The sequence below is a fragment of the Bos mutus genome, chromosome 9, assembly GCF_027580195.1.
Source record: "Bos mutus isolate GX-2022 chromosome 9, NWIPB_WYAK_1.1, whole genome shotgun sequence".
Classification (NCBI taxonomy): Eukaryota; Metazoa; Chordata; class Mammalia; order Artiodactyla; family Bovidae; genus Bos; species Bos mutus.
Genome location: NC_091625.1, coordinates 96,077,047 through 96,144,448, shown reverse-complemented (window position 1 = coordinate 96,144,448; position 67,402 = coordinate 96,077,047). Strand labels below are relative to the sequence as shown.

General features: G+C 44.5%; 1 protein-coding gene across 1 annotated transcript; it reads left to right on the top strand.

Annotated features, from left to right (window-relative positions):
- The first annotated feature begins 30,332 nt into the window (after positions 1-30,332).
- On the top strand, positions 30,333-66,781 carry SLC22A2 (solute carrier family 22 member 2). Its single transcript, XM_005900395.3, has 11 exons — positions 30,333-30,728; positions 33,112-33,215; positions 38,352-38,506; positions 40,763-40,931; positions 43,113-43,227; positions 44,772-44,878; positions 46,867-47,081; positions 47,903-48,011; positions 54,483-54,595; positions 58,348-58,447; positions 66,715-66,781. The coding sequence occupies exons 1-11, from the start codon at positions 30,333-30,335 to the stop codon at positions 66,779-66,781; spliced, it is 1,650 nt and encodes a 549-aa protein (XP_005900457.2).
- The last annotated feature ends 621 nt before the right edge of the window (positions 66,782-67,402 follow it).

Genomic DNA, 67,402 nt, shown 5'->3' with positions numbered 1-67,402 from the left:
GACTTGTTCTGCACTTCTTGTTGAAGGACTTTTGGTGACTTTTGCTCTTTAAGAAAATATTTTTATAGGATTGTGTTTCCTGAGTTCTCTTAACTCCCAAAGCAGCAGCAATGCTGTTGCTTCATTTTAGGTTAACCCAGTTTGGGGAAATGACGTGGGTTCGGGTAATCCTCTCTGATAACAGGATGTTGACGAAACATTATATACAGTCCTCTTCCACTAGGGGTCAAATGATCAGAGATCAAACTGGCTTCTCGTGACAGCGCCACTTCTCAGGAAGTGTCTACATTTGTCCCTATGGTTTATCTCATATGGTTCTCCGTGGCCTTGTCAAGACACTTTGTTCCCCTCTCCCCAGCTTAATTTTCTTTCCCCTATGCTGTTTGGTTTCAGCTAATTCAGTCTGTGCATTTGGAATTGTCTTCTCCAGTAAAAGAAAGTCCCAGATACCCACATTGAATGGACAGTCCAACACGACCGCAAAAAAGGAAAGACATACCAGCTCCAATGCCTGATTTAGAAAAAAAAGAGTGTGTGTTTTCTTTGGAACACCCATTGCACGTTTGCTGCTGCGGCTTCTCAATTCCTGTGTGGTCAGGCCCACAGAGATGTGGGAAGTGTTTTGCTTGCTCTAGAAATGCCTCACATAAACCTTCAGATCTCTTCTTTTTCTAATCGCTCTAAATAAGCTGCCAAACCATGAAGTGGCCCTGCATGGTCTGCCAGATGGAGCAAGCTGTACCAGTTACATGCTGTCATTGTTATTTAGTCACTAAGTCATGTCTGACTCTTTGCCACCCCCAAGGACTGTAGCCCCCAAGGCTCCTCTGTCCATGGGATTTCCCAGGCAAGAATACTGGAGTGGGCTGCCATTTCCTTCTCCAGGGGATCTTCCTGACCCAGGGATCAAACTCGTGTCTCATGTCTCCTGCCTTGGCAGGCAAGTTCTTTACCACTAGCACCACCTGGGAAGCCCCATTACATGCGTACATCAGTCCTCAAATCAAACACTGAGGTTACAAGAACAGCAGGGATGATGCATTCTGAGAGTTTAGCCTCTGTTGGGGGTGCAGCGCACACTGCCTTGGGCTGGTCCCACTCCACTGGTCACTCCCGGGGTGAACTCACTTGTCTGCCTTCCCACTGCCTGCCTTCCCATGGACAAGGGCACTCCTCATCTGTCCTCACCGGATGGCCAGTTAGGTTCCAGTTCACACACGAGTGTGCCCCATAAGTGGTAGAGCCCTGTGTACACGGAAGCTACAAGGCAGCGTGGGCATAGCAGAGATGCGAGGTTAGCTGGGAGGTGGGAGACCAGGGTAAGATATCTCCCTCAAAAGTTCCCTCTGCACATTCCCTTGGATCACCCACTGGGAAAACAGAGGTCCAAGAGCCAACCCCACAGCTGGCTAGTCACAGCTGGACCATTCAGGGGCATGCGGACAGCATTTTCCCAGAACGCTTTATTACCATGTTTCAGGGAGTAAGACGGCTGTCTCCCTGGGGATGCCACTCTCTGGGGTGGGATCAGGGGAGCAGAGCCCACCTCCCCTGGGAGTTTTGGAGCCCACAGATGCTCCCAGGAGTCACCCAGCCCCCAGCCTCTCTTTGTGAGTCTTCCTCCTCACGAGATCCAAACCTGAGTGGCCAGCCATGGGCGCTGGCTTCTCCTGGCTTCGATCAGGTAGGTGAGGTCTCCACAGACACCACCAGGTGGAGTCCACGACTCAGTCTCCCTCAGGGAGAGGCTCGCTCCAGAGCTCTGCCCCTGAGCTGAGTGCCATCTCCCTGCCAAGTGTGATTCTCTCTCTCCAGCACACTCCAGAAAGCAGGGGCAGGGAGCCCTGTCCCGCCAGCCCATCAGCGCCGATCCAGGTGTGCAAAGTTACAGTAGCCAGCAGGGCACTGTCTTCACCAGCTCCCAGGGGCCAGGGCGGGAGCCGTGAATTTCTTCAATGTCCTTTTCATGCTGGGGATTTGCTCACTCAGTCATTCAGACTTTGACTGAGACCTGTCCTCTTTCCAGAGCAGCACTGGAGACTGAGCTACAAATTAGACACCGGCCTTGCCCTCAGGGTATCTGCGGTCTAGTGAGAGGTGAGCACACAGAAGGCAGGGCACTGAATACATACTTGATTGCTGCGCGAATATAAGATCACACTTTGCATACCTCTCCCTCTTAGTATGAAATATTGACCTAGTCATTAAAAAAAATTAGAGGTTACAAACTGTAGCTATAGAATAATCCATTCCAACGGACCTAAATGAGGAGTTGATCCTTGACCTTGATCCCTTGAGTCCAAGGTTTCTGATCATCCATGAGACAAATTACTAAAATTTTAAAACTTGTAGGTAGAAGGGCTGAATATTGATTGTGACTAAAAAATCACACTTAGAGTTCATTTTTCTTATTGGAAACTATTCCCTCCTCCCCTGTTCTACAGTCAAAGCCAGTGATGGCACAGGAGACCATTCATCTGTGTAACTTTACGGGGTATCTGTATGTTTGATGCCTATGTATGAAATCCATTACCAGGACACCAACTCCACCTTGGAGAGCCGAGGGCTTGCTCTGTTACCCAAAAAGGAGATAGAAAGTCTCGTGGTAAGAGTCTATGTCTCAGGGTTCCTACTGTCTCTGTTCCCTTTCGGCTATCCCAACAGCCACTTCTTCCAGGAAGTCTTCCTGGGTCATTGTACTTATATAACCCAGGGCCTTGTGGCATGCATGCATCTGGTTTATACGTGTCATGAGTGTTCAAAATCATATGAGTGGTAAGAACAGAGATTCCAGGTGTTCTAGAATATCCCATTCTTGGTGTTTTGAAATATCCCCTTATTTTTTGCCTCTTTATAACTTCATGATATATACAAAGGCTGTTATACGCATTCTAATATACTCGTCTCAAATTACTCTACGTACTTCATATCCAGCACAGGGCTTGATGCTTGTGAGTGAAAATAGCAAAGGCTGTCATTGAAGTGAGTCTCTCCCAACCTGCTATCCACACTTAGATGATGAACGCCCCCCATCCTGAAGCTGAGACCTTCTGCAACCTTGTAACTTGAACTCTTGGACACACAACCTACTCACTCTGCATTTGTTGATAAGTTCATGAGTGTTTCCTATGAAGGCGAAGATATAGTCCCCATCCCTTTTTATGTGAGCTTTGGAAATGATGCTGCAAAAAATGGGTTGTCCTCAGCCGTCTTGGGAACGTGTCTGCACTTGACCTTGGTGTCAGGCTCATTTCTTCCAGACCCAGGAATTGCTCTCAGGGGGCTTTTAAGCCATGACAAGAGCAAAGATGGCAGGAAGAGGGGCAGGATTATTCCAGGCTGGTGGCAAATGATGAGAAGGGTCTGTATTATCTGTCTCTGATCTCAGGGTTTGATTCAGCACTTTGCAAGGCTGGCCCCTCCAGGAGATTTGGATACGGGCCCATCTTCCAAGGCAAATATATGGGATGTGCTTGCAGAGTTCTTTAAAGCATTTTTTGGTGGCTTTAAGCATACAAGTTCTCACCAGGGCCCATCTCCACGGAGCTGTTCTGAGTTCCAGGCACCCACTGCGTCCCCCTACACACACCTGACTCCAGAGCAGCAGGTTGCCTCTTGGAGGCTCACGGTTTGTTTGCATTGTCCATTCAGACCTCCTGCGGTGTGGCCAGTACAAGGGCTCTCCCCACCGCTTGCTGTGTGCTTAGAAACCAGCTTCGAAAAACAGCCTGGGGGAGCAGGTGCAACCTTCTTTTCTGCCTCTGCTCTGATACAAAATGTGCCATTTTATACAAAAGGGGGCAATGCTGATAGCCTTTATGAGGAAAATTACAGGTAATGGAAGTGTCACGTTACCAGAATACTGAAACTGATGATGGCTCCTTATAATAGGGTCACTAATGTTTCTTTCCCCTCTCTGCCAGTATCTAACATCACAAGAGCGACAGAGCAGACACTGTTTCATTCTCTGTAAGTGAAAGAATTAGACTGGTTATACCTAAAGGTTTACTCATCTCTAAGGATTCCTAGAATTTTGTAACAAAACACATCACATAGTGAGGATATTCTAGAAGTCTAGGGTTAGTATTCTCTCCTCTCCAACTCAGCATTTCACAGAACTTCCTGGTGTTCATTAAACAGAATTATAATCAAGAGAATATTAAGAGTTTCAAGTGACCCATTGATTCAAAAAATGCAAAACCCACTGAAAACTACAGGATATATTTAAAGGAGAACAATGGAAAATGTAGAGACATCAATATCTTTTCTATCAACCAGCAAAAATCGGTTATAAAGTCCAGTGTTCCCACCCACAATAGCAATATTAACAAAAGGAAATGGGGGAAATCTTATTTAAAATACACAGGGAATATATGTCTATCTTACTAAATATTTACATGTGTACCAAGTGACATAATTGAGTTGTGTATATTGACAGAGAAAATATTTCTGATGGGTAAGATTAAGGAGATTGAAGTATTATCAAAACAGCAGTTCTTCTCCCAAAGAATTGAGATGTTCTATTTGATCTCAAAGAAATGTTTAATGGGTTTTCTGAACTTGAAAAAGTTGGCATAAAGCTTATCTGGAACATGGATTGAATGAAAAAAGAACATTCAGTGAACAGGAATATTGTGGTCTTATCTACAGAAGACCCTGTCTATGATTCAGAGTAGCAATGTAGAAGTATAAACAGAAAAATAAGCACAAGAGAACTAAGAATCCACCAATAAGTCTTATACCCATAAAAACTATGTATTTTATACAAGTGACATCACAAATAAATGGTGAGGGCTATTTTTTAAAGTAATAGCACTGGCGAAATTTTTGGACATTTTGGAAAAAAGGTTTGGCTTCTTACGTCACATCCCTAACAAATTTCATAGGAATTAAATAATGATACAGGGGAATAACCCCATAAAATGGCATGTTAAGACGTTACGCCCTCTCACGATGCAAGAAAAGGTATAAAAGTGATGGAAGAAGTAAAGGGAAACAACGTAAATTTTGAACACCTTTGTAAGGTTAAAATCTTTAAGATAAAAAGTCCAAAAATAAGCTGGGAAAGAACTGTTGGCACAAACGTCCAGCTTCCTAAAATGTACTGGCTTAACCTTGGCTCTCCATTCCAAGAGAGAACAGGCTATTTCTGTGTTGGTGTGGGTTGTCCTGTTCTTATTACTGCTTTGAAGCCTCCCATCCATCCATCAGAGACATGGGAGCACCTCGTGTGGAAATTCCACCATTTACCTTCTGAACATCTATGGAAAATATCTAAATATTTCCATGCTTAAGAAACTCATCGTGGGAAGTATGTTCTTAGAAGGGCTTTACTTCGGATTTCAATTTTAAAGCTGGAAAAGTGACAGCCCCATTAAGAGAAATCTGTTCATAAAATCCTCAGAAAGGCAAAAACTGGAATTTGAAGGAGTGAACTTCCCCAAATTTCCAGTGGATACTTGATGGGAGCAAAGAGCTTCAGTGGGGAGGGATATGAGTCCCTGATCTGGAAGAAGTCCCTGAATGCACATTAGTGATAGGAGGACAAGCGAGGCCAGGATTCTCTAACTTCGTCAGTACCTGGCAGATATGGCTTGCCTAGCAAACAAAAGCCATTGATTATTCATCTGCTCAGCTCCAATATAAAACTAGGATCAATTTCACTTACAGCAAATATTTATTAGATGTGTGCAATATATTAATAAAATCATAGCCACATGCATACATGCTTGTTAGGAGGAAACAAATCTAGTTAATTTGCAACCTCTGCTTCTGATCAAGATGGAGTAACAGAAATCAGACTTACCCTCCTGCCTGAAACAATTGTAAAAACCCAATGAAACGTATTAAACAAATGTTTTCAAGGCACTGGACATCAGGTAGTGGAGATCAGTACTCCTAAGGGCTTGGGAGTAGACAAAGTGAGCTCTGTAAGGACCCCAGCTTACTTCCACGAGAGAGTTTCCAGGCTATGGTTCGGAGACTGTGAATCCAGGTAGTACCCAGTGGACCTCCATAGTCAACAGAGCTCTATTGAATTAACAGAGCTGAGAGTGTGGGCGAATGGGGTGCCTAGAGTTTGCAGAATTAAAGACCAGGGAGGAAAGTTGCAAGGAGAGAGAATTCCTTAGATCTATGGAGGGGCTTCCTCAAGAATTCAGCAGAGTACTGCTAGGCACGGGCTTCCCTGATGGCTCAGTGGTATAGAATCTGCCTGCCAAGCAGGAGAGGAGGGTTCGATTCCTGGGTCAGGAAGATCCCCTGGAGAAGGAAATGGCAACCTGCTTTAGGATTCTTGCCTGGGAAATCCCATGGACAGAAGAGCCTGGTGTGCTGCTGTCCGTGGGGTCCCAAAGAATTGAACACAACTTAGAGACGAAACAACATCAGCTGCTAGGCAGATGCATGCGAGGAACCTGAGAGGCTGGGTAAAGACCTGCCTGAGAGGGTGAGCTACGCACACAGGGCCAGGGAAAGTGCCTGTCCCCACAGCAAGGCAGGAACGCATCACAGTGTGTGGGTCATCGGGTAGGGCACTCAAAGTCATGTTTTGTTCATAATGTGGAATAATTCACCTGAGACTAAATGCTGCTCTGTTTCAACTAAATTCTTAAAAGCAAGAGCCAAAACAATCAAACTTTTTCCGAGTAATTTAACTGCATCCCCCAAAAGAGCTCAAGAGTATTTAGAAGTAGAAAAATATTCAGCACCAAAGTAAAATTCACCAAGCATAGAAAGAAACAAGAAAATAATTGTGAGGAGAAAAATCAACCAATCAAAACCAACACAGAACCAATTAAATGTTAGAATTAGCAAATAAGGACATAAAACAGTTATAACTGTCCAATTGTATTCTAGATGTTCAAGAAGTATCATAACTGTATAACTGTGTCCTAGATGTCCAAATCAGACATTTAGAGATGAAAACTACAAATTTCAGATAAAAATTTGTAACTGCAGATAAAAATGTATTTTTAACTACAGATAGTTTCTATAAAGAAAGCTGAGCGCCAAAGAATTGATGCTTTTGAACTGTGATGTTGGAGAAGACTCTTGAGAGTCCCTGACTGCAAGGAGATCCAACCAATCACTCCTAAAGGATATCAGTCCTGAGTGTTCATTGGAAGGACTGATGCTGAAGCTGAAACTCCGATACTTTGGCCACCTGATGGGAAGAACTGACTCATTTGAAAATACCCCGATCCTGGGAAAGACTAAAGGCAGGAGGAGAAGGGGATGACAGAGGATGAGATGGTTGGATGGCATCACCGACTCAATGGACATGAGTTCGAGTAAGCTCCGGGAGTTGGTGATGGATCGGGAAGCCTGGAGTGCTGCAGTCCAAGGGGTCGCAAAGAGTTGGATACAACTGAGCGACTGGACTGAACTGAACTATAGATAAAAATATATTGGATGTGATTAACAACAAATAAGACATTACAGAATAAAAGATAGTGAGTTTGAAAGTAGAGCAATAAAAACTATCCAAAATAAAATATAAAAAAAAAAAGAACTTAAAAAGATGACAAAATCATCAGCAAACTTTTGGACAACTTCAAATGACCTAATATATTTGTATTTAGAGTCCCTGAAGAAAAACATAGAGGGATACATCAGAAAAACTATTTAAAGAAATAATGGGGGCTTGCCTGGTGGCTCAGTGGTGAAGAATCCACCTGCCAGTGCAGGGGACACAGGTTCGATCCCTGGTCTGGGAAGATCCCACATGCTTCAGAGCGGCTAAGCTCTTGTGCCTCAACCACTGGAGCCCACGCGCCCCAGAGCCTGTGGTCTTCAACAAGAAAAGCCACCACAGGGACAAGCCCATGCCACGCACAGAGTGTCCCCTGCTCGCTGCAACTAGGGAAAAAGTCGTGCAGCAACAAAGACTCAGCACAGCCAAAAATAAATTTTAAAAAATTTTATAAAAAAGAAATAATGAACTTTTTCCAAATTTGGTGAAGAATACAAACTGATGGGGGGGTGCAGAGGATGAAATGGTTAGATAGCATCGCTGACTCAATGGACATGAGCTTGAGCAAACTCCGGCAGATGGTGAAGGACAGGGAAGCCTGGCGTGCTGCCGTCCATGGGGTTGCAAAGAGACAGACGTGACTTAGCAACTGAATAACAGCAACAACCTAAACCCATATATCCAAAATGTTTATCTAACTCTGAGCTCAAAAAGATCACACCAAATTCAGTTCAGTTCAGTCACACTTGCTCATTAAATTTCACAAGCCACTGACTAAGAAAAAAATCAGAAAAGCAGCTGAGGAAAAAAAGACATATATAGAGAGGAACAACAATAAGGATAATAAAGGATTTCACACTAAATAGCAAAACAAAAAGTTTTAGCTAATAAGTCAATAAAAGGGACGAGGTAGAATAATAACAATTAATGGAAAAGAAGGGTGAACAGAGGAAAAATGGAACAAAAAGCCAATGGGATAAACAGCAAGATGCTAGATAAATATAGTCATACAAATTATCACATTAAATGTAAATTATCTAAAAAATGAAGGTGGTAGTTGCTTAGTCGTGTCCAACTCTTTGCGACCCCAAAAGACCCCATGGACTGCAGCCCACCAGGCTCCCCTGTTCATGAAATGCTCAGCTAAAAGAGTTAAAAGTTTCAGCTTGGTAGAGGGCATAAACAAAGCAAAATCCAATTAAATCCTGCTTATTAGAAACACATTTTTATATAAATAATCAAATAAGTTCAAAAGAAAAAACAGGTTATTTGCTAACCCTGGTTAAAAAAAAAACTCTGAAGTAGATATTAATATCAAAGTAAGTTATAGAGCATATATGTACCACCAGAGGTGAAAGGGTTATTTCAGTAAGATAAAGAGCTAACTTATCAAGAGGACAATCCTTAAAGTTTATATATCTAACAACAAAACTTCCAAAAAAAAAAAAAGCAAAAATGATATATGTGAAACAAGAAATTTAAGAAGCCTACAGTAAATGATATTAAATACTACTTTCTCAATAACTGATCAAACGAGTAGCAACTAAATTACATCATTTAAAAACTATATCCTTTCATTACAAACAGCAATAGCAACCAACGGACCTAGTTGTCATTTATTGAACACTCTACCCAAAAATAGCAGACTACACATTCCTGTCAAGTGTATACAAAGCACTTATCAAGAGAGTTACATTCTGTACCATGAAATGTATCTTGGTAAAGCTAAAAGCAAATCACACAAAGTAGTTCTCTGACCACAATGAAATTAAATTAGAAATCAATAACAGAAAGAGCATTGGAAAATCTCCAAAATGTTTAGAAACTAAATAACACATTTCTAAATAATCCATGAATCAATGAAAAAGAAACTGAAAGGAAGAGTAAGGATTATTTTGAACTGAATGAAAATGAAAGCACAATAGTCCAAATTCATGCGGCGACACTAAAGCTGTACTTCTGGGAAAATTTATAGCACTAAAATGCCTGTATTTAAAAGGACATAAGGTCCCAAATCAATAACCTCAGATCTGGGGACTTCCCCTGGTGGTCCAGTGGCTAAGAATCCGCCTTCCACTGCAGGAGATGTGGGTTCAGTCCCTGGTCTAGGAACTAAGATCCCACATGCTGTGCAGTGTGGCCAAAAGATCAAAATAAATAAATAAAATGAATACGAGGAAGAAGGCTTTTAAAAAAAAAGAGCTGTTGTTCAGTTGCTAAATCATGGGCAGAGTATTCCCTCCACCCCGCCAATAAAAGATTACATTGAACCCTTTGGTTGGTTTTTCAGCCAAGGCAAGGTCCTGCAGGAGGCGCCAGAGAGCAGGAGGTAGGTGAAACTGTGCAGAGACAGGGGAGACCCTGAGGCACTTATCCCAGAGCAAGAAAGAGCACCATGCTGATTTGAGTTGACATAGTGGGGAAAGCAACACAGTATTGTAAAGCAGTTATCCTCTGATTGCGTCTTCTCAGTAGCGCCTTCGTGTCTGACTCTGAGGCCCCGTGAACTGTAGCCCACCAGGCTCTTCTGTCCATGGAATTTTCCAAGTAAAAATACTGGAGCAGGTTGCCATTTCTTCCTCCAGGGAATCTTCCTGACCCAGGAACTGAACCTGTGTCTCTTGTATCTCCTGCACTGGCAGGAAGAATCTTTACCTTTTGCGCCACCTGGCAAGGCCCTATCTTTTGATTAAAAATAAATAAATGCTTAAACAATAATTGAAAAAAGAGAAAGAGATCCATGGAGGAGGAATGGGAGCCCCTTGTTTGCCAGATTAGAAACTGCAGATTGCAAAGGGCCTGGGGAAGTAGGGAGACCGAGCGGAGGTGCCTTGTCACCCACCCCGAGACGGCACCGTGGCTTAGGCCAGGACTGCGGCAGGGGAGGTGCTGACAAGAGTCCACCTCTGCATATTTTGCAAGCAAGAGCTGATGGGTTACCTGTGTGTGCAAGACAAATAGGGGTCAGGACTGACATTAAGTTTGGGGCCTGAACAATGGGAAAAATGGACTTGCATTAACCCACAGTTCAGAGGTCTTAACTTGCATGTGCTTAGTCGCTCGGTTGTGTCCGATTCTTTGCAACCCCATGCACTGTAGGCCCCAGGCTCCTCTGTCCATGGGATTTTCCAGGCAAGAGTACTGCAGTGGGTTGCTACTCCCTTCTCCAGGGGATCTTCCCAACCCAGGGATCGAACCCTGGTCTCCTGCATTGCAGGCGGATTCTTTACTGTCTGAGCCACCAGGGAAGCCCCTTAACTTGCAAACTTGCTTCAAAATTCCTTTCAAAAAGTTGAAACTCTGAACCTGTTTTACAAAGGCAGTTAATGGAGATATCTTGAGTTTAAAAATAAAACGACTTCATTTGCTACTTGATTAATTGTCTCCTTAAAAATTGGCAGCGGACAAAGAAATCTGTGGACAATAGCAGGGTGCCCTCTGCTCCTGGGCGGCCTCCAACGGCTCCAGCCTTCCCCAGACCCCTTCCTGGAGACTCCAGCAGGGCCTCTGCCTCAGCCCCCCAGCGTACAGGTTGACCAACGTCCAACGGCCGGTGAAAGTTTACACACTCAGCGAGGAGCAGCTGTGGGACAGCCAGGGCACGGGCACGTCAGCCAGCTACACTGAGGGGCTGAAGGGCACATCCCTGCTTGTCAGGGCCTGACGAAACATGGTCCACGGGAGGAAGGGATGGCAAAGCACTTCAGTATTCTTTCCTTGAGAAACCTATGTACGAAAAGGCAAAAAGATACGACACAGAAAGATGAACCCCTCACGTCAGTAGGTGTCCAGTGTGCTACCGGGGAAGGGCAGAGAAAGAGCTCCAGAAAGAATGAAGAGGCGGAGCCAAAGCAGAAATGGCACCCAGCGCGGATGTGACTGGTAGTGAAGGTAAAGTCCGATGCTGTAAAGGACAATATTGCTAGGAACCTGGCATGTTAGGTCCACGAATTAAGGTAAACTGGATGTGATCAAACTGGAGATGGCAAGAGTGAACATCGACATTTTAGGAATCAGCGAACTAAAATGGACAGGAACAGGAAAATTTAATTCAGATGACCATTATATCTACTACTGTGGCCAAGAATCCTTAGAAGGAATGGAGTAGCCCTCATAGTCAACAAAAGAGTCCAAAATGCAGCACTTGGGTGCAGATTCAAAAACAATAGAATGATCTCTGTTCGTTTCCAAGGCAAACCATTTAACATCACCATAATCCAAAGCTATGCCCCAACCACTAACGCCAAAGAAAAGTTGAATGGTTCTATGAAGACCTACAAGACCTCCTAGAATTAACACCAAAAAAGATGTCCTTTTCATCACAGGGGACTGGAATACAAAAGTAGGAACTCAAGAGATACCTGGAGTAACAGGCAAGTTTGGCCTTGGAGTACAGAATGAAGCAGGGCAAAGGCTAACAGAGTTTTGCCGAGAGAATGCACCGGTCATAGCAAACATGCTCTTCCAACAGCACAATAGATGACTCTACACATGGACATCACCAGATGGTCAACACTAAAATCACATTGATTATATTCTTTGCAGACAAATATAAAGAAGCTTTATATAGTCAGCAAAACAAGACCAGGAGCTGACTGTGATTCAGATCATCGGCTTCTAATTGCAAAATTCAGGCTCAGATTGAAGAAAGTAGAGAAAACCATTAGGCCACCCAGATATGACCTAAATCAAATCCCTTACAATTATACAGTGGAGGTAATGAATAAATTCAAGGGACTAGATCTGGAAGACAGAGTGCCTGAAGAACTACGGATAGAGGTTTGTGACATTGTACAGGTCGAGGTGGTTAAAACCATCCCCAAGAAAAAGAAACGCAAGAAGGCAAAGTGGTTGTCTGAGGAGGCCTTACAAATAATTGAGAAAAGAAGAGGGGAAGGCAAAGGAGAAAGGCACACCCAACTGAATGCAGAGTTCCAGAGAATAGCAAGGAAAGATAAGAAAAGCTTCTTAAGTAAACAGTGCGAAGAAATAGAGGAAAACAACACAATGGGAAAGACTAGAGATCTCTTCAAGAAAATTAGAGATACCAACGGAACATTTCATGCAAAGATGGGCTCAATAAAGGACAGAAATGGCATGGACCTAACAGAAGCAGAGGAGACTAAGAAGAGGTGGCAACAATACACAGAACTGTACAAAAAAATTCTTAAACCCGGATAACCACGGTGGTGTGATCACTCACCTAGAGCCAGACATCCTGGAATGTGAAGTTAAGTGGGCCTTAGGAAGCATCACTACAAAGCTAGTGGAGGTGATGGAATTTCAGCTGAGCTATTTCTAATCCTAAAAGATGATGCTGTGAAAGTGCTGCACTCAATATGCCAGCAAATTTGGAAAACTCAGCAGTGGCCACAGGACTGGAAAAGGTCAATTTTCGTTCCAATTCAAAAGAATGTTCAAACTACTGCACACTTTGCTCATTTCACCTGCTAGCAAAGTAATGCTCAAAGTCACTAGGCTTCAACAATAGAACCTAGAACTTCCAGATGTACAAGCTGGATTTAGAAAAGGCAGAGGAACTAGAGATCAAATTGCCAACATCCACTGGATCATAGAAAAAGCAAGAGAATTTAAAAAAAAAATCTACTTCTGCTTCACTGACTACACGAGTGTGTGGATCACAACAAACTTGAAAATTCTGAAAGAGATGGGAATACCAGACCACCTTACCTGTCTCCTGAGAAACCTGTATGCAGGTCAAGAAGCAACAGTTAGAACTGTACATGGAACAACGGACTGGTTCAAAATTAGGAAAGGAGGACGTCAAGGCAGTACATTGTCACCCTGCTTATTTAATTCATGTGTAGAGTACATCATGTGAAATGCCAGGCTGGGTGAAGCACAAGCTAGAATCAAGATTGTCTGGAGAAATATCAACAATCTCAGATATGCAGATGATACCACACTAATGGCAGAAAGTGAAGAGGAACTAAAGAGCCTCTTGATGAGGGTGAAAGAGGAGAGTGAAAAAGCTGGCTTAACACTCAACATTGAAAAACTAAGATCATGGCATCCAGTCCCATCACTTCATGTCAAATAGATGGGGAAACAGTGGAAATGGTGACAGATTTCTTTTTCTTGGGCTCCAAAATCACTTCAGATGTTAAATGCCCCCATGAAATTAAAAGATGATTGCTCCTTGGAAGAAAAGCTATGACAAACCTAGACAGCATATTAAAAACCAGAGACATCACTTAGCCAACAAAGATCTGTATCGTCAAAGCTATAGGTTTTCCAGTAGTCATATACGGATGTGAGAGTTGTACCATAAAGAAGGCTGAGCACTGAAGAATTGATGCTTTGAACTGTGGAGAAGACTCTTGAGAGTCCCTTGGACAGCAAAGAGATTAAACCAGTCAATCCTGAGGGCCTGAATATTCATTGGAAAGACGGATGCTGAAGCTCCAATACTTTGGCCACCTGATGCAACTCATTGGAAAAGACCCTGATGCTGGGAAAGATGGAGGGCAAGAGGAGAAGGGAAGGACAGAAGATGAGATGGTTGGATGGCATCACTGACCAATGGACATGAGATAGAGCAAACTCAGGGAGATAGTGAAGGACTGGGAACCCTGGCCTGCTGCAGTCCATGGGGTCACAGAGAGTCAAACACAACTTAGTGACTAAGCAACAACAAAGAAATCTAAGAAAAAAAAATTGCTAGAGAAAAAATTTGAAAACAAGCATCTTTTTTCTGATTAATAACAGGGAGAGTCTGGCCTTAGCTGCAGCTAAAATGGATCCAGTTTGGGCAAAAACATTGCTTCCCAGGGAATATACTTGGAGAAGATCTGCATTTGTATAATTTCATGTTAATTCATTCATGGCTTCTGGTGCCCACGTAAAACTGATAAGCAGAGCTATAGGGAAAAATAGGTTGGACCATCTCTGGTCCTGACAAAAGTAGCTAAGAGAGGCAGCACTGGGGTGAGCGAGCAGTCTTCGAGGGAGAAGCTGTCTAAGCAGCAGAGAGCTTGGTCAAGGGCTACGGAGCTGCTGATCACATGTAGGCAGAGCTGGAGGGGGCTCTCTCTAAGGTGTGGAAGGGAAAGAGGTACGGGAGCAAAATGTGCCAGTCCAGAGTGAGTAAGAGATGGTGACCTTTGCTGTCCGCCTGCCCCTCCCCCAGCTCCCAAGCTACTCGTTGCTATTGTTGTTTAGTCGCTAAGTCCTGTCCAACTCTTTGCAACCCCAGGGACTGTAGCCCGCCAGGCTCCTCTGTCCACGGGATTTCCCAGGCAAGAATACTGGAGTGGGTTGCCATTTCCTTCTCCACGGGATCTTCCTGATCCTGGGATGGAACCCGGGTCTCCTGCATTGGCAGGCAGATTCTTCACCACTGAACCATCAAGGAAGCCCATGAGCTACTTACCCAAACTTATGAAACTGTCAGAGGATAAATGGACTTCAGATCTTTAGACCCACCTTGGTCAGTGCTCTGTTGTACTGCCATATCCGACGCTGTGCTGTGTTTGAATAGGAACCAGGAAAGAGTCCTTGCCCATCTGGACTTAATCACAGCATGGCTGAGTTCACAATGCAGAAGATGTTTTAATGGTAATTCAGGGGAAAGAGATCAGTGGTCTGCGGGGCCTCTAGACATCCTGACCGTGAAGAACTGACCTGATTTTTTTTCCCATCCCCAGTTTCCAATTTGACTGGATATTTCTAGGTTCTGCACAAAGCCAGGTTAAAATTCGTCATCTGGTACCATGACGTCATCTGGTCCCAGTATGGAAACATAGCTGCCGGCCCTGACTGGCAGGGTGGTAGCGTAAGTAGGTAGGGGTGCCGAGCGCTTGGGTGGCGTCAGCAGCATTCCTGAGCCATCTCTCAGAGCTGCGGGCATTTCAACAGCGCGCACAAAGCAGCACCTGCTGTGGCCGCTGGCACCGGCTGTCGGCAAGGATTTGCCCCCTCAGATGGCCAGCAGTGAATTTCGTCACCGGCACACTGACATGAATTGGAGTTGGGCTTGCGTGTCACTGGCCATTTGCTGGCTTGGGTGGTCTTTTCCAACCACAGGCTGCTAGACTTCAAAGACAACAGCTCTGGAGGGTCAGAATCTAAGTCAGGCCTGTGTCACTAGATGTCCAGTGACCCCAAGCAACCTGTGAGCAAGAGAGCATCTCACTAACCAGGAAGGGCCGGGTCACGGTGGTACAGCCCCCAGGGAAGGGCACTCTGCAGCCTGGTTTCTCTCACCCTCCACCGTCTCTCTTACTTAAATGTCAGCATAGTGAATAAAAGGCCAACAACAGGACTGCAGGGTTTCAAAGTGTGAGTTATCGGATTTTTTTCTCCAGGTGTTAGAATATACTGACCAGAAGGAAAGATCCCAGATAAAACCAGATGTTTTCATGGAGTGAGCTTTAACTTTGCGTATATCACACCCAGTTATCAGATGAACAAAAGCTGTGGACGGATTTATTCACCATTTGGCAAGCGTTCCGTCACCCAATGACCGGCACCGTGGAAAGGAACCAAGGCCACAGTCCTCTGGGCCTGGCTCAAGGCATTTATTCTTTTCACAACTGAAGGAGGTGGAGAGAGAAACCGATACTTTCTCAAAAAAAAAGAAAATGTGAGCTTGGAAGGAACTTTGAAATTTCACAAAAATCCTGGTTCTGAAGTATTATGTTGGAGACAACTCGAAGAGTACAAGCTCACCAAGCCCACGTTTGTCAATAGAAGCTACATTATGTTGAGGGTCTGAGCCCGGGCCTCTGCTGCAAATCAGACTGAGCAGTTTAATACGAGCCTGGAGGCCGTATTGCAGTTTCTGGGAAAAGCGCCTGAGAAGAGGTGGCAGGAGACCAGGCATGCTCTTGCAGGAACGGCCTCTAATTACCTGTGTCGGGTGACATGGTTCATTCTCTGGGCCTCCACTTCTCATCTCTGAGAGAAAGGATGTGGACCATGAGTTCTCATCCAGGACATTTAGCAACATCTGGGTCATTTGGTCATGACTTGGAGTGGGGGTTGTGTTAGTGGCATCTAGTGAGTAACGACCAGGGATGCTGCTAAGTGAGAAACCTGGTTTCAGCTAGATCAGACTCGATTTCCAACAAGGTGATATACAGGTCAGGGCTTCCCTGCTGACTCAGTGGTATAGAATCCACCATTCGCCATCTGCAATTGCAGGAGACTCGGATTAGATCCCTGGGTCAAGAAGACCCCTAGAGGAGGGCATGGCAACCCACTCCAGTATTCTTGCCTGGAGAATCCCGTGGACAGAGGAGCCTGGTGGGCTACAGTCCATGGGGTCGCAAAGAGTCCTCAGACACGACTTAGTGACTAAACAACGATACACGGCTCAAGCATCGTATAGGTCTATAGACAGAGCGCTTTTTTTTTTTTCCATTTCAGATCCCTTATTTTCAAATTGCCCCAGATTATTTATCTGCATATAATACAATATATATATATATTAAATATATATTATATATATTATATGCATAAATATAAACACTAATTTTCATATATTACAAACAATATGTGGATTAATAGAATTTTTTTAATTAAAAATAAACAATAGAATAAAGCCGCCTAAATAATTGGAAACAGCCTCCTAACAAATATTTATGATGGCAGTTGCCAGTGATTCCAAGTCTTCTGGGGTATAATCTACATCCCAGTAGTAAAATTAATCTTTTGAGAAAGTGCCTTAGTAGCTTTTTGGATGATGTTTGCTGAATAAATGATTCATCAAACAATGTCTTTGGTGTTGAAAGAAAAATGAAGCTTGTGAAAGTCGTAGACTGTGGGAACTAGTGAGGCACGGACTTCCATGTGTGATTGTGATTGCTGGGCCCATGAGCAGCTTTTTAAAATAAAACGAAGCCAAAAACCTTTTCCCTAGAAAGTGCTCTACCACATCCATCTTTTCCAATAGAGTCTTTCTTTAGAAGAACATACATTTTCTTCGGTGACTCTCACCCTCCCCTTAAAGCCAAAGTCAGATGCCCCCACTTGGTGCTTGTATAGAATCCTATGCAGTGTTGAACTTCTTGTATTTTAATATAAATGTTTCATTTGTCTGTCTGGCCTTCTGGACTCCAAGTTCCCGAAGTAAAGGTCTGAGTCTTGTTCATGTCTCATCCTCAGCATCTAGTCGTGTAGGTATACAGTTCAGTCCAGTCTCTCAGTCGTGTCCAACTCTTTGTGACCCCATGAATCGCAGCACGCCAGGCCTCCCTGTCCATCACCAATTCCTGGAGTTCACTCCAACTCACGTCCATTGAGTTGGTGATGCGATCCAGCCATCTCATCCTCTGCCGTCCCCTTCTCCTCCTGCCCCCAGTCCCTCCCAGTATCAGAGTCTTTCCAATGAGTCAACGCTTCCCATGAGGTGGCCAAAGTACTGGAGTTTCAGCTTCAGCATCATTCCTTCCAAAGAACACCCAGGACTGATCTCCTTCAGAATGGATTGGTAGGATCTCCTTGCAATCCAAGGGATTCTCAAGAGTCTTCTCCAACACCACAGTTCAAAAGCATCAATTCTTCAGCACTCAGCTTTCTTCACGGTCCAACTCTCACATCCATACATGACCACTAGAAAAACCATAGCCTTGACTAGACGGACCTTTTTTGGCAAAGTAATGTCTCTGCCTTTGAATATGTTATCTAGGTTGGTCATAACTTGCCTTCCAAGGAGTAAGCGTCTTTTAATTTCATGGCTGCAATCACCATCTGCAGTGATTTTGGAGCCCAGGAAAATAAAGTCTGACACTGTTTCCACTGTTTCCCCATCTATTTCCCATGCAGTGATGGGACCAGATGCCATGATCTTCGTTTTCTGAATGTTGAGCTTTAAGCCAACTTTTTAACTCTCCACTTTCACTTTCATCAAGAGGCTTTTTAGTTCTTCACTTTCTGCCATAAGGGTGGTGTCATCTGCATATCTGAGGTTATTGATATTTCTCCTGGCAATCTTGATTCCAGCTTGTGCTTCTTCCAGCCCAGCATTTCTCAGGATGTACTCTGCATATCAGTTAAATAAGCAGGGTGACAATATACAGCCTTGATGTACTCCTTTTCCTACTTGGAACCAGTCTGTTGTTCCATGTCCAGTTCTAACTGTTGCTTCCTGACCTGCATACAGATTTCTCAAGAGGCAGGTCAGGTGGTCTGGTATTCCCATCTCTTGAGGAATTTTCCAGTTTATTGTGATCCACACAGTCAAAGGCTTTGGCATAGTCAATAAAGCAGAAATAGATGTTTTTCTGGAACTCTCTTGCTTTTTCCATGATCCAGCGGATGTTGGCAATTTGATCTCTGGTTCCTCTGCCTTTTCTAAATTCAGCTTGAACATCTGGAAGTTCACGGTTCGTGTATTGCTGAAGCCTGGCTTGGAGAATTTTGAGCATTATTTTACTTTTCAACAGTATGAAAAGGTATACAGTAGGCACATCATAAATATTAGTTGATGCTGGTCAGTATGGCAGACTTACAGATCTAGTCTGCCATGCTCTTCACATGGGAAAACGCTGGAGAGAACCGTTGTTGGATGGAGAGCCAAGCTCCAAAGCAAGAAAAGATCTCCCTAGAGGCTAGAGTCATAGAAGAAACTCGAAATCAGAGAGGTGGTTCTTGAGTTTCGACATGAGTTGCAAAGACAGGGCCACAAACCCCTTGGCACTGCAGTCTAACACTAAAAAAGCACAGAAGTCATGGATTCAAGCCCTGTAGGTGATGAGCAGCTGACACCGAGTTCCTCAATTCAAGATAAGGGTTAGAAAACTGACTTCCAGAAACACATACACAAAAAAGAAATCCAAAAGATATTTTTGTTTATTTACTTTTAACCTTTTTTTTTTAATTGAGGTATAGTTGCTTTACAATGTTGTGTTAATTTCAGGTTTATAGCAAAGTGAATTAGTTATACATATATACGCATATATACATATATCCATTTAAGAGATATTTTTTAATGAGTAGGTTTTAAAAGTTTGAAGTATGGCAAGGAAGTATTTGAATGTGTGGTGTAAGAATACAAAATTACTCTGAGGAAAAAATAAACAAACAAGGAGATTGAAAAAGCACCAAATAGAAATTTAGCCATTAAAGTAAAATACTATAGACAAATCGCTGTCACTTGCTAGATGCCATTGATTATAAGATACACCCTGATACCAGAGGTTAAAATAGAGGAAAAATGTGTATATTAGAATCTATTAAAAAATTGCTTGTTTGAATGAGTGAAGTAGGAAGGAGTCATCTCCCATGACCTCAGAGTTTCTAACTTGATTAAAAGAATGATGGTATCTATTATAAATACAGAATACAAGAGAAAGAATAAGATTAATAGAGGAAAGGATTCCTCCTCACATTTGTGTAACTTGTGTGGCAGAAGCAAGAAGAATCTTGCAAGAAGGGGGAGTAAACCAGCTATCTAGTCTGAGACCTAGAGTCCATTCCTGAAGTCATCCACGTTTTAACACTCTTCTTACCAGGCCACTTTGTCTCTGAGGGTAAACACATCTCCAGATTTCTCAGTTACTGTATGATCCTTGAATTAATCCTTGAATTGCTTGTATTTCTTACTACTGTGCACATACTAGATGCTTCAGAACAGTTTGATTTTAGGAGAATCTTCACTTGATCCCATCATTGAGATGGCCATTTTCATTTCCTCAACATTTTTTCTGTGTTGTTGGATTGTCTCATTTGGAGATATTTAACATATTATCTGGGCTTCCCTGGTGACTCAGATGGTAAAGAATCCACCTCCAATGTGGGCAATCTGAGTTCGATCTCTGGGTTGGGAAGATCCCCTAGAGGAGGGCATAGCAACCCACTCCAGTATTCTTGCCTGGAGAATCCCTATGGACAGAAAAGCCTGGCAGGCTATAGTCCATGGGCTCACAAAGAGTCGGACACGACTGAGTGACTCAGCACAGCGCAGCACATATACAAATTAAACTGCAGGGTAAGTGAAAAGTGAAAGTGAAGTCACTCAGTTGTGTCCGACTCTTTGCTATCCCATGGTCTGTAGCCTACCTGGCTTCTCTGTCCATGCGATTTTCCAGGCAAGAGTACTGGAGTGGGTTGCCATTTCCTTCTCCAGGGGATCTTCCCAACCCAGGGGTCGAACAGTCTCCCATATTGTGGGCAGACGCTTTTACCGTCTGAGCCACCAGGGAAGTCAGCAGAGGACCAATGCATATGGGAATATGACATAAGCCTCAACACAGAGAAAGAGAGAGACGGAAAATCGGAAGAAGTTGAAAGAAATGGAGGAAGGAATGAAAAACCCCAACTTCTTTATGAGAATTCCACTTGAGAGTCAAGAGAATGGACTAGAAATATATTTGAAGGGAAAATAGAGAATTTTCTAGAAGAATTCCTACCAGACATCTCCCCTCACATTGACAGAACTGTTCCTCTCTGATCCGCCAGGTAAGCCTGATTGCTGATGTCACTGTTACTACTATCTCAGAGACCCAGTCTGGGAGATTCCAGAAGAGAGTTTCCCACAGGCAAATTCTCTCTGCTCTTGAGACCACACCCCCAAACATGATATCATGTCTTATCATCCCATCACATTGCTATATCTCCAATTATATCTGGTTTGGTTTCTTTTCAGAGAGTAGTTAAAGCTTTTTCTGACAAATCACTAGCTTAGGAGAGATGGAATTTACAAACAGTAATGACCAAACAAATGACTGCAGCCATCAGTCCAGAAAGCCAAACAATATCCTTCAGCAATCGCTTTGCCAATAAAGGTCCATATATTCAAAGCTATGGTTTTTCCAGTAGTCATGTATGGATGTGAGAGTTGGACCATAAAGAAGCCTGAGGGCCAAAGAATTCACATTTTTGAATTGTGAAGCTGAGGAAGACTCTTGAGAGTTCCTTGGACAGCAAGGAGATCAAACAAGTCAATTCTAAAGGAAATCAACCCTGAATGTTCATTAGAAGGACTGATGCTGAAGCTGGAGCTCCAATACTTTGGCCACCTGATGTGAAGAGTTGACTCACTTGAAAAGACCCTGATGCTGGTAAAGATTGAAGGCAGAAGGAGAAGGGAGTGACAGAGGATGAGATGGTTGGATGGCATCATCAACTCAATGGACATGAGTTTGAGCAAACTCTGGCAGATGGTGAAGGACGGGGAAGTCTGTCGTGCTTCAGTCCACGGGGTCGCAAAGAGTTGAACACGAATGAGCGACTAAACAACAATTGACCAGGACTTGATTAATAAGTGACAGCATCTCTAATTTTTGCCCTGGCTTCCAATTTAGGATCCACCACAGAAAACAAGGGACTTCCATTGTGGCTCAGCTGATAAAGAATCCGCCTGCAATAAGGGAGACCTGGGTTCGATCTCTGGGTTGGAAAGATCCCCTGGAGAAGGGAAAAGCTACCCACTCCAGTATTCTGGCCTGGAGAATTCCATGGACTATAGTCCATGGGGTTGCACAGAGTTGGACACAACTGAGCGACTTTCACTTCTATAGAAAACAAAATATGCACCCAAAACCAGTCACAGGGATGCTCTGCTTCTGGTCAGCCGCCTCCAGCTTCCCCACGCCCCCAGCCTCCGTCAGGACACACCTGGAGCCATGCCTTCTCCACTAAAAAGCCCGCCAGCACTCCTCTGCCTACTTTGGAGTCTCTGCCAGAAGGCAAGTGGTAGTGGCTAACTCCGTTGCTACAGCAAGCGCTGAATAGAGAGCCTTTGCTTGTCCTCACCTGGGCTTCCCAGGGGGTGCACTGGTAAAGAATCTGCCTGCTGATGCAGGAGATGTGGGTTTGATCCCTGGGGTGGCAAGATTCCCTGAAGGAGGAAATGGCAACCCACTCCAGCATTCTTGCCTGGGAAATCCCATGGACTGAGAAGCCTGGCTACAGTCCAGGGGGCTGCAAAGATTTGGACAGGACTGAGCGACTGAGCACGCACATACACTTGTCCTCAGTTGCATTGTTTTTGTTCATTTCCACACTTGCTTATTTTAGCTTTTACAAAAATGAATTTTTCCCTCTAAAACTGAATTATTTCACCCTCTAAAATTAATATGAAGAAAATATGTGAATTTTTAAATTTAATTCTTGGTTATAGACAATTTTCTTCACACTGTATTCTTTTCTTGCTTGCCCTGGGTACATAAATTTGGCTTGTAGGTCCACCAACTTACTTCTAGTCCTATGAAAACCATGACCTGCTTGTTATTTTTATTCCTGAATCAGAGAAACCTAAATTCTGAGACTCCATCTTAAGGAAATCTCAGCTATAAACAAGGCGTCTTGATTACTTGCCATCATCTCTCATTTCAACCAGAAGTCGACAGGCCTTTCCTTCAACTTCCAAATGAAGTTGTCTTTCTAGCAAGGTGAAGAATTTTTAGAGGAATTAATTCTGTTGGTCATATGCTAGACACTTTTTCTCTTTATTAAATGAGAGTAGTGATACAAAGAGATGAAAAGCTAGTGGCTGACCCAGGAACCACACACCTCACACAGCCCAGTTCGGCTCTACCTGTATTAAAGTGGAAGTCTGAGAGAAAGACAGGAGAGTTTATATGTATTTTTGCTGTGACTCGTTGGAAAAGACCCTGATGCTGGGAAAGATTGAAGGCAAAAGGAGAGGGGGGCAGAAGAGGATGAGGTGGTTAGACAGCATCACTGACTCAATGGACGTGAACTTGAGCAAACTCTGGGGGATGGTGAAGGACAGAGGAGCCTGAGGTCCTACAGTCCACGGGGTCACACAGAGTCGGACAAGACTTAGCGACTGAACAAAACGCGCTGTGATGATATAGCTGTATTAATAGCACACTAAGCATTACGAGGGTCTTTCTCTGTGCAGGGCACAGAGGACTTTGGATTTACCACTAGCGAATCACTGAGTCCTTAAACTATGATGTTAAAGGCTCCCTAAAGGCTCAGTCTGCTCCCTATAGATGGGGACGTCTAGGTGGTGTCAGCCTGAGCTCCCCTCTCCCCGCTCCCTGAACCAATGTAAAACTCCTTATCACCATTGCACCTAATAAATTTAGTGTCTGTTGAAGATTAATGCCCAGATTCAAAAAATCATTATAAAGTAATTGATTTTTTAAGATACATGCATTTCAACCCATTTCAGTTATTTTTCTTTTTGTTTCGGTTATTCTTTTTGGTGCCCAAATTGTCCTGTTTTAGGCCAATATGGGAGCACTTTGGGGGCCTCTTTGCCCTTTCAGCATGACCAGCACTTGGTATTTTCTGACCTGGCAGAAAGTCCCAGTGCCTCATCTGAATTTCCTCCCCCTGATCTGGAATCAGTGGTCTTTCTCCCAAGGAGACACCCCTCCCTTTTAAATGCTGTACCCCAGCCCTGAGCCGAAGTCCCAGAAAAGTTAAGGTGTCCTGGCCCTTTCTCTTTAACCAGAACTCTTTGAACCTTAGGCATGACACTTTCAGCGGCAAAGTGCAGCTTTGCTGTGAACTACAAGCTCTGTTCCTGACACCTTTTTTTTTTTTAATTGGCTTGGGATTAATTGATATTTGCATGATTTATTCCCTCTGAGCCTGGCACACACACCTGTGTAGAAATCCCTGCCTAAGAATCAGATGAAGAGGATTAACAGGCAGCCTTGTCCTCAGTGCTCTGGATAAACAGTCGGAAGAAATAATAACTTGGTGGGATGAGGAGGAAATTGATCACTAATCCAACCCTTAAGAAAAAAAAAAAGTAAAAGCCAAGAATAATGGAAATGAAAATCTTAAAGATTCCTCTCTTCTCATTCTCCAGGGGCACCCAGGTTAACATTAAAGGGTATCCCTTGTGGCCAGACCAGACTCACTCTGTCTTTGAAGAGAGCAGTCCATTCTTAGTTGACTCACTCCGGGGGTTTAGTTAAGTGCCCACGAAAGTTCGATCATATCTGGACATTAGGAAGGTGTGTGTTTTGGCAAACAACACCGCGTGAAGGCTGAGCTGTCTGATCACTCTCTTATCAGGCCTGTCCGAGCCTCAGGTTCAGCCTGACACAGAAGCCAAAGGCCAAAACTGAATTTTCTGCTCTATTTACATAACAAATTGTACAGCTTTGAAAACAAGTGGTGTCCCTGAGAAAGACTGTGAGATTTACTGTCTGGGTGTTTTGAAAATCACGTTTCCCTGCAGCTCTTTAAAGGAAGCCCGAGAAGTCAGCCAGCTGCCTTGCGGTTTGCTGTCAGGCAGGAGTCTTGCAGTTTAACACTCAAGGTCCAGGCTTTGTGTAGCCCCCAGAGCTGCACCCCCAACCCGATCCTAGGTGTGGAAGCTGAACTAAGAAGAAAGAGAAGGCGCCGTAGGCAGGAGGGACCCCCGAAACCTCAGTCACCTCCTCTTCCTGCCCTTCCTAAGAAGGCACCCTGATCTGATGGCCAGTCTGAGCCCACCTTCCTGGAGTTGAAGGGAATAAGCACAGAGCATCATTTTGTGGGGGAAACAGACCCAATAAAGATAAACAAAGTCAGAGATTTCCTCAACACAGGAAGCACAAGGAGAGGACCCGTCAGCCCTCCCTTGGCAGGAGGGTTGACGGAGGAGTTGTCCACCTGGTGGGGTCAGCCCGCCCCTGCTTGAGCAGGCAGCACCCAGCTCTCCAGCACTCCAGGGACCCCACTCAGAGTGGTGTGCCAGGCCCTGGACTCCGCAAGTTAAAGGGAGAGAGAAACCAGAGCTCACCTTAGGGCCATCCCGGTAGTGAGGAGAATGGATCTCCTGCTACCAGGGATTGGGGATGTTTACTCTGGAAAAGAGAATATTCTGAGGTCAAAGAAAGCCTTCTTCCAATATGGGAAGTTCTGCATAAGAAAGTTTTAACCTAACCTATCTGACCCCAAAGGAAAGAACAATGTCAAAGCATGTGGAAGGTTCTGGAAGATGACTCCTGATGCTGGATGAGAAAGATCTTTCCAGCAGTTGTTAAGGCCTAAACGCATGGTGGGCTTACCTGTACATGAAGGGAACCTGGCAGGACAAACATTTCTGAGGAACTGACATATCAGACGGTGCTGTTCCGATGTCTGCTCAGGTCCTTCTTTCCAGAGGGCCTGAAAGGGAAAGTGTTAGTCGCTCAGTCATATCCGACTCTTTGCGACCTCATGGACTGTAGCCCCCCAGGCCCCTCTGTCCATGGGATTCTCCAGGCAAGAATACGGGAATGGGTAGCTGTTCCCTTCTCCAGGGGATCTTCTAGACCCAGGGATTGAACCTGGGGCTCCTGAATTGCAGGTGGATTCTGTATCAGCTGAGCTACCAGGGAAGCCCCCTGGGTCAGGGTTGGTCTCTTACCGCTTTGGCCCATGTCTGCAGGTGGGCAGCCAGGCAGTGAAGAAGGGTGAGGCGCGTTCAGGACGGGGAGGGGACGGTGGGAAGGGGGAAGGTGGAAGGGAGGGGTGAGCACGTCTTGTGGGTGAAGCTGATGGCCCAGGCCATGGCACTGGGGGGTCCCAAGTGGTCCTGCTCATAAGCTCTCTGACTCAGGTATAGTCACCAGCCTGCAAGTTAGGAACCAGCCCAAAGACACGGGTGCTCGAGGGCAAGGATGGGCACGGTCTGGAAGTGTGGACTCCCCTTCCGGTCCTGCCTGGTCTGGTGCCATCATTACCCCTGTAACCTGCTTGGAGAACACACAGCCCTCATCATCCCGAGATGACCTGCTGCCAATCTTCCTGGTCTCGGGTGGGCTCCAACTTACCTAGGGGGCACCACTGGCCGGAGCCACATCACCTTTTTCTCTCTACCAGGGGTCTACTGCCTACACGCTGGCTTGTCCCTGGGTAGGACTCACACTTCTGGGTGCCCACCGGTGCTCTGGTGGGGAGAGCTCAGAAGTCAGCCTGGGTGCACCTGGCCCTCCTGAGTGCTGTCAGAACAGAGCATCTGGGGACAGTGTTTATTTACATTTCAAAAGAACCTGATAAAAGATCAAGAAATACTTCCGACTCAGTACAATGAATCATCCGATTATACAGATTAAGTGATCCTTCAGCATGGGATTGTGTTAGCCTCGTGCCCCACACCTGGGTATGTAGGCACCCCCAGAAAGGAAGTGGTGGGGGCCCAAGAGACTCAGGCAGCAAGCGGGGAGTTACCCCATCGTCCTGTTCCCTCCTGCATTGCGTCTCTCCTGCTCAGGGCCCGTGTGACTTTGCTGCAGGGTCCGTCTGTCACCCTAGAGGATGGGTTTTATGGTGGCCATGCTGTGGGTTTTGCTTCTGTGCCCGTCCTTCAGTGGAAAAGTGTCACATGGCCAAGCTGTAAGTGATCTGAGGTCTTGCCTTCTCCTTATCTGCCCATGCACTGTAAGTAATTCACAGCGAGTTTCAACATCTTTTCTCCCAGGCAAGGAACATTCTTCTGGCCTCTCACCTGGTGCCCTCTGGCTCATGGAGTGAAGATCTGGTCTCTTGAAGTGGACTGTGTCAGACAAATCCAGGGTGCAGGGGTTTGTAAGAGGCAGTCAGGACCACCTCTGGCTCTCTGGGAGTGGAGTTGAGTTTTAGGACCTTGGTCACTTTTGAATTCACCCATTCTCATGTCATGGGCTTCCCTTGAGGCTTAGCTGGTAAAGAATCTGCCTTCAATGTGGGAGACCTGGGTTCGATCCCTGGTATGGGAAGATCCCCTGGAGAAGGGAAAGGCTACCCACTTCAGTATTCTGGCCTGGAGAATTCCATGGCTGTATAGTCCATGGGGTTGCAAAGAGTCAGACATGACTGAGCAACTTTCACTTCACTTCACTTTATGTCACTTCCAGCAAATGACAGAAGGCAGGGGAGATGTGGGGACATCCTTGCCTTGGGTCTGATTCATCCTTAATTGACTGGCTGACATTTAGGAAGTCTGTAAACTGCTCTGACCCTCAGTGTCTTCTTCGTTAAATCAGGGGCACTCACGTCCACCCTGTGGAAACGATCTCCTTATTATAGGAAAGACTCGGCTCCTCAGAGGCTGCCTGGAGCAGAGCACATGCTCAGCAGACTGAGTGTCCTTCTTTCCTCCCTTCCTCCCCATCACGCTCTCTGCCACCTGACAGTCCTCCTCTGGTTTCCGCCATTGGCACCTGGGGTGAGAGAAGAGGCTGGACGTGGAGGAGGAAGACCAAAGCCCCAGCTGGCCCTGTTGGACTCCTGGGAGGAACCATAGGCCTCTCCGGTCTCCCTGAGTCACTCTCGGCAATGCACAAACCTCGATTGTAGAATGGAGGGGTCCCCTCAGGGAAGTGGAGTCTTGTTCTGATGGTTCTGGAGGCAAGAACCAGGTTAGCAAGTAGAGAGCGTGTGGACAGGCAGAGCGAAGACGGATCTGCCCATCAATAGCGAGCGTCGGGCAGGGAGGGTGGCAGCCCCCAAGGCCTGCGGGCTGTGCACTGAAGATCCCGTTGAGAGACCCACAGTTTTCACAGCAGTGAGACGAGGTGACCGCTGGTCCCTGCTAGCTGTTCTCAGCCGGGCAACCACGTCCAGGGTGCTCAGCATCCTTGTTCAGAGGACAAGATCACACTGCAGAACTGCAGGCAGCAACTCTTCAAGCGGTGCTTCATCTTACAGAGTTCTGGGGTTATTTAAGAGACAATGTGATTTGCGGCTAGCAGAAGACTGATTATATATGTGTATATATATGTATATATATATAACACACTTAAAAGAAAAGAAGGAGATGTCCATTGCGGTCATGATAAAGCTCCAACTTACTCCCAGGACTCTAGAGAGAGCAGGCCTGTGTTGGGGCTTCACATGGTACTGGCTTGGGACCACTGGTGTTTCTGGCTTGTTGCTTCTCCAGCACCGGTCTGGGCTTATGTCACTTTCTGGGTCCAGAGGTGCCCTCTGGGTCTGCCTTCTCTCCAGTGTACAGCAACTCCTGGTGATCGTTTTACACAAATTTTCCAAGGGCTTTTGTTGTGCTCAGTGGGAAGAAAAAGTCCATCTACTGCATTTTCCTGGAAATGGAAGTTCAAGCCATGTTTTTCTTGCTCAGTATCACCTTATCTTTTTGCTGGTTGGTATTATTTTTCTGCTGTTTATGTTATTCATGGTTTTCTCATCTTTATTTGAAAAATCCCTTTGCCTTTGGAGATCTCCTGAGCAAAGGACTAGAACTCGTCTCCAGATTCAGGCAACTGGCTGAGGCCTCATCTCCCTGGAAATCCTTCCCATCATCTATTATCCAAGACGGATGCAAGATGAGCCGTGGCCTCACAGGGCTGATGCTTTTAGGTCATGACAATTTATTCCCTCAGAAGCTGAGACCCCTGCTCACCATGGTCCAGTCCTGGCCTTGGCCACTTCGGGTACAGCCAGCAACTCAATTCAAGTCTCACTTCTGTTCTCTTTTCTCCTTTGAATGGGCTTCCCTGGTGGCTCAGTGATAAAGAATCCACCTGCCAATGCAGGAGACATGGGTTCCATCCCTGGGTCAGGAAAATCCCCTGGAGGAGGAAATGGCAACCCACTCCAGTACTCTTGCCTGGAAAAGTCCATGGACAGAGGAGGCTGGCAGGCTACAGTCCATGGGGTCGCAAAAGAGTCGGACAAGATTGAGTGACTGAGCACATCAAATAGTCAGTGGGTAGAACTGCATGATGAGCTTTGTGCTACAACTTTGTGCCAGAAATACTGCACCAGTTCTTGGTTCTAGAGTCTGAATCCACTCACTCAAACGGGAGTCAGTGATGGCAGGAGCCCCACCCCCAGCACGTCACCAGGAGCCTAACAGGACCCAGAGGAGGTAGACAGGGACCCCCCAGGCACCCACGTTCTGGCTTTGTTAAAAAAAAAAATAAGATGTTTGCAGCTGCCTTGGTGAGAAGGACTTCTATGAGTCACTACTTTTAGACCCATGCTGTTCTAGCCACAGGAAAACAGACCCTAACAGAAAAAGAAGAAAGTAAACAAGATTAGATTTCTGGTGTTCTAATAGGCAGATATATCAAGAAGCCACCTTCCTAAAGTGGCAGCCGCCCACCGCAGTGAGGATCCTTCCATCCTCACCTGGGAAAGATGTCTGCCTGCTTCCCTTGCACTTGGATGCAGCCAGCGCCATCCTAAAGAGTACCCTCCACACCAATCACAGGCAGAAATAACAAATAAGACAAAAAGGCAGCAGAACAAGACCACACCTGCCTGCGTCTCCACTTGACCTACGTGTGGAGAGGACATGTTATTCTTTCCTCACAACCGGGTCAGGCAGTTGCAGGGTTCAAAGGCAGGAATGTCAAATTGTCCTTCTTGAAAGAGCAGGATGGGGAAATCCGGGAAAATCAGCACAAGGCAGCCCCGGCAGGTGCCGAGTCACGGGCTGCGGGTGGTAGCGGAGTCCAGCGATCGAGTTCGCGAACCCCCCAGATCCAGACAAGAACTCTGGCCGGAGACTGTGACTCACGCCACACCCGGGGAGCACGGCCAAAATCCAGTTCTTTTCCCTACAACACCTTAGCGAAAAGGTCGGCTGTGTGGGTGAGATACGAATCTATTAATTTCCTGGACGCTCAGTTTACTAAGAGAAAGATTAACAGGGCTGTGATACGTGAAAGCTCTCGGATTTCTCCCCGTGGGGGACATAGGAAGGATCGATTGTGGGGCCGGGTGAGGGAGCTACCCGCACACACGGGGGGATGCGACAGTAAATACAGCGACTCACCCGGGGATTCTTCCGGGGAGCAGCAGGGTTCAGGGGCCGGGGAAGCGCCTGGCTGGGAGCTGGTCCCACCAGCAGAGGTCTGGACCAGAGGCTGGTCCCCTTTCTAAAGTACACTCACCCTTTGACTTTTGGTCGGGGTTTTGCTGAGCTGGCTGCAGCCTCGCTCAGCGACGACCGAGCAGCGCAGGAAAGAACCTCGGGATCTCTCTGCCCGGAATCATGCCGACGGTGGACGACATCCTAGAGCACATCGGGGAATTCAACTTTTTCCAGAAACAAACGTTCTTCCTCCTCTGCCTGATCTCGGCCGCCTTCACCCCCATCTACGTGGGCATCGTCTTCCTGGGCTTCACCCCGGACCACCGCTGCCGGAGCCCGGGGGTGGCGGAGCTGAGCCGGCGATGCGGCTGGAGCCTGGCGGAGGAGCTCAACTACACGGTGCCGGGCCCGGGACCCGAGGGCCAGTGCCTCCGCTACGAGGTGGACTGGAACCAGAGCACCCTTGGCTGCCTGGACCCGCTGGCCAGCCTGGCTACCAATGGCAGCCCCCTGCCCCTGGGCCCCTGCGAGCAGGGCTGGGTGTACGACACGCCCGGCTCCTCCATCGTGACCGAGGTAGGTGACCGTGGGACTTAAAGAGATGGAGAAAACAAACAGCGCAGCTTTCCTTAAGGAAGAACCCGGGGAAGCCCAGACGTGGAGTCAAAGGATCTCATAAAATTCTTGTTTCCAACCGAAACATGCCGCCTCTTACTTGTCTAGAGCGTGAGTTAGTTGAAACTTCAAATTATGGCCATAATTATTCTAGTGTATGCAAGTATCAGTATAAGAAATAAACAAAAACATATCAGAATTCCTGGAAATAATGCCAGGAAAGGGGAAATTTCAAAGCCTCAGGCTGAATTTCTGGAAGCTGTACCCTCCATCTGCCGTCATATGAATGGACAGACACGCAACAGCTCGTAGAACTCACCTGATTGGGGCCTTACTGTGATACAATGTACTTTTCTCTCAATGGTTAACTTTCTTCTCTTTAGTTTGCTCAAAGTATACATGTCAAACCATTTGGGGTTGGATCTTTTGCTATGGTACTATAGTTTATTACAAACCACACTTGACATTCCTACACTTGCCCTTCCCTGGTGGCTCAGAGGGTAAAGAATCTGCCTGCAGTGCAGGAGACCTGGGTTTGAGCCCTGGGTTGGGAAGATCCCCTGGAGAAGGAAATGGCAACCCAGTCCAGTATTCTCACTTAGAGAATTCCATGGACAGAGGAGACTGGCAGGCTACAGTCCATGGAGTCGCAAAAAGTCGGACACAACTGAGCACTAACACACACACACACAGTTGACATACATCTGATTGTGAGGCCTCTTTTCCATAAAAAGGAAAAAAATGGAGGCTTGATGTTTAAAAAAAAATTATTGGAGTAGAGCCAATTTACAATATTGTGTTAGTTTCAAGTGTGCAGCAAAGTAAATCACTTATACATATATATACATTCACTCTTTAGATTTTTTTCCCACATAGACTATTGCATAATATTGAGTAGAGTTCCCTGTGCTCTGTAGTAGGTTCCTGTTAGTTGTCTATTTTATATACAATAATGAGACATGATTTTATTGGAGGCAAAGGAAAATAAGGGGACAAGATTATTCTACAAAGAAAGCCAGGTGCTTGGCTTAACTTAAAAGGACCACTTGGACTATGTGAAGATACTCTGTCTGAACAGACATTTAGGTAGAAGAGCCTTTTCTAAGGATCTAAAGTGGTCTGACAGTTACATGAAACGTGAAGGATTGAAGATTTAACACCGTACAATTTTTTTTTCTTCTTCTTTTTATTTATTTATTTATTTTTTAAATTTATTTATATCAATTCCCCATCCTGAACCCTCTTCCCTCCTCCCTCCCCATACCATCCCTCTGGGTCGTCCCAGTGCACCAGCCCCAAGCATCCAGCATCGTGCATTGAACCTGGACTGGCATCTCGTTTCATACATGACATTTCACATGTTTCAATGCCATTCTCCCAAATCTTCCCACCCTCTCCCTCTCCCACAGAGTCCATAAGCCTGTTCTATACATCAGTGTCTCTTTTGCTGTCTCGTATACAGGGTTATTGTTACCATCTTTCTAAATTCCATAACACCGTACAATTTTTAAGAGGCCTTACAACTTGGCTCATCTCACTCATTCATACAGAGATGAGGAAACTGAGGTCCAGGGCAGAGAAAAATTTTACCCCAGACAGTGAGAAGGCCTTCCCAGGTGGCTCAGGGGTAAAGACTCTGCCTCCCAATGAAGGAGACACAGGGGATATGGGTTCAATCCCTAGGTAAGGAAGATCCCTCGGAGGAGAGAATGGCAACCCACTCCAGTATTCTTGCCTGGGAAATTCCATGGACAGAAGAGCCTGGCGGGCTACAGTCCACAAGATTGCAAAGAGCTGGACATGACTGAGCCACTGAGCACACAACGCACACACAGAGAGAGAAAGTTAGTTTTAAGCCCTAGAAACCGCATCTCCCAAACTCCGGGCCGGCACTGGTGACTCCTACAACACTGCCTCTTGTTCCAAATGAGAGCAAAGGCCACAGCCCTGAGCAAGATGCTAATTCCCCTACTTTAAAGAGACACCAAACTGCCCAACTTCCTTGAGGCAGCACTTGTAATGTGTCCACACACCTATTGCCTCTGTGCATTAAAATTAGAAAGAGGAATGGTTCGTGCACAAGTAATTACCTAATTTCAGCTGATTTAGCCAAAATCAAGTTTAGCCTGATGACATACCACCAGATAGAAAGCTAAACAGGCTGCTGGTCAAATCTTCAGGTTGTGTAAAGAAAATTAACACAAGCAAGGAAAGAGTTGGGTTATTGTCATCCAGATACTCAGTGCAATACAAGGAGTGCCTCCCGTGTCCCTTGGGCTGAGTCGCATCTAACAGGACTTGTTTTCTTTCTCTCCCCACTCGGGACCCCTGCGGCCCCTCGCAGTTTAACCTAGTGTGTGCCGACTCCTGGATGCTGGACCTGTTTCAGTCGGCGGTGAACGTAGGATTTTTTATCGGTTCTATGAGTATCGGCTACATAGCAGACAGGTAGGTGTGCCACAGAAGTGGCGGAATTGAAACCCTCGGAGGAGAGCACCCGCCCCCGCTTGAATGCCCTCCTGCCCCACAGCACACCGGCCACGCTTCCCTGGATGGTCACGACAGTCTTAGAGTTCTCCTGCCACTCCGATAGCATGACCACTGTCTGTATTTTCTCATTCTGGGGGCTCATTGAAGGATGTTTCATCATCGGGTAGCAGTGTTTCCTTGTGGGCTGTCCAGAAGCTGAGGGTGAGATGGGAGAGATGACAGATGAAAGATGACTGGACCCCTTTCGTAATCCCGACTCTTCCTTTGGCTTCCTGCCATCCCCCTGGTCATGCACCTTCGGGGCCTCTTCCCTCTTCCCTCTCAAGTCCCAGAGCCAGGTAGAATCTCACTATTGTTCTCACCTGAGCCCAAGGGGGTGCAGGATTCCTGAATCGGGGCCCCAGAGCCAGATGTAATTGTTGAGTTGGCCAGAAACTTCCTTTGTGTTTTCCCTTCTGATCTTACAGAAAACTTTGAATGAACCTTTTGGTTAACCCAATATATGTGTGGAAGTACAATATAACACTGAAAGGGAAGCAGGGTCTCCACACTGACAGAGGTAAATATTCGATTCCATGATGTCACGTCCCAAGAGATAAATGAAGGGGGACTTCTCCAGGTGGGACGCATGGCCGGTGGTCCTCTCACTTGGGTCTGAATCTTCAGGAGCTTGGTTTCAGTGGCTTGTACCAATCCAGCTCTTCCTGGGTCGCTTATTTATCCATCGTTTTGTAATCCCACATTCACTGTGCTGAAAGTTGCTCATAATGTGCATCTTTACTCATTGATCTAATTGATCAATGATCAATTAGACATTGTTAGGAGTCCCCTAAAGAGAAAGGAAAAGGAGGGCTTCCCTGGTGGCTCAGGCAGTAGAGAATCTACCTGCAATGTAGGAGACCAAGGTTCTATCCCTGGGTCAGGAAGAGCCCCTGGAGAAGGGCATGCCAACCCACTCCAGTATTCTTGCCTGGAGAATCCCATGGACAGAGGAGCCTGGCGGGCTACAGCCTATGGGGTCACAAAGAGTTGGACATTACTGAGTGACTAACAAAGGGAAAGGAACAAAAAATCGGCTCTATACTTGGTGAGCACCTTAGCTAATTTGGCCATCAGAGCTATAATGTCTGGGTGTGTTTTGTACGCCAGGCAGTGTGAGCAACATTTTAAACAGTATCATCCTCTTAAATTGTTAGTCCGCTAGTGAGATAGCACTGCATAACTGAGCAATGCCTATATAGTCTCATAACTTATTATAAACTACACGTTTAATTCTGAAATAAATGGTAAATATGCCTGCTGCCTTCTCCAACTCTATCTTTGGTACAGATAAACCCACACCTGTCAGTTTAATATGAAACGTAGGTGGGACATTTTGTCTGATGATACTGCGTTGTCTGTCTGGATTAAAACCGGCAAATGTGTTAAAGATGAATCAGGCTGGCTGAGTCAGTCACACCTCAGGGGCATCTGAATGTTCACGGCCAGGACTCCCTGTGGCCACAGGCAGGAGGGGAGTGACAGAGAGGGCGCTGGTCTGAGGCAGCCCCGGGCCTCGTGCCTCTTCTGGAACTGCCTGTGCACCTTCTTCCAGAGGCTCTTCTTGGGACTCTGTGCTGCGAAGAGGCTGGTGAGGTGCAAGGGGAAGGCATTTGCTTTCACTAGTATTGCCACTGAACTGAGAGAGGTGGTTTGGAGATGACCCTTTAAGAAGGAAGAAGCACCCTAACGAGGGCGGTCCAGAGTCCACCCTGCTCCAGCGTGTGGCTCTTCGGGTCCCTGGCCCCTGGCTCCCTCTCCACTCCCGCCTGCACTGGAGAGAGCAGACTCTAACACTCAACTCGCCAGCACAGAAGTGAACAAACAGGTGACTGAGCTTCACAGTTGGTTAAATAAATGAGTTAATTATTCCCGTCCCACTCAGAGAGTAGGAACCGGGTTATAATTCTCTCCTGACGGTGCATTCCTGATTTACAATCCCCGGGTGATTATCCACCTTCTCAAATGACTTCATCATTTTGTTCCTTTTGTTGAAATCTCCTGTGTAAAGCTAATGAGTCATCATTCTTCCCCCCACAAGCTGTGCACATCCCTTTATTTCTTTTTCTTAAACTGTCTGAAGTCTGGTTGGTTATTACCCCTTTCTCCTCTGCTGTGTGCAGATAAGGGTATGGAATGAGGTGACCGCCAGAGGGGTCCAATGAGGACGCTCTATTTTTGCACACTCAACACCTGTTTCTGCACAACTCTCAGGTTTTATACAATGGGACAAGAATCTCATGGGAACCCATTTGATGCTACAGATTAAACAAAATAGATTGCGATAAGGAATTTTAAAAATGTGACCTGACAGCTGAAGGAGTGAGGAGTCTTTTAAGAGCTGCAGTGTCTTTTAGAAGAAAGCCAGGAACAGCAAGCCAGACTTCTGAGGGTCAGCTTTGCAACCCTCCGGTGGGAGGGAGGGAGGAAATATGCTAGAGACTTTGGAAATGAGTCTTTCGTAACGTGTCCCATTTGTTTCATCATCCAAACCGCCTAAACAACGATTGTGAGAATCACCTGACGTAAAAAAGTAATCGATCAGCGACTCCAGGGTTTTTACTCAATGATCAGTCATTTAATGTCAGGCTTGTAAATGTTTTATTTTATTTTTTTATTTTTGACCATGGGATCTTAGTCCCCTGACCAGGGATCAAACCCATGCTTCTTGCTTTGGATGGAAGGCAGAGTCTTAACCACTGGATTATCAGAGAAGTCCCATCAGGCTTATGAATGTTTAACAACTGACTCTCTAAAGGAGAAAGGCCTGACTTGTAGAGTTTGCAGATCTCCATGCTATCCATGCTCCCATGGTGGTCCATTTCAAGCTACCAAAGTGAGGTGATGGAACACAGAGTTGGAGAAATATGCACCATCCTATGGCATTTCCACCATACAAATATAACAAGATGTAAAAGACCTCATGAGCATAGATAAATACTCAAACATAGTAAAATAATTAGAGATGGAGAAAGAGATGGTTTGCATATTTACTACACTAGCTTTTAACGCAATTTACTTTAGAGTAAGTGTATACTTTCATTTTTCATAATGGTGCATTTAACACTCAGCTCACAAATTTTCTGAAAGTCTATCAGTCAGTTCTCGAGAGTCACCACTATGCCGTTCAAATTTCAAAATGGAACCAGATCCAAACAGAATCAGAGTCCCAGTGGGTTGCAGTCAAGCTCACCCAGCTCTGCAGAATCTTCCAAACCAAGCTGCCCCTACCTCCTATGCGCCAGTCATTGTACGTCATGGTGTGCTATATCTCACTAGGATCCTAACAGCCTTGAAGAGGGGAGTTATTGTCCACAGTTTGCACAGGAGGAGACTGAGGCTCAGTGAAATGAAAGCACGCTTCCCAAATGCTAACGTGCATGTCAACCACCTGGAGGGTTTGTTAGAATTACGATTCTGATCCAGTGGGTCTGGAGTGGGCCTGAGGATCTGCCTTTCAAACCACCCGCTGGCGATACTCATATCCCCAGGCCACAGTCGGAGTGGCAAGTAGCTAAAGGATTTACGAAGCCAGCGGTACAGGAGTCCACCCACTCCCTTTGATTTTCTCTCTTTCTTTCATTTAACCACTTAAGTGGTTCTATTGTAGGAGGGCAGGAAGGTGGGGATGTCTCAAACCAGTCTCCCGAACCTCCAGAATTTCTTCCAGCCCTGCTTTACTGTTTTAATCGCCTTGTGTCCATCTGTGAAATTGTCCCCTAGTGAACTGCATTAGTAGATTCGAGTTTCTGAAAGTTCCCACACTCTGAGTGTCAAATGGTGAATGCCCCCTCTCATCAGCCATGGGATTTTGTCACCTAGGGGAGCACGACTGGGGTGCTTTGTGGTCACCCAAGTCAACTTTGGAAGTTGAAGAAATCTCCTTTGAACACGTGCTTATAAATTCTTTGAGGATAAGTGAAGGGGGTTGGGTAGGAGAACGTGGAAAGAAAGGCTAAAACGTTGTGTTGAGTTGTGACTTTGGAAGGCTGTGGATAAAAGGCTAAGAGGGTATACGTTTACAGTGGGGAACAGTTGACTGAGAATTCAAAAATGATGTAGTCAACACAGAGTTTTAAGAAGTTTGGCAATTTACATCAATTCCCAATGGGACTGCTTGATCTTTAAGTTTCAGATTTAAAGCATTAATAATACCCATAAGACAGCTCACAGGATAAGGCTCAGAATATTATCTATAGCCCTTGAGAAAAGAGCTAAAGGTCTTGACTGTGCTTAATGATGACATTATTATTTAGTCTCCTTTGGCTGCTGTCCTTTGTTTCTGCATTTCTCACTTCTCTGATTGAACTCATTCTTTGACTAAAGTTTTATGCAGACAGGAGGCAGGGAGAGGGCATGGTGGTGTGGGGTGGGGGCAGGAAGCATACGGTCCTGTTCTGTTTCCGTAAAAGACAAGGTTAAGCCCGGGTTCCATGTTTTCCTCTACTCTGTACTGAGACACTCCCAGGTCCTTAAAGCAATGAAACCCAAGTCCCCATAATAAAATGTACAGGAGCTCTCCGGCTAGGGGACTCCACGACAAAGGCCTAAGGGACGGGAACACATGAGGTGAGGGCATAAACAACCGTTTCCATGGAGACACACAAATACCACGAAGTCCAAAGGCAGTGTTGAAAATGGATACGGAAATTCACCGAACACTGAGTTTTGTTTTTTCTAAAGCAAAAGCTCCTGGGTGGGCAGTTGAGTCTGTTCATGGAGAGGCCCAGCTCATGTGATGATGGAAGGCTTAGATAGGCCCTTGGGGCATTCAGGACCGGGGGGCTCGAAGAATCTCCCCTCCCTGAGTACCCTCCGCAGTGTGGGGCTGAGAGTTTCTGCAGCCCAGAAAGGGTCTCGCTGTTTACATATCGTGCCAACAGAACAGACCCGAAGTCAGGGATTCTCTTGGAGGGAGTCAGTCTGTACCTCTTGAATTTCCATCCTTCAGAGTTGACCCCCACTTTAGTTAGAGTTCCATAGCTTGTGTGAATTTTCTACAACCTTCGTGAATCTAATCTGATGCCATTCCCTCTCTTCGTTTTCTCTTCACAGGTTTGGCCGTAAGCTCTGCCTCTTGATTACAATCCTCATAAACGCTTCATCTGGAGTGCTCATGGCCATCTCCCCAAACTACACATGGATGCTAATTTTTCGCTTGATCCAAGGACTGGTCAGCAAAGCAGGCTGGTTAATAGGCTACATCCTGAGTAAGAACACTTGTGATTTTAGCTGTGGGAACAAAGGTTGGCTGGCAAAATAGTCAGTCTGGTGGGGGAAGCTACACAGAAAACTGGACTCAGCTTCCAGACAACGTTGAAAGATTTTTCTTTCTGTATCAAAACAATTTCTAAAATCTTTTCACTAGACTCATTCTACATTCCTCCTAGAAAGAAAACAATGCAACAGGAATGCCATCCAAATTCTTGTATAATGCTTTAGGAATTTTTGTTTTCTGTACCCTAGGGTGTTCCATAGAGAGAAAATCGAGCCTACCAGGCTCTTCTGATTGTTGTTCTGTCACTAAGTCACGTCTGACTCTTTGCGACCCCATGGGTTCCAGTACACCAGGCTTCCCTGTCCTTCACTATCTCCCAGAGCTTGCTCAAACTCATGTCCATTGAGTTGGTGATGCCATCCAACCATCTCATCCTCCGTCGTCCCCTTCTCCTCTTGTCCTCAATCTTCCCCAGCATCAGGGTCTTTTCCATCAAGTTGGCTCTTCAAATCAGGTGGCCAAAGAAGTAGAACTTCTGCTTTGGTCCTTCTGATGGATATTCAGAGTTGATTTCCTTTAGGATTGACTGGTGTGAACCCCATGAACTTTAGTACCAGGCTCTACAGAGAGAATATTCAATGGGAAACATGCTAGATTTATAAGAGACTTTATTAGTTTGAGTACATCCACTCTAGCAAACCACAGTTATCCTCAAATTATATGCAAGGAAACTGAGGATGCAAGTACTGTGGTCAATCTCGGGCCCTCAGCAAGCCACTTGTGGGACCAGGAATATCATTTACATCCTACCCATTAGGAGCCAGAGCTATGCTTAAGCTCCATGGATTATAGGAGAATATTTGCATTATAACAGCAGGGCATCTTTAAAGTGATATTAAGAAGACTTACCACCACACTTAGATCTTGGGAATTCACTTCATCATTGCTTTTCTTTTGGGCACATTCAAGTAGCATCCACACAAAGGGAAACGGACTCTGAAATTTAAATAATAATAATAAATCTCTCATTTCACACAAGAGAACTAGAATATCTGTGCTTAAAAATTGGCCCAGGAGAGGGGCCAATAAATCTGGGGGATTCTATGAGATGAGGAGGAAATGGCGCCTTTAATACTTTTATGTCCCTGTCACGGTAGTCCCCTGATCTATGTGAGGACAATAAAGAGATGAATGCATGCGGTTATTTGATGAGAAACTTGGTTTCTGAAGACATGACATCGAAATACGTAGCATTTGAATGTAGATTTTGGCCTCTTCTCAGTAATTTCTCCTCCAGTCCCTCCAGTGTCCTTATGGTGCTCTTGCCATGTGCCCTTTTTCTACTTTTCTTTTCTACTTGCTACCCCAAGACCTCATCCATGACCCCAACCACTTTGAAGGACAGATGTTTCCATTTATTATGTACACAATTTCATCTCTCTTTGTAAGTACTTTTGGATAGTTCACAGTACTTCATAGAAATAATTTCAGAGAACATTTCTATTTGGTTTATAAATAGCTGAAATCTTTAACATGATAACCAAACATTTAGCAAAACTCTGTGGTTCATGGAATATCTGGCATGTCAATTTTAGAATGTCTGTGATATAAAAATGACTATTTCCTAAATCCATGTACCATAGACTTCATACATCTGTCATGGTATATGGCGTAGGATAAGGCAATAATTATACCATGTGCAGTGTTATGCCTTTAAACCAGCTCTTAGAGAATAAAAAATCTGATTCATAGGGTTTTCCAATTTCTAAGTTGTGAATACTCACACCATGACTGATTTTAAGATACCAATGGGTTAAAAATCAGCTTGCAAAATTCCTAAAAATTAGGTCTTGCCAGTCAGTACTAGCTGATTTCGGTCAACTTGGAAACCCACCCCCTAGGTTTTCAAGCCATTTGCACACATTAACAGGATGGCCAAGAAAATGTTTAACTCATGTAAGAGGACATGAGCTATTATACTGAGCTATTCATTTACATGAAAATCATCTATGCTCTAAATTCAATGCTTACTCCATGTAATGTGGGATTATGAGATTTTATATTAACACAATAGCAATAATCATAACAGAATAGGTCCCAAAGGACATTTAAATGTTTCCTAAGAGCTGTATAGAAAATTCTGGAGCTTGGACCACGTTTTCGAGGTTGGCATTCTAGTTGTCCTATCGTTGGATCGCCAGCTTACTGTCGTACTGACCGGTGCTGACCCTTTGGGTTCTCTCCACAGTTACAGAATTTGTCGGGCTGAGATACCGGAGGACAGTGGGGATTTTCTACCAAGTGGCCTTCACGATTGGACTCCTCGTGCTTGCTGGGGTGGCCTATGTGCTTCCGCACTGGAGATGGCTTCAGTTCACCGTGACTCTGCCCAACTTCTGCTTCTTGCTGTATTACTGGTGAGTCCACGTGGAACAAAAAGGAAAGAAACTGAAATACTACCTTTAGCTAAAAAGGCTGTCTGCCCCAGTGCACACCATCCATCCAGCCTAAGATGTCCGTCACTCTTCTGTTTCACGGGAAACCCAGCTTCAGGGCTGAAAATGACAAGTTCCCACCTGTCTCGCCCTCTGGAATTCAAATGTTCTTTCACTTTGAACAAAGAGCTTTATGACTTGGATCTCACATTTTCACAGTATTTATGTGGTTTTTAAAATTAGCTTCCAGTGGCCGTAACACCCTTGGAAGAGACTGACAATATTATTGTTCTTACTCCGCCTCTCCTCAGAAGAGACTCCAAGATGGAGAAGGTGAAGGGTGACGCTGTTGTCACCACTTGGCCTGCCGGGTCCGGAGCAGACATCCCCAATCAATCACAGCAGTTTTTATCCCAGATTAGGCCAATGTGGCACCCCAGTCAGACCATACCAATCAATCAGAGTTACCAGAGCAAGTGAAATGTCAGTCGTTCCTGCCCAAGGGAAACATGCAAATAGCAGAAGCTCTCAAAAACTCCTAATGTGAGGTTACCTGAGATAAAGTAAGAAGGGTGCTGGATTATCAACCAAATCTCCTTTGCAAAAACCCACTTATTTAGTTCCTGGACATAGCTACCTGTTCTTCCTATAGGTGCCTTGTCCAAGGATTGAACATCTAAACCCTTTCTAGGAAGCCTGTTTCTCCTCCAAAAGCCAGTAACATTCTGAGGGTGATTCTTAGCTCCTTCCCTCTATCCTTTCTACCCACTTTCTATCTCTGAATCCACCCCCTTTTTTTTTTCCTGTTAGGAACTCATTAAAAAAAAAATCATTTTTTCTCATTAGGAACTCATGATTTATTGCCTGGCTTTCTGGACAGATTCATAACTGGTCTCTTTGGCATCAGCTTCCCCATCCTCTAGTCCATGCTTCACATTGCATTGAAAAAATCCAGGTCTAGCTCATTCCTCTTCAGCTTAAATATTTTTCAACAGTCTTATTCTCTTCAGAATAAAGACCTAATGCTTTAGCATGACAGGAAAGGGCCAGCTATCATCCAAGTTCTGACCATCTCTGAAGCACTTCTTGCCACTTTTACTCAATTGAGTCCCATTTAGTTTTCTTACAATTCCACAAGCCCCACAATAGAACTGCTTTTTCAAAAGATCACTCAAGATGAAGAGTAGAAAACAGGTGTTTGGGCTGTTTTGTTTTCTTCAGATAAATATTCAGAAGTGGGATTTCTGGATAATACAGTAGTTCTATTTCTAATATTTTTTTAAGGAATCTCTATACCATTCTCCATGGTGGCTGCACAAAGTATATCCCCACCAATAGTTCACCAGGATTCCCTTTTCTCCATATCCTCACCAGTACTTGCTATTTCTTGTCTTTTTGATAACGGCCACTCTGACAGGTTGAGGTGACATCTCAATTGTGGTTTTGATTTGCTTTTCCCTGGTGATTAGCAATGTTGAGCATCTTTTCATGTCCTTAGTGACCATCTGTATATCTTCTTTGGAAAAACGTCCATTCCAATGCTCCGTTCATTTTTGTTTATTTTTAAAACTAAAAAAAGATTTGGCTGTGCTGCATCTTTGAGGCCAGGAGTGGGCTTTCTCTAGTTGGGATGAGTGGCAGCTACTCTCTGGCGGTCGTACTCGGGCTTCTCATGGCAGTGGTGGCTTCTCTTGTTATAGAGCACTGGCTCTAGCGTGCGGCCTCAGTCGTTGTGGTACACGGGCTTAGTTGGTCCACGGCATGTGGAATCTTCCCAGACCAGGGGTCGAACCCTTGTCCCCTGCATTGGCAGGAGGATTCTTAACCACTGGGGCCATCAGGGAAGTCCCACTCTGCTCATTTTTAAATCAAATTGTTTGGATTTTTGCTATCAGGTCGAATGAGCTCTTTATATATTTTGGATATCAACCCCTTATTCGATATACAGCTAGCAAGTATTCTCTCCCGTTCAGTAGGCTGTGTATTTTGTTGATGGTTTCCTTTACTGCGCAGTCTCCACACAGTTTTACTTCCTCTGTAGATACAACCAAACCTGTCTATGTAAGGCCCCTCCCAGAAATTGGTTTGTGGCCACTGAGCAGGTGCAGGGCCAAGTAGGATTCCCTCTACTTAACAGCACTGATGACAGTTTCTGTGCCCCAGGTGTGTGCCTGAGTCTCCTCGATGGCTGATCTCCCAGAACAAAAATGCTAAAGCCTTGAAGATCATTAAGCATATTGCAAAGAAAAATGGAAAACCCTTGCCCGGATCTCTCCAGGTGAGCCAGCGGCTGAAGTGGCAAAGCAGGGAACTGCGAAGAGGGGGAAAAAGCATGCACTGTCTCCATGGGGAACCGCAGAAGCGGCCCACCTCCCAGGCACAGCAGGGTACTTCTGTTGTACTAAGATTTGTGGTTCCCAGCAGAATATTTTACACAGATGGAAAACATCAAAGGAAACCAAAAGTCATTTGAAAGTCAAACGAGGAGCTTCTGTCTTGTTCATCTCTTGACTGTGTTGGCCCTCAGCCCCAGTACAGAGGGAAGAATCTTCAAACACAAATAATTCCTTAGAATTTTTAAAATTTTAGATAAAAAGTATCCCAAAATATTTTAAACACCCCCCTGCCTTCTTGAATAGAACAAATCAAAGTGTCCATTTTCCGTGCACTTAGCATTTCACCTTGAGTAGACCTCATCACCTTTAATTTAAAACTTTTCACCTGACAGGACCTGGTAAAGAGAAAACCAAGCTCGCTAGGAATTTATATTGACATAGTAGCAAGTAATTTCTGATGAGGCTCTAAGATGTGACCTGTACAAATCTGAGATTGACCTGACATTCACAGTGAGGGACTCAGGGGCCTTTTTTCTTCACTTCCTCTCTGGGTGGTTAGAGTACCTTTTTTTTTTTTTTTTCTGTATAAACAGCTGGCATAGCACTGATTCTTAGAATTCAGATCCTCTTGGAAACTGGCCAGGGAATAAAGCACATTTGGGTCACTGTCTCCCCTCCACGGTCAGAGTTCCTGTGAGGACACTAAGTCCGGTCATTGCTGGTTCCCTGGAGGCTTCTTCCAACACCAACTTGTCCGGTTCAGCATCGACTGTGTGCTTCTAGAGTGGGCTTCTCAATTCACCGGGGGAACCTATGAACGTGCATTTCCCTCTGGCTGGGCTGGGGCCAGAGATTTTTCGCTCTTTATTATTTTGATATTTTATTTTATTTATTTGTTTGGCTGCACCAGGTCTCAGTTGAGACATGCAGGATCTTCGATCTTCATCGCAGCATATGAGATTTGGCACGCGGGACCTGGTTCCCTGAGCAGGGATCGAACCCAGGCCCCCTGCACTGAAGTCTTAGCCACTGAACCACCAGAGAAGTCCCCAGAGACCTTTCATTCCAACAAGCCCCAGGTGACGCCAATGCTGGTCTGAGTGCCAAGGTCCCCGAGCAGTCTCCTATTGGCCGTACTCGGGTCCGGGTGTGCAGAGAGGGTGTGTCAATGTGCTCAGCCCTCAGGGTCCCTGGAGGACCTCAGTTTTACCCCACCACATTTTGCCAGCAACATCCCATAATATATATGCATGAGTTACCTTGCTGCTCTGTATCCCAGTTTCCTCTTCTGTGAGACGTAGTGAAAACCATAAAATCTAACTTGCAGGGTGGTTATATTGATTAAACGAGTTAATGTGTGCGATGGGCTTAACTAGCTCTGGGCACTTTAAAAGCATTTAGCAAGTCTAGGGTATTATGTTCCCCGGGTGACCCTGGGATGCCGTCATGAAATATACAAAACTGTTGCTCTTGTTTCTGTTCCCAGAGCCTCAGACCTGATGAGGAAGTTGGTGAGAAGCTGAATCCTTCATTTCTTGACTTGGTCAGAACCCCACAGATAAGGAAACACACCTTGATCTTGATGTACAACTGGTAAGGATTATTTTCCACTTTAAAATCTCTCCAAATTCTTTTAATCTCCAACATCCACATAGAGGGAGGGACCAAGAGGGCCTTCAAAACGTAGCCTAGGTCCAGTCAGCATCAGTGGTGGATTGCAAGTGGGCTCATTTATATTTTTGTCAGGCAGATGTTGAAATCAGCTTACAGACCCAACACATAGACCACTACATTCTCAACCTGGGCTTTACCTTAAGAATCACCTGGGAGTTTATAAAATACCAAGGCCAGACTCTTCTCCCACAAAGACATGGATTTAATTGTCAAGGCTAGGAACCAAGAACCAGTAGTTTTAAAATCTTCCAAGTGATTCTAATGTCAAACTGAGACAATTGGTATAGATTTTTAAAAATTGAAGTATAATTGATTTACAATATGTTAGTTTCAGTTATACAGCACAGTGATTCATATACATATATATATATATTTTTTTTATATTTATATGATTCAAATTCTCTTCCCTTATAGAAGTAGTAGAAGTGGAAGTGTTAGCCACTCAGTTGTGTCTGACTCTTTGTGATCCCGTGGACTGCAGCCTGCCAGGCTCCTCTGGCAGGAGTCCATGAGAAGGAGAGGAGTCCATGAGAATTCTCCAGGCAAGAATACTGAAGTGGTCTGCCGTTCCCTTCTCCAGGGGATCTTCCTGACTCAGGGATTGAACCTGGGTCTCCTGCATTGGCAGACAGATCAGATTCTTTACCATCTGAGTCACCAGGGAAGCCCTTACAGGTTGTTAGTAAATATTGATAGAGTCCCCGGTGCTATACAGTAGGTCCTTGTTACATAGGTTAATTGATATGAGTGTAGATCTCTACTGCAAGGCCTTTTCTTTTCCACCTGGATAAAATGTAAATAAATAAACTTCTCAAACAAGACTAGACAGGATTAACCACTGACTCCACATCCAGTAGCAAGTCTGGGCATCCTCACTGCCTGCAGGCTGCTCCAGAGCCCTGGGCTCCGCACCAGCCTCTGCACCACGCAGCACGCTTTCCCTTCACTAAGTGACATCACTGGGATGACACAGAGCAGCCAAATGATGCTTCACAGTCACTGACAGAAGGCGACGTCCCTGGCGGTCCACGCCCCCTCTGCAGGGAGCATGGGGTCGATCCCTGGTCGGGGAACTAAGATCCTGAGTGTCCTGCACGCCACATGGGACAGCTAAACAATAAAGACTATCCACAGTCACCGACAGAAGCAGAGCTTAGCAGGAGTTAGTTTAGCAGCCTTCACAATATTGCATGCAAAATGCATCAGGGAAACTTGGCCTCATTATCCACATATTTTCCATTGCAGACATTGAACGCTTCCAGTCAACAAAACCAGAAACATCATCTAAGTCTTGTCTGTGAATGGATAAACAACAGGGACCTACCATATAGCACAGGGAACTAGATTCAGTATCCTGTGATCAACCATAATGGAAAAGAATATTTAAAAAGAAAGCATACATGTATACAACTGAGCCACTTTGCTGTACAGCAGAGACTGGCACAACACTGAAACCAACTATTCTTCAATTTTAAAAATTAATTAATTTTTAAAATGTTGTCTGTATCATGTCAGAAGATAAATCATCAAAAGTGGGGCTGTATCCATTTGGGAATTTGCTTTCCACTTGGTCTCCTGTGTTCCTAATGTTTGGATTAAGTAGTCATTAGAAGACCAGAAAGAGAAAAGATTAACAACCACTAATAACCTGAAACAGTTCTACTAAATAAATCCTTCCAGTAAGACGTTGCTTCTCGCCTTTCAATTTGGCCAGGGAATGTTAGCCTAATTCTTTCCCTTTCCAGACTCTGAGGTTACAGCCAGTCACTGTAATGGGTCAGATGGTGTAAAAGCAGTGGGATGGAGGGAAAGCCATAATAAGATGACAAGGAAAGGTGTCCTACAGTCAAGCTTTCAGTGACTTGCTCACGGTGCTTGTCTTGATCTGAGCTCTCCTCTTTGCTCAGGTTCACGAGCTCTGTTCTCTACCAGGGCCTCATCATGCACATGGGCCTTGCGGGCAGCAACATCTACCTGGACTTCTTCTACTCTGCCCTGGTCGAGTTCCCTGCCGCCTTCCTCATCATCCTCACCATTGACCGCATAGGTCGCCGTTATCCATGGGCCGTATCAAATATGGTGGCGGGGGCAGCCTGTCTGGTCTCGGTTTTTATCCCTGAGGGTAAGTGCCCGGCCAAGCTGGGGTCTTGTCTGCCAAGGCCCTGAGAAGGGGCCAGGGGCGGGGATTTGGGGGCGGGGCGTGGGAAGCACAGCCCTTTGATAGGAAGACCATGTTTTTCAGCGTGGAAGTCTATTTGGAAAGAATGAATGAAATATCTGGGACTTTCCTGAGTGAACGCATATGGCAACTCTGCCTGTAAGAGCCATGGCACCCCATGATGGCCTGATGTGATATAATCACATCCACTGGTTCTCTGAGTTGGGCTTCCCTGGTAGCTCAGACGGTAAAGCGTCTGCCTGTGATGCAGGAGACCTGGGTTCGATCCCTGGGTCAGAAGGCTACCCTGGAGAAGGACATGGCAACCCACTCCGGTACTCTTGTCTGGAAAATCCTACGGACGGAGGAGCCTGATAGGCTACAGTCCATGGGGTTGCAAAGAGTCGGTTCTCTAATGTAGTACAACAAGAGAGGCTAGGAGGACCCACGCCTCGGGCTCTCTGGCTGGGCCAGCACAGAGAGCAGGCTATTTCTTCTGGGTCACCTCTGTAGACGAAAGCTGGTGGAACTTCGGAAGCGGGTGTCATTCTGGTGTCATTAACGACCGAGGTCTAAAGTGAGGAGTGTGTTAGAACCGTGAGGCTAACACGAGCAGACGCGGGGGATTTTGCAGAACTGTCCTGAGGCTGCAGAAGTGCCGGCGGTGCACTCTTGTCCCGTTCTGGGGGATGCACTATCTCCTTGCCCCTCCCCTCTGCCGCCGAGCCCCGTTGGGTGGCCCGGGAGCCTGAGCAGCACGTGTCAGCCATGTGTTTTCCCCTCAGATCTACACTGGCTAAGAGTTACGGCTGCTTGCCTGGGTCGGATGGGGATCACAATGGCCTATGAGATGGTCTGCCTGGTCAACGCGGAACTGTACCCCACGTTCATCAGGTGCGTACGTCCCCCTCAGCGCGAGGAGGGCGGCTGGGACATTTGTTTACTGGTGAGAACGACCACAGGTGCCGACAGAGGACAACTCACCTTTCTTAAGAAATTTATTTTATTGATGCACAGTTGATTTACAGTGGCGTGCCAATTTCTACTGTACAGCAAAATGATTCAGTTATACGTATGTACATTCTTTTACGTATTCTTCTCCATTACGATTTATCACAGGATATCGAGTCTAGTTCCCTGTGCTAAGCAGTAGGACCTTGTGGTTGATCCATCCTGTATAGAACAGTGTGCCTCTGCTAACCCCGAACCCCCAATCCAAGCCTCTCACGCCTTCCACGCTCCTTGGCAACCATGAGTCTATTATCTGTGTCTGTGAGTCTGTTTCTCTTTTGTAGATAAGTTCATCTGTGTTATATTTTAGATTCCACATGTAGGTGACATCATACGGTATTTGTCTTTCTCTTTCTTTTTTTTTTTTTAATGATTTATTTTTTTTTTTTTTTTTTTTTTTTTATTCTTCCAATTTTATTTTATTTTTAAACTTTACATAATTGTATTAGTTTGCCAAATATCAAAATGAATCCGCCACAGGTATACATGTGTTCCCCATCCCGAACCCTCCTCCCTCCTCCCTCCCCCATACCATCCCTCTGGGCCGTCCCAGTGCACCAGCCCCAAGCATCCAGCATCATGCATCGAACCTGGACTGGCAACTCGTTTCCTACATGATATTTTACATGTTTCATTGCCATTCTCCCAAATCTTCCCACCCTCTCCCTCTCCCACAGAGTCCATAAGACTGTTCTATACATCAGTGTCTCTTTTGCTGTCTCGTACACAGGGTTATTATTATTACCATCTTTCTAAATTCCATATATATGCGTTAGTATACTGTATTTATGTTTTTTCCTTCTGGCTTACTTCACTCTGTATAATAGGCTCCAGTTTCATCCACCTCATTAGAACTGATTCAAATGAATTCTTTTTAATGGCTGAGTAATACTCCATTGTGTATATGTACCACAGCTTTCTTATCCATTCATCTGCTGATGGACATCTAGGTTGCTTCCATGTCTTGGCTATTATAAACAGTGCTGCGATGAACATTGGGGTACACGTGTCTCTTTCCCTTCTGGTTTCCTCAGTGTGTATGCCCAGCAGTGGGGTTGCTGGATCATAAGGCAGTTCTATTTCCAGTTTTTTAAGGAATCTCACACTGTTCTCCATAGTGGCTGTACTAGTTTGCATTCCCACCAACAGTGTAAGAGAGTTCCCTTTTCTCCACACCCTCTCAGCATTTATTATTTGTAGACTTTTGGATCGCAGCCATTCTGACTGGTGTGAAATGGTACCTCATAGTGGTTTTGATTTGCATTTCTCTGATAATGAGTGATGTTGAGCATCTTTTCATGTGTTTGTTAGCCATCTGTATGTCTTCTTTGGAGAAATGTCTATTTAGTTCTTTGGCCCATTTTTTGATTGGGTCGTTTATTTTTTTGGAGTTGAGCTGTAGGAGTTGCTTGTATATTTTTGAGATTAGTTGTTTGTCGGTTGCTTCATTTGCTATTATTTTCTCCCATTCTGAAGGCTGTCTTTTCACCTTGCTAATAGTTTCCTTTGATGTGCAGAAGCTTTTAAGGTTAATTAGGTCCCATTTGTTTATTTTTGCTTTTATTTCCAATATTCTGGGAGGTGGGTCATAGAGGATCCTGCTGTGATGTATGTCGGAGAGTGTTTTGCCTATGTTCTCCTCTAGGAGTTTTATAGTTTCTGGTCTTACGTTTAGATCTTTAATCCATTTTGAGTTTATTTTTGTGTATGGTGTTAGAAAGTGGTCCAGTTTCATTCTTTTTACAAGTGGTTGACCAGATTTCCCAGCACCACTTGTTAAAGAGATTGTCTTTAATCCATTGTATATTCTTGCCTCCTTTGTCAAAGATAAGGTGTCCATATGTGCGTGGATTTATCTCTGGGCTTTCTATTTTATTCCATTGATCAATAATTCTGTCTTTGTGCCAGTACCATACTGTCTTGATAACTGTGGCTTTGTAGTAGAGCCTGAAGTCAGGTAGGTTGATTCCTCCAGTTCCATTCTTCTTTCTCAAGATCGCTTTGGCTATTCGAGGTTTTTGTATTTCCATACAAATTGTGAAATTATTTGTTCTAGCTCTGTGAAGAATACTGTTGGTAGCTTGATAGGGATTGCGTTGAATCTATAAATTGCTTTGGGTAGTATACTCATTTTCACTATATTGATTCTTCCAATCCATGAACATGGTATATTTCTCCATCTATTAGTGTCCTCTTTGATTTCTTTCACCAGTGTTTTATAGTTTTCTATATATAGGTCTTTAGTTTCTTTAGGTAGATATATTCCTAAGTATTTTATTCTTTCCGTTGCAATGGTGAATGGAATTGTTTCCTTAATTTCTCTTTCTGTTTTCTCATTATTAGTGTATAGGAATGCCAGGGATTTCTGTGTGTTGATTTTATATCCTGCAACTTTACTGTAGTCATTGATTATTTCTAGTAATTTTCTGGTGGACTCTTTAGGGTTTTCTATGTAGAGGATCATGTCATCTGCAAATAGTGAGAGTTTTACTTCTTCTTTTCAATTTGGATTCCTTTTATTTCTTTTTCTGCTCTGATTGCTGTGGCCAAAACTTCCAAAACTATGTTGAATAGTAATGGTGAAAGTGGGCACCCTTGTCTTGTTCCTGACTTTAGAGGAAATGCTTTCAATTTTTCACCATTGAGGATAATGTTTGCAGTGGGTTTGTCATATATAGCTTTTATTATGTTGAGGTATGTTCCTTCTATTCCTGCTTTCTGGAGAGTTTTATCATAAATGGATGTTGAATTTTGTCAAAGGCTTTCTCTGCATCTATTGAGATAATCATATGGTTTTATTTTTCAATTTGTTAATGTGGTGTATTACATTGATTGATTTGCGGATATTGAAGAATCCTTGCATCCCTGGGATAAAGCCCACTTGATCATGGTGTATGATCTTTTTAATGTGTTGTTGGATTTTGATTGCTAGAATTTTGTTAAGGATTTTTGCATCTATGTTCATCAGTGATATTGGCCTGTAGTTTTCTTTTTTTGTGGGATCTTTGTCAGGTTTTGGTATTAGGGTGATGGTGGCCTCATAGAATGAGTTTGGAAGTTTACCTTCCTCTGCAATTTTCTGGAAGAGTTTGAGCAGGATAGGTGTTAGCTCTTCTCTAAATTTTTGGTAGAATTCAGCTGTGAAGCCGTCTGGACCGGGGCTTTTGTTTGCTGGAAGATTTTTGATTACAGTTTCAATTTCCATGCTTGTGATGGGTCTGTTAAGATTTTCTATTTCTTCCTGGTCCAGTTTTGGAAAGTTGTACTTTTCTAAGAATTTGTCCATTTCTTCCACGTTGTCCATTTTATTGGCATATAATTGTTGATAGTAGTCTCTTATGATCCTTTGTATTTCTGTGTTGTCTGTTGTGATCTCTCCATTTTCGTTTCTAATTTTGTTGATTTGATTTTTCTCCCTTTGTTTCTTGATGAGTCTAGCTAATGGTTTGTCAATTTTATTTATCCTTTCAAAGAACCAGCTTTTGGTTTTGTTGATTTTTGCTATGGTCTCTTTTGTTTCTTTTTTGCATTTATTTCTGCTCTAATTTTTAAGATTTCTTTCCTTCTACTAACCCTGGGGTTCTTCATTTCTTCCTTTTCTAGTTGCTTTAGGTGTAGAGTTAGGTTATTTATTTGACTTTTTCTTGTTTCTTGAGGTGTGCCTGTATTGCTATGAACTTTCCCCTTAGGACTGCTTTTACCGTGTCCCACAGGTTTTGGGTTGTTGTGTTTTCATTTTCATTCGTTTCTATGCAAATTTTGATTTCTTTTTGATTTCTTCTGTGATTTGTTGGTTATTCAGCAGCGTGTTGTTCAGCCTCCATATGTTGGAATTTTTAATAGTTTTTCTCCTGTAATTGAGATCTAATCTTACTGCATTGTGGTCAGAAAAAATGCTTGGAATGATTTCTATTTTTTTGAATTTACCAAGGCTAGCTTTATGGCCCAGGATGTGATCTATCCTGGAGAAGGTTCCATGTGCGCTTGAGAAAAGGTGAAATTCATTGTTTTGGGATGAAATGACCTATAGATATCAATTAGGTCTAACTGGTCTATTGTATCGTTTAAAGTTTGTGTTTCCTTGTTAATTTTCTGTTTAGTTGATCTATCCATAGGTGTAAGTGGGGTATTAAAGTCTCCCACTATTATTGTGTTATTGTTAATTTCTCCTTTCATACTTGTTAGCATTTGTCTTACGTACTGTGGTGCTCCGTGTTGGGTGCATATATATTTATAATTGTTATATCTTCTTCTTGGATTGATCCTTTGATCATTATGTAGTGACCTTCTTTGTCTCTTTTCACAGCCTTTGTTTTAAAGTCTATTTTATCTGATATGAGTATTGCTACTCCTGCTTTCTTTTGGTCCCTATTTGCATGGAAAATCTTTTTCCAGCCCTTCACTTTCAGTCTGTATGTGTCCCCTGTTTTGAGGTGGGTCTCTTGTAGACAACATATGTAGGGTCTTGTTTTTGTATCCATTCAGCCAGTCTTTGTCTTTTGGTTGGGGCATTCAACCCATTTACATTTAAGGTAATTACTGATAAGTATGTTCCCGTTGCCATTTACTTTATTGTTTTGGGTTGAGTTTATACACCGTTTTTGTGTTTCCTGTCTAGAGAATATCCTTTAGTATTTGTTGGAGAGCTGGTTTGGTGGTGCAGAATTCTCTCAGCTTTTGCTTGTCTGAAAAGCTTTTGATTTCTCCTTCATACTTGAATGAGATCCTTGCTGGGTACAATAATCTGGGCTGTAGGTTATTTTCTTTCATCATTTTAAGTATGTCTTGCCATTCCCTCCTGGCTTGAAGAGTTTCTATTGAAAGATCAGCTGTTATCCTTATGGGAATTCCCTTGTGTGTTATTTGTTGTTTTTCCCTTGCTGCTTTTAATATTTGTTCTTTGTGTTTGATCTTTGTTAATTTGATTAATATGTGTCTTGGGGTGTTTCTCCTTGGGTTTATCCTGTTTGGTACTCTCTGGGTTTCTTGGACTTGGGTGATTATTTCCTTCCCCATTTTAGGAAGTTTTCCACTATTATCTCCTCAAGTATTTTCTCATAGTCTTTCTTTTTGTCTTCTTCTTCTGGAACCCCTATGATTCAATGTTGTAGCGTTTAATATTGTCCTGGAGGTCTCTGAGATTGTCCTCATTTCTTTTAATTCGTTTTTCTTTTATCCTCTCTGATTCATTTATTTCTACCATTCTATCTTCTAATTCACTAATCCTGTCTTCTGCCTCTGTTATTCTACTATTTGTTGCCTCCAGAGTGTTTTTAATTTCACTTATTGCATTATTCATTATATATTGACTCTTTTTTATTTCTTCTAGGTCCTTGTTAAACCTTTCTTGCATCTTCTCAATCCTTGTCTCCAGGCTATTTATCTGTGATTCCATTTTAGTTTCAAGATTTTGGATCAATTTCACTATCATTATTCGAAATTCTTTATCAGGTAGATTCCTATCTCTTCCTCTTTTGTTTGGTTTGGTGGGCATTTATCCTGTTCCTTTATCTGCTGAGTATTCCTCTGTCTCTTCATCTTGTTTAAATTGCTGAGTTTGGGGTGTCCTTTCTGTATTCTGGCAGTTTGTGGAGTTCTCTTTATTATGGCGTTTCCTCACTGTGTGTGGGTTTGTACAGGTGGCTTGTCAAGGTTTCCTGGTTAGGGAAGCTTGTGTCGGTGTTCTGGTGGGTGGAGCTGTATTTCTTCTCTCTCCTTTCGAAGAGTTGGGTTGCTTTTCTGGGTGCCTGATGTCCTCTGCCGGCATTCAGAAGTTGTTTTGTGGAATTTACTCGACGTTTAAATGCTCTTTTGATGAATTTGTGGGGGAGAAAGTGTTCTCCCCGTCCTACTCCTCCGCCATCTTGGCTCCTCCTGTGTCTTTCTCTTTCTGACTTCCTGCGCTTGGTATCTCTAGGGAAGGCACCTTCCTTTTCAAGAGGATGGGACCATTTCAAGGCAGTAGGCAGGTCACACCTCACACTCCCCGGCTGGGGTAAAACTCAGGAACCACGTGGGGAGAACAGGAGCCATTGCACGGAGAGGGATGCCCGAATGGCCACAGGTGGGAGAACAGCCCATGCAGGATGGCAGAGCAGAGCGAGGGCAGACGGTGATGAAAGTAAGAATCCAAAATTGGCCCCGCCCCCAGTTAGACATCTTCGAGAAAGTTAATATAAAACAAGTACAGCAGAACATGAATGGAATTATGTATCGTTTCCGTGCGTCGACAGTACCGTGAGGACTTTCAGCTCGCACCCGTTTTAATGATTGGGGGAGGTATTTAAGACGGGCGTGGGAGATAACTACGGTCCTGTGATAAGCAGAAGGAAACATGGGTGTCCCGCGTTTCAGGAACCTCGGGGTCCTCGTGTGCTCCTCCATGTGTGACATCGGGGGCATCCTCACCCCCTTCCTGGTCTACAGGCTCACCGACATCTGGCACGAGCTCCCCCTGGTGGTTTTCGGTAAGAAATCCTCAGAGATGTCCGAAGGAAAACCTGTCTTTTAGGGGTCTCCATGTTTCTACCTCCAAACTAGTGCTCTCCTTGCAAGTCACTACTAAATGTGACTGGTAATTGGTACTACTATTAGTGTGGCAACTCTAGTGTTACTAACAGCATTAGCAGCCGCTAACACTCAAGTCTGGGAACCCACGAGGACTCACGCCCGTAGAGCTGCAAAGTCCAGGGCGAGTGAGGTGGGGGTTTCCTTGAAGAAGACCCTCTCCCCTCACTGATGTCTGCCTCTTTGTCCAGGAACTCATTCTTTCTATCTGCTCTAGGCCCAGACATTGGAAAATCCAAACTCTTTTTACTTCCTTACTTCAAAAGAAGCAGTTAAAATTTTGCCAAGGGCAATTTCAACACCCAGGGGAAACAAAGGCCAAGACTGAGAGAGTGCAGACTTCCCTGGCCGTCCAGAGGTTAAGACGCCGCGCTCAGAATACAGGGGGCCCAGGTTTGATCCCTGATCAGGGAACTAGATTCCACATGCTGCAACTGTAAGGTCCTGCATGCTGCAGTGAAGGCCCAGTGCAGCCAAATAAGTACATTTTTTAAAAAAGAAAGAAAACGGGTTACATGACAGGAACACCCGTGGGGGTGCTGGCGCCCTGTCCTCAGGTTCCTCAGCGATTAGACTGAAGCAGCAGGGGCACAGTCCTGCCCGCTGACCCTGAAGGAGGTATGGGTGCTGAGTGCATCCCTCCCGACCAGCCTCAGGAGAGAATGGGAGGGATTAACCTAATCATTACCGCGTCCTGAACCCTAAGTCTGCAGACTGAGAGGGGCTGGGATCCTGGGAGGTTCCGTTCACCCAGTATCCACTGCCTCTTCCCCCAGTGGCAGACAGAGGGACAGGTGCCCTCCTGGGCACCCGGCAGACACGGCTCCAGATCCACACACGTAACTTCACCCTCTCAGTGTGTCAGCCCTGGGGTCTCCATGCACCCACTCCTGTCTTCTTTAAGACTCCTTCCGAGTCTTTGTTTTAATTTGACAGAAATGGAATGCTTTCCCCACGGGCATACAAGACCCAGTCTGGGGGAGGAAGGTAAAGACTGTCTCAGATGACAGCAGAGGGACAGCAAATGGCTTTCCCCCAATCCTGCGTGTTGTCACACCCAAGTGTCTCTGCTCATTCCTTCTGCTCGAGGGACTTGTGAGGGCAGAAGTTTCCACGGCTGTAGATCTATCAGCAAAAACTCCAAAGCATTGAGAGAACTCACCCTCGAAAGAGACCTGACGAATGTTTCCATGTTCCACCTTAATAACAACAAGATGGCCAAGTTGATAGAACATGAGGTCTCTATCCCAAGGTAGGCAGAGTGGCTGGGAGCCCCGGGCCCAGACTCCTTCCTCCCCCAGCACTGGCCAAGGGGCCTGACCCCAGGACCCCCTTTCCATCTTGGGAGCATGTTCTGGTCTCTTCCTTACAATCCAACCTTGGCCACTCCCCTAGGTTGGCAGTGAGTGGTCCGTGGGTCTGAGGGATATTTCTGGGTAGAAAATAGATACTCCTTAGTATCTATTTTGTTTCTCTTAGTACCATTTAACAACAACAACAACAAAAACTATGCGAAGTCCAGACCCAGAGGAACTCCCCAGACCTAGATCCTCCTTTGGGCCCTGCCTGTCCATCAAAAAGATAAAGGATTTTAATTGCATTTCAAATTTGAAGTAAGCAAAGTGTTAGTGGCTCAGTCGTGTCCAACTCGTTGTGACCCCATGAACTATATATAATCTGCCAGGCTGCTCTGTCCAGGGGATTCTCCAGGTGAGAATACTGGAATGGGTAGCCATTCCTTTCTCCAGGGCATCTTCCTGACCCAGGGATCGAACCCGCGTCTCTTGTGTCTCCTGCATTGGCAGGCAGGTTCCTTAACACTAGAACCACCTGGGAAGAAGACAATTCCTGATTTTATATTGCTGGTAGTTTCCTTCTCTCACCAGCTTTTAATAGCTAGCAGGAAGCAAAACGAGCAGTTTTACACTGTTTTTGCTGCTGCTGCTGCTGCTGCTGCTAAGTCGCTTCAGTCGTGTCTGACTCTGTGCGACCCCAGAGACGGCAGCCCACCAGGCTCCCCCGTCCCTGGGATTCTCCAGGCAAGAACACTGGAGTGGGTTGCCATTTCCTTCTCCAATGCATGATAATAGTGTTCAAATTGTGCTCTAGTAATATCCAGAAATGGTCATCTAGAAGCTTGAAAACCAACACATGAATACACTGGAAAAGTTCATGCCACGGGCCACGCACTTTTCTAAGCACCTAACAAATATGAACTCATTTCAGCCCCATAACAAGCATTTGAGGTGGAGACATCATCCCACATTCTGCAGAGGTGCCTGGAGTATCGGGAGATCGTAGAGCTTCTCGGGGCTCTACGACCAGTGCTCGGGGTGTCAGCACTCGGGGTGTCAGCACTCTGGTGCCCAGAGCTACAGCCGGTGCCCTGAACCACTGCGCACTGGAGGCCTGTATTTCTATTTCAGTTTTAAGGGTGCAGAAAATGGAGTCCAGCAGGCATTTTTTTGAAACCCCTAAATAGTAAAAAACCCACATCCTACTTCTTGCATTCTATGACAGAAAATATATAAAGATGTACCCTGGTTTGATTCCTGGATCGGGAAGAACCCCTGGAGAAGGGATAAGCTACCCATGCCAGTATTCATGGGCTTCCCTGGTGGCTCAGATGGTAAAGAATCTGCCTGCAATGAGGGAGACCTGGGTTCAACCCCTGGTTTGGGAGGATCCCCTGGAGGAGGGCATGGCCACCCACTCCAGGATTATTGCCTGGAGAATCCCGTGGACAGAAGAGCCTGGTGGGCTATAGTCCATGGGATCACAAAGAGTTGGACACGAGTGAGTGACTAAGCATGGCACAGCACGTGTGTGTGTGTATGCACGTATATATATATTTTTTGTATATATATGTATTTGTGTGTGTATATATATTCTTTTTATGTATATTTAAGTATATATATTTGTATAGATATATATTGTCTTTTTATGTCTATACACACATACATACATCTATATACATTTAAAGTCTATATATAGATATACATAAAAAATACATGCATATATACATAGATACTATATATACACATAAAAAGACTATATATAAATGTATACATTTAAAAAGCTATATATATTAAAAAGAATATATATATGTGAATCACTTTGCTGTATGCCTGATATTAACCCAATGTTGTAGATCAACTATACTTCAGTAAAATAAAAAATAAAAAGCAACAATAAATAAAAATAAAAAGCCTGGCTATACCATTTAATGCCGTTATGAAGTAATATGTGATTCATTACTTTTATTTGCTGGTAACAATCCAAGTTTCTAACTCATTTTCATTACTACGTGCTTTATATTGGCAGGGCTATATTCTTTCTTTTCTTAGCATTGTTTTTTTTCAGAGTTATTTTCTAACTCTAAAGTATCTTAATATCATGGCAATGTTCTCTAGCCTAGAATAACTTTGACTCAAAATGCGAAGTATTTCATTTCCCTATAAGGAATTGTAATTCAGCGGAGTTTGGAACAGGCTAAATATTTATGATGGAGAACAGGGCAGTCTGAGATGGCAAAGGAATCTGTAAGTATAGGAAATCATCAAAAACATTTTTTTAAGAAACAAGGGGAGCTCTCATTACAGAAGCGGCACGCATCAACCCTGAATGTGATCTTTGTCTGTTTGGCTCTCAGCTGTGGTTGGCCTGATTGCTGGAGGATTAGTGCTGTTGCTCCCAGAAACCAAAGGGAAGACTTTGCCTGAGACCATTGAAGAAGCTGAGAACATGCAGAGGTAGGGAGTTGCGGTTTCTTCACGAACGATTCCATACATGTTTGGGGAAAACGCTGTAGCCGGCTGGAAAGAAAGATGATGGTGAATCTGTCCCTCCGACTGTACACTGAGATCAATTCAAATGAAAGCAAAGATTAAAATGTACCAACAAAGAAACAGTAAAAGAGAATGAAGATATTATAGGAGAAGCCCTTTACCCTTTCACAGTGAGGAAGACTTAAAATTTGACCAAAAATATCCAGGACCCATTAGGAAAAAAAAGTTCACCTTCATAAAAATTTAAAACTGTGTTGAAAAACTTCCATAAGCTAAAAAAAGATAAGCAAACTTAGAGAAAATGTCTACTCCTCCATAAAGGGCTAATTTTCCCAATGTATAAAGAGTACTAACAAATTCATAAGAAAAATCACTCAGTAGGAAAAAATGGACAAAGGACTTGAATACATAATTTAGTGAAAAGAAGGAAAAAACAGCTCTAAAATATATTAATATGCCCAATCTCCTTCATAGTAAGAGAATTACAAAGTTACCCTGCACTATTATCCCCTGGGATTGTCAAAGATCAAACTGCTTGAAAATATCCAGTGGACCCTTGAACAGCACAGGAGTGAGGGGTGTCAACCTCCTATGCAATCAAAATCCACTTACTTTCAATTCCCCCAAAACTTAATCGCTAATAAGTAAGTAAGTAAGTAAGTGTTAGTCACCCAGTCATGGACTGCAGCCTACCAGGCTCTTCTGTCCATGAGATTTTCCAGGCAAGAATACTGGAGCGGGTTGCCATTTCCTTCTCCAGAGGATCTTCCCGACCCAGGGATCAAACCCTGGTTTCCTGCACTGCAGGCAGATTCTTTACCAACTGAGCTATAAGGGAAGCCCCAGCTGCTAATAATCAGAAGCTTATGAATCACATAGGGCAGTTCAGATATATTTCGTATGTTGTATGTATCATATAGTGTGTTCCTACAGTAATCTATAGAAAAGAAAATGTTATTAAGAAAATCGTAAGGAAAATAAAATACATTTACAGTACTATACCGCGTTTTTCAGGCTTCTTAGGTAGCACTAGTGGTAAAGAACCTGCCTGCCAATGCAGGAGACATGAGAGATGCAGGTTCGATCCCCGGGTCTGGAGGATCCCCTGGAGGAGGGCATAGCAACCCACTCCGATATGCTTGCCTGGAGAATCCCATGGACAGAGGAGCCTGGCAGGATACAGTCCATAGGGTCACATAGAGTCAGATACGACTGAAGCAGCTTAGCACTCACACACCTTGTTTATCAATACTGTAAATTTATAAATTTACATCATCTGTTTATAAGACAAATCATCTATCAGCACCTACATGAACATGTTCCTATATGATGCAAACCACTGTAGGACTTCTCTGATGGCTCAGTGGTAAAGAATTGGCCTGCCAATGCAGGAAACATGGGTTCAATCCCTGATCCGGGAAGATCCCACAGGCCACAGGCCGCTAAGCCCATGCACCACAACTGTTGAGCCTGTGCTCCAGAGCCTGGGAACCACAACTTCTGAGCCCACGTGCCACAAATACTGAAGCCTGCACGCCCTAGAGCCCGTGCTCCCCAACGAGAGAAGTCGCCGCAATGAGAAGCCCGCATGCCACCATGAAGAGTAGTCCCTGCTCACCAAAACTAGAGCAAAGCCCACGAAGCAGTGAAGACCCAGCACAGCCAAAACTAAATAAATAAAATTAAAAAGGAAACATGGTAGATTTTACGTGTATTAATAACAAGTGACATCAAAAATGAAAAGATAATATAAAAAAGAAATCCATATTTATTTACAGATATGGTGATTCATGGGCTTCCCAGGTGGCTCAGTGGTTAAAAAAAAAAAAATCCACCTGCCAATGCAGGAGACACAGGTGTGATCCTTGGGTCGGGAAGATCCCCTGGAGGAGGAAATGGCAGTATTTCCTCCAGTACTCTTGCCAGGGAATTCCTATCGACAGAGGAGTCTGGCAGGGTTGCGAGTCAGACACGACTTAGCGACTGAATCACGGCCACCATGTATGACTCATGCACTGATACTGGAGCGGTGTCTGTGTGGTTGCTGTAAGGCTGCCTGCTGTAATTGACTGATGCTATCACCCTCCACTGCTCACAGCAGCCTAGCCTATACACGAATGAATGCATTGATATGAAATTTTTGTGCCATACAGTATTACAGTCATATTCATAATACAGCATTGGAAACATTTGTTACATTTTTTTAAAAAAACCACTTACCTGTGATGGTAGGCAGGTTCTCCAGTACGATCAAGAGAGGCATAATGTAAGATAATGTAATTCTTTGAAAGCAAAATTATAAAACAATAAGAAAATGAATACATTATTAATTTTGTATTAATATCACTCACCTTATGCCTATGTAGGGATAGACTAAAGTTTGTGCGTGCATGCGTGCTCAGTCGCCTCAGTCATGTCTGACTCCTTGCAACCCTATAGACTGTATCTCTCCAGACTCCTCTGTCCATGTGATTCTCCAGGCAGGAATACTGGAGTGGGTTGCCATGCCCTCCTCCAGGGCATCTTCCTGACCTAGGGATCGAACCAGCATCTCCTCCATCTCCTGCCCTGCAGGGGAATTCTTTACTACGGAGCCAGCAGGGAAGCCCAGACTAATGTCTGCATATACTTTATGCATTCATGATGTACTTAACTTTTTCTTAGTTTTTTCAAAATTTCTAGGCTACATGTTTCATCTGAGAGTTTTTCAAATTGTCACAAATTGCCAAAACTTTTTCAACTTTTTTATAGAAAAAAATCCACACGTAAGTGGACACATGCAGTTCAAACTTGTGTTGTTCAAGGATCAACTGTACTGTGCTGGTAAAAGATGTGGAGAGACAGGCAGTGTCCTTAAAACATTTCTGATGGGCAGTATGACAATAGTATCAAAATTGTATATGTGTGTACTTTTGTATACAGCAATTCCATACTTGTAGAAATTTATGTGTGTAAAATGGTGTTTGTACAGGATTATTCATTAAAGCAATTTTTATGTATCAAAAGAGTGAGAGTAACATAAATGTCGATCGATTGGGAGACCAGTTAGGTAAACTATGGTAGGTCATTCAGTAAAACACTCCATGGTTATTAAAAAGAATGAAGCACCTTGATATATATATACTGATATGGAAATTCTCCCAGATGTATTATTAATGGGGAAAAAAAAAAAAAACATAGAAAGGTATATAATCATTTATGTACAAAGAGCAAAATACATGTATATGAAACTTAAATATATATTAAACATATATATAAATTATATATACAATTTATCTTTGGAAGAACATGCGTAACATTGATCGTCTATGGAATTAAATGGCTATGGGATGTAAGTGGAAGGGAGACTCTTCAGTGCATACTTTTTGCACTCTCTGAACACATACAATTCTATTTTAAAAGTAACCTTAAAAATCAAAAATAGAGACTTCCCTTTCGGTTGGTACAGCCAATGCAAGGGACACAAGTTCGATCCCTGGTCCAGGAGGATTCCACTTGCCACAGAGCAACTAAGCCTGTGGGCCGTAGCTACTGAAGATGCACATTCTAGGGCCAATGAGCCGCAACTACGGAGCCCATGTCCCACGACTACGGAAGCCCCCAGGCCCGAGAGCCAGGAAACCGCAACCACCGAAGCCTGCATGGAGCACCTACTGAAGCCCATGGGCCTAGAGCCTGTGCTCCACAAGAGAAGCCGCCTCAGTGAGAAGCCCCGTGTACCGCAACTGGAGAGCTGCCGTTGCTGGCCGCAAGTAGAGAAAGCCCAAGCACAGCAACAAAGACCCAGTGCAATCAAAAATAAATAGATAGAAGAATTTTTTAAAAATCTACATACAGAGAAACATATATGACACACTCCCCCATGAATCTGTTTATGTGACATTCTTAGCTATAACTGTTTGTTTTATCCGTAGTCCATTTTCGGCCCACTGGCGCCATGAATTGAGCTGAATTGTACCCATGCTACAAACCCTTCACATTTCACATATTCAGTACTTGGGCAAAGGTCACAGCAGAAGAGTTACAGTGGTCTGATGCTTTTCCTAGAACTTGGAAGAGGCTTTGAATTCAGCCAGAGGTCATACCCTAGCAGTTTATGGGACACCGGGGTCTCAAGAGCTTTGCCTGGCCCACATAATTTTGTTAAGTGGGAAATTCCACATAAACTGAATTTCCAGAATCTGTTTTTTTTTTTTTTTTTAATCAGAGAATTGGGTAACACTGAGCAGGCAGTTTCCTCCTGTTGACAGTTTGGAGGAGCTGAGTGGTGACAGCTCTGCTCTTTGAAGGGCATGCCTGGGGAGCCAGCCACAGGCCTGCCTTCCCTACGCTTGGTGCCTAGGACACTTGTTTTCCGTCTGGTGAGTGTGGACCTTTGAGTTTGAGAGCTTTGATCTTGATCAACCAACCCCCACAGACCTTGTCCAGTGCATCTTCCCGTGCACGTGAGTGCTGCTCCTGGAGGACAGAAATTCTACATCATTTATGGTCGTGTCCCTAGAGCTAAGCATAATCCCTGCACACAAAGAGCAGGCGCGCACCAAATATTTGTGGAATAAATGTAGAGCTCCTTCCACAGCACCCCCATGTGGGGTGCCCCTAGGTTTTCCCCTGCCAGTTCCAGTGTCGGCAAGGCAGCAACATGTGATGGTGAGGAACAGGCCTGGTCTGATGCCAGAACCCAGCCTCTGTGCACTGACTCTGAATTCAATCTCAGAGACAGAGTTTTGGGGTAAAGTTGAAAAGAATAGCTTTTTTTGCAGGTGCCAAGCAAAGAGTCCAGGGCAGCTAGTGCTTAAAAGACCCAACCTTCCTGAAGATTTTCAAGGAAAAGTTTATAAAACAAGGTGAGGGAAGGGGGTTATGGGGTGTGTGACCATCTCATGGACATTCTTCTGACTGGTTGGTGGTGAGGTACTTGGGAGTCAGCATCATCAGCCTTCTGGTTCCAACCAGTCTGGGGTCTAGAGTTTTTGGGCAGCATAGGTAGTTTCTTCCATCTGGTGGGGTTTCAGTATCTGCAAAACAGCTCAAAGGACACGGCTCGGAATATTATCTATGGCCCTTGAAGAGGAACTAAAGGTCCTTGACTTTATTTAACGGTTAGAGTATTATTTTGTCTTGGTGGGCTGTTTTTTTTTTCTGCATTTTCTCACTTCTCTGATTGAATGTATTCTTTGACTAAAGTTTTTCTACAGACAAAGGCAAGTGGAGGTCATGGGTGGGTGTCTATTCTGGAAAGGCTTCATAGGGTCCTGCTGGGCTATGGGTCCTCATATTTCCTATCATGTTATCTTCACTCCACTAGGGCTCAATTTTTCATCTGTCAATGGAACAAGAGTTCCTATTCATTGAATTTTTTGTAATGATTAAATGGGACTTCCCTGATGGCTCAGCAGGTAAAAAAATTCCACATGCAACACAGGACATGTGGGTTTGATCCCTGGGTAGGGAAGATCCCCTGGAGAAGGAAATGGCAACCCACTCCAGTATTCTTGCCTGGGAAATCACATGGACAGAGAAGCCTGGTGGGCGGATAATGCATGTAAAGTGCCTGGCTGTTAGTAAATGTTCAATAACCACCAAGACTATTCATAGAAGTTTTCATAGCTGTTTTACAAAACAATAAAATAGGTACCCAGATGGTTTATTGGAAATCAAATTTTTAAATATATGCTGAATGGTTTTGAGACAGGGAAGTGCAGCTCAGTGATATACCCATATGCCTATACTTGAAAGAATTTTCCATTTTTATCAGACTGGTTCAAAGTAGGCTAAAGAGATTCTGTGCAATATTATTCCTATTGTTATTTTACATTCTTGCTAACTATGCCAGCTGCAAATACATCTATGAAGATCTGCACTTCTCTGTCCTCTGTACTGTGTAACCCAGTTCACCTTTCAAAGACAGAAGAGAGATGAGTAGGGTTCAGAGTGTGACAGGAGGAGCATGTGAGAAGATGGAGACTGAAGCCGAGTCGGGTGGAGGCTCCCATTCAGAGAAAGATGAGGAGGGGCCAGCTGGCAGGAGGCAGAGGCGCCCAGGAGATGGGGCAGCCATAGCTGGCACCTGGGGTCAGGCACGTTTCTCGCTAGGTGTGGAGAGCCGACCCAGACAGAGTGTCCCAGGCACTGAGTGAGCATGGGCAAGACCAGGGAGGACCCGAACCCCACCACCACTCAAATTATTCAGTCCCTGAGTCCATCCTAGGTACACAGAGCCTTCTGACTTACTAACATACACCTATTTCACCCCTTCAGCCTGTTTCCTTTCCTGTAAAATTGAGCCGCAATAGCTTACATGTCCTAAGAGCTTTCGTCTAGTGCTCTGCAAGCCCTTCACCTGTATCACCTCATTTAATCCTCACAACAACCGTAGGCAGTAGGTAGTATCATTAACCCCATTTGAAGACAGAATAAAAAAGAGAGATTTGCCCAAAGTCAGTAAGTAGCAAAGCCAAGGTTTTAATCCTGGCAGCCCAAGGCCAGGGTTCATGGACACACCTCACCCTGGAGGGCTGAGCTCACGAGAAGGATGAGGCATGCAAGGTGCCCTGTGCAGGGCTGCCTTCAGTTGTCAGCAACCTGGCTGTTCCTGCTGCTGTTGCTACTGCTATTGTTGTTGCTGCTTTTGCTGCTATTGTTGTTGTTGCAGCAACAATAGTTTTTGCTGCTGCTGTTGTTGCTCTTACTATTTCTGCTGCTGTTACTGCTGCTGTTGTTACCATTACTGCTGTTGCTATTGCTGTTGCTGTTGTTGCTTCTGTTGTTGCTGTTGTTTCTGTAGTTACTGCTATTGCTGTTATTGTTGCTGTTCCTGCTGCTGTTGCTGTAGTTGTTGCTGTTGTTGCTTCTGTTTCTGCTGCTGCTGCTGTTGCTGCTATTGCTGTTGCTCTTGTTGCTGCTGTTGTTGATGTTGCTGCTATTGCTGTTGTTTCTGTTACTGTTGCTGTTGCTATTGGTGTTGATGCTGTTGCTGTTGTTGTTGCTGTTACTGCTGCTGATGTTGTTGGTGCTGTTGCTGCTGTTGTTTCTCCTGCTGCTGTTGTTGCCACTGTTGCTGTTGTTGCTTCTGTTGCTCTTCTTGCTGCTGCTGTTTTTGTTGCTGCCATTGCTGTTGTTGCTGCTACTGTTGTTGCTGCTGCTGCTGTTGCTGCTACTTCTGCTGTTGTTGCTACTGCTGCTATTGCTGTTGCTGCTGTTGGTGGTGTTGCTGCTGTTGTTGTTGCTCCTGTTGCTGTTACTGCTGTTGCTGATGCTTTTGTTGCTGCTATTGTTGTTGTTACTGCTGTTGTTCCTGTTGTTACTGCTGCTGCTGTTGCTGTTGTTGCTGCTTCTGTTGCTGTTGTTGTTGTTACTGCTATTGCTGTTGCTGTTGTCACTGCTGCTGTTGCTGTAGTTGCTGCTGTTGCTGCTGCAACTATCATTTTTGTTGTTGCCACTGTTGACAAGGAGGCCCTTGGAGCTTGGTTTTTGAGCTTGGGCCCCTGCATCTGGAGTCTGAGAGGACTCCAGAACCACCTGGATTACGGCAAGCTTCTGCTCCTCTCTGTTTCTCAGATGGATCCAGAGACTGAGGCAAGACTAAGCTCCTCCAGGTGGGGGGCATTCTATGAGGAGTTAGGGGACCCAGGAGCAGCCCCAACCTGGATTTCAGTATTATAAACACAAACATGCCAAGAGGGTGTGGCTGGGAACAGCAAAGTGAAGAAAACAGCATTTTTACATGAATATCAGCAAGATCCTCATATTCATAAAGACAAGATGACTAAGAAAAGTTGCAATTTGAAAAACTTTTTTAATTAATTTTTATTTGCTCTTTACTTTTACTGAAAAGTCAATAATCTTTGGTAAAAATGGTTTCTCAAGTCCTATTTGCAGAAGAGATGTTAACAGTGTCTATATTTTGCATTCATCTAAGGGATAGAAAATTAATTTCAGATGTTTAGCGTGTTCTCTATTACAGAGAGGAGTGAGACACCTTGAATAAAGAATGTGGGCCAGTCCCACTCCTGGGAGAGCATTTTAGGAGTGACTTCATCCACAATAGCTGCTCACGATGCTCTTTCCATTTTCTTTTTGAGCATCACCACAAGGAACACTTGGCAAGACTGATCCTGGACAAAGCTTATACTCATTTGTTGCTCCATTTTTCTATTATCCACTTTATCTTGATTTTCAGTTCCTCATAATCTCTTTCTCCTCTCTCCTTTTTTGTTTTATTATTGCAGGTCAGGAAAAAACAAAGAAAAGATGATTTACATTGAAGTCAAGAAATTAGACACTCCACTAAATTAAGAAGAGAGAGCCGCTCTGGTTTGCTTTGACAATAACAAGGCAAGAATCGAACATTTCTGCTCTCACCACAAAGCCTATACATGTCAACCTTACTTCTGTTTGGACACTATTAACCCTGATCTATAACCAAATGGAGTCTGTTGTACTGCTATATGAAAATCTGCCTCTAGGACGAGGTCTTAGAGGTTCAAGCAAATCTTCACTTGCTTAAACACTTCCAATGACCTCATCTTACATAGGTACCTTCAGAGGGGATGCCAGTACTCCTCTGGACCAGATATTTCCAGAGTAGGTTCTAGAATATCTCAAGGGAGAAGCAAAAAGTCTGTCTAGGAAAGAAATAGCTTACACATAAAAAGAATGTCAAGATTTTATCATTTAAATCAGCAGAAATCTGGCTACAAGTTTAGGAATGAATCATAAAGATACAAGGCCCAGGAGGATGAAACATAATAATGAGTCAGGTAAGATTTACTGATCTGAGTGCTCTGACCCAAGATTCTAGATTTAATGTGCTGGCTGGAACATCTAGCATCAGCTCCAACAGTTAGCAGAACAACAACATGAGAAAAATTATGAGTATATTTCCATAATTTGAAATAAGGAGGACTTCTTAGGCAA

Bases quoted from the DNA above. Each gene is read 5' to 3' on its own strand.
- SLC22A2 (XM_005900395.3), top strand. From the start codon at position 30,333: ATGCCGACGGTGGACGACATCCTAGAGCACATCGGGGAATTCAACTTT. The intron at 40,932-43,112 runs GTGAGTCCACGT...TCTGTGCCCCAG, and splicing joins TGCTTCTTGCTGTATTACTG to GTGTGTGCCTGAGTCTCCTC. The intron at 48,012-54,482 runs GTGCGTACGTCC...CCCGCGTTTCAG, and splicing joins CTGTACCCCACGTTCATCAG to GAACCTCGGGGTCCTCGTGT.